Below are 71203 nucleotides of genomic sequence, written 5' to 3'. Positions count from 1 at the left end.
GCGGTTTCTTCAGCATCTAAAGTTTTGAATATGTGAAGTTATGCGGTTACCGTTGTAATATCACTAATGGAGCCGGTGATTATCATGTAAAGATTTTGCGTCTTCCTGTATTTAGTACATGTAATGAGCTTGCGTTTAAGCGGCGTAAATATAGCTGTGAAGACTCGATTTTATGTTGTTCGATAGTAAATAGGAGTGACTCTCGTTTGTATCGAGGGGTTTCCAGAAAATGGGTAAGATTTCAGAAATTAGGTGTAAGCCACCATTTACTATTATGACACTATCATGAACTACACTAGACTACACCTAATACGACTTTCGTTTATTAGCGTGGAAAATCAGGAGAGATTAGGGCGCTTTTCTCTAATTAGTAGAAGAGATTTTGTTCGATTAAATTATATGGACAGAATTCTAGAAAAAATTGAACATTATTTCTTATTATTCCGAATAGTTTTAGAATTATCCACTATTTTGGCGTAAAGAAGATTTATTGGAATATGTAGACTTAACAACAAAATCATTGAACTATTGGTTTTCGTTTTTTTTTATGCCAACTGAGAAGATCAATGCGATTTCAGGTCGTAGAGGACGGGTACGAGTTTTTCGCCAAACGTCAGTTAGTTACACTGTTCTCTGCGCCTAACTACTGTGGCGAATTCGACAACGCCGGATCGATGATGACTGTGGATGAGACGCTTATGTGTTCATTCCAGGTTTGTGTTTTAATTTATTCAAGTGTTTTTCTAACAGGAAAAATCATTAAAATTACAAATAATTGGTCACACCTGCTCAAACGCATGGCCTCATTCGTGACTAGACTTGTGATTAGTGACGTATGCGTACGTTAGCCTTACTAAGTAGGTTCAAAAATAAATACGGCGGATAGTATCAGTCAATGTAGTTTTATTGCACACACTGTAAACTTGTACGCTCTTTGAAATGCCGGTGCTTGCGCTTGCAGCCTAACAACAATGAGATGTCTGTTGTAAATTAGGTTAGATCTTAGCTACAGATGGGGAACAGCCACTTTGATGTAATCTTCTCCGGAGCGTAAACATGGTAAGTTTCATAATTTACTTTGTAATTCACAATTTACTAATTTACTTTTGTTTTATACTTATTTTTGTCCTTAAATAATATATACAATATGCTTTTTTAAATCGTAAGACAACGCTTTGATACGCTCTCTGGGAATTTTTAAGAGATTTTTTTTCAAACTTTTCTATGGATTTCCTTACTATGAGGCCTTTGCTCGTGCTATAAGGGCGACAAGAAATATTTTTTTTTCAAATAGTATGCTGTGTCTTTGCCAAGTTTATCACTCTGTTAAGATATTGAAACCGGCCGAAAAGAAGAAGTTCCCGTATGGAGGTGTGGGCACAAATCGACCGGTGACTCCACCTAGGAACACGCCAGCTGCTCAACCAAAGAAGGGCAAGAAATGATTCTGTACATAGGCGTTTGAATGCGTGCGTGTAGCGTGGGGTGCGCATCAGAAGAGTATTTTTCTCCCTAAGAAATCGGTTCCGTCTGCCCCGTCCTCTGTTCTTTTTTTTAACCATTGATGGGCTTTGCAATTTCATAACTTGTTATGTGCAGTGTGAAGCACTGAGCGAATGTTTCAGAAAATGTCTATGATCTTTTCGTCCTTCAATGTCTCGTCCTATTTACAAAAATGATGGTTCGAAACCCGGATTTACAGTTTTGATTCGTAGCAATAGCTTTCTCTTTTCTTCTGATTATTAGATTACTCATCAGATATTTCCGACTATTGTCGTCACGTGCTTGTAATGAAAATATGACCTCGTGTATAAATATCGGTTTAATAATACCATTTGTCGAGTTCCATGAGGTTATTGTAGACGAAAATACATCAACAGTAATAAATCAGTGAAAGCTTTATACAAGAAGAAGGGGAAGCATATGAGGTGAGCGTGAAATAGTTCCCGTTGCCGTTTCTAATGTAGTTGTGTTTTCGAGGAATACGATACTAGGATGCTGAAGGACTAGGTAACACAGAACACAATAAACAACATTGTAGGAACAGGATATGTACAGCGATAAAGTGAAAAATTATGATTTTTTTTTAAACATGACATGGCAACATTGATGAGCGCTAGGAGCGAAAATTGAGCAAAGCTCAAAAGAGCGGCGATTTCAGACGTCGTATGACTATTACCAAGTAGTGCTTTTTAAGCCCTAATGAAAATAAATACGAAGCACCAAGAAGCAAGGAAAAAAGAGGAAAAACATGCAAACATTCGAAATCGAGAAAGAAGGAACCTACTGCTCCAACTAGAAAGGAAAAAACCATTTTAAGAAGGAAAGGAGGAGAAAACAGGAAATTCTCCCTTAGGGGAATGTGGTTTTTGTTCGATTATTTGAGGAAAATGACAGCACGGAGGCGACATGCACTGCACACACAGTTCCTCAAATTGCAATCGAACAAAAATCACCTGTAGTGGATTTTATTTGGCGCTGTTAAAATAAATTTAATGCAAAAATTCACTTTTTGCATTGATGCAATGTAGCATTCGTTAGACTTCTAAACTTAGTTTACCAGGAAATTTTCGATGTTCGGGTCTCACGTGGAAAATATAGAGTTCGGGGTGCACATAACGAGTTTGGGCGTGACCACGCCTAATTACCCCTTGTCGCCCTAAAAAACAGCGTGGGAAATGACTTTAGCTCCTACGAGGTACGTTAGAACGCGCCACCCTCGTTTGTACGCGTGCGGCATCCGAGCGAGCGGTCGAAAGTCAGAATGATGTCTCCTCAGCTGCCTATTCAAGTAAAACTAATGAATAGGTGGTGGCTGAGGGAACCGGAGCGTGTACAAGGGTGGTGCGCGTTCTAACGTACCTCGTAGGAAATAAGGCCGTTTCCCACGGTAGTTTTCAGGACGATTAGGGGGAATTTAACGTGACCACGGTCAAATTCATAATCAACCACCTGTAGTGTTGTCCACGAGAGGATCCAAACATTCGAGAATTCCCTTAATTCGCTGCTTTAAAGTCGATTAAAACGAGATACCCGGGTTGGGCCTCGGATGGAGTTTCGCTTGTTTCGGCGTATCTTTGCGTAATGCGGTCTCAGAGAGAACAGATGGGGTGGATTCAAATTCGAATGGGTATTCCCTGTTCTCCTCCTCTTCCGATCAAAATCTATATATGCACTGAACGTGAAGCTGACAAATAAATAAACACAGTAAACATAAGCCAGACATCCAAAAGAAAAAAACGGTTGATAGAACTACATTTATGAACCCCTAACTCATGGAAAATTTCAATAAACAAATTTATGATGCAAAATGAGGAAAAGAAACCCTTGAATTCGGAATTCTACGCAACCGAACCGCTTGAACCCGATGACTATGACGTAGTACGTAGTAGACAGATTTAGAAGTCGGAGAAGCCAGGAAAGACACACACGCACACACATACATATAGCACTGAACAAGGATTAGACGGCGTTCGGGATCTGGAGCTTCCGTCGACGGATCGGCGGCGGCGCACGTCAACCTGTTAGTGGAGCATGTTTGAGAAGGTAATCGAGAAGTTGTAGCGGTCGATGCAACTGAATTTCAATCCAACACGGAGTGTCCTGTAACGAAAATCAGCCGACTACAGTAGGTAGGACCGGTGAAAAGATCTATATAGGATCTACCTTAATAGAATGGCGACTCGGATAACCTGGACCCCATCCTTTCACAAAACTGATCGCTAGCGTACAAAAAGCGCTCCTCATCCCGTCAACTCCAGAATCAGCCATCATCTCCGGGAAATTCTTCGAGAAAAAGTTAATTTTCTTCGTGAAAAGGTGGAAAAATTCCCGGGAAAAGGTGAACAGAACGTACCTCAACCCCAGGTGCATATCCAGCAACGGCGGCAGCTTGCGCCATGGCGGCCTCGCTGGCTGACCTCGTCCTGCACATCATTTCATGAAAACCCCATCGCAGATCGAATACCTGAGAAATAGTGTGCTAATCTACGAGACACAGAGATTTGAGTTGCTCACGCTCACTTTTGTCGCTTCATTTTCTTGTGTGAAACGATGCGGTTTGCTGCCGTACGGTATTTTGCTACAGTAATCCAAGAATCCCGAACGAACAAAGATCGGCTTATGCGATCTACACATCATCATCACGTCGCCGGACGGTAGTGCACGTAATTCTACACCATCTCCAATATGTATCCTGCAACATATCAATCAGTAATCGATATATCGATCGTGCACACGAATCCGTAGGGAAATATCTCGTTCCTCACCTCGTTCTTTCGCTAACCTCACTACGATGAACATTCGGTAACGCACCAAGGCATAGTCGACCTTTGTGCAGCGCTAGCGGATCCATGCCACCGTCAACACGTACTTCATCGCTTCTAATCTAAAAATCAATAATCACCTATTTGACCCTCAGAAATAGTCTCAGGTGAAATGACTTTGAAAGTTTCGCCAATTTGCGTGTCCAACTCGTAGTACATCACCGAGCACCAATCGTCAGGCACTGAAACAGAGCTGATATTGATCTGCGGGTCAAAGCGGTAAAGTATAAACGCACATGATATGGAAGGCAGTTGTACTTGACTGAGGTCATCTGAAAAAAAATCGATTTTGTAATAATACATAGTTAATAATTACATTACAAAATTACAATTAATTAAATTAATTAAAATTACGTAAATTACGATTTAAAACACCCACAAGTCTGCGCGACAACGGGACTTCCTTGTACAGGCGACTGATTGGCTGAAATGAGCGATGAAAGTGACGTGTTTGCGTATTTGCAATAAAAAGCGCGCATATCGATCGCGCCATCGCAGCAGCGACAAAATCGATATGCGCGCGATGCGATGCAAAGTTGAAGCTAACTATATTTACCGGAATATGTTTCTTGGTGAGAAAGTGCACATGATGGGGACCATTCGATGAATGCTGTAAAATTAGGCGAAATATTTTCGAGCAGCTCAGAGAATCAGGGGTTCAAGGTTTGGCTACAGTAAGCCGGTGTGAAAATACAGTTCGATAACTTACGCATAGAGGGATTCGGTGGTCCCGCATCAGTCATTTCATAGTCGTGCATCTGTGGGTAGTCGACCTTGGCCATTAATGAGGGCGGTGGAGCCTCGACTCGCAATGACTTCAAATCTTAAACGGGCGGTGTTAATGAGGAAAAGTATGAGGAATGTAGGAATTTCCGGGAATACGACCGTCAGTAACGGAAAATTTATGTCCTAGAGAACTAGAAACTAGAAATCCTTGATCCAAAGCAGAATTTTGACCTCTAGTGACTAACCAGGTGGAGCTAGACCATTCGAAACCACGCGTTCATAGTGATATGGATTGATACAGATGAAATCCTGGTGTTCGGCCGGTATCGTGCACATGGAGAGCTTCTGAATGAATTTTCAATAATTTTTTTCAGGATATCGAAAGGAAACTTTTAAAATCGTTCTCTCATAAAATCAAAAAGTAAGAGAAAACCTATAAAATTGTTCTTGAACGAATTTTTAATTATTTTTTTCTTGGGATATCGAAAAGAAAGTTTTAGATCGATTTCTAATTGAATAAAAAATGAAACAAAAAACCTGTGAAATCGTTTCTGAATAAATTTTTAACTATTTTTTTCCAGAATATTAAAAGAAAATCTATTACAAGATGGCTTTTTCCCTACCACAAGCTCATTTTTATTCACATTTGGCCATCGCCATATACGTGCGTAGACGACGTGTGGTACTCCTTTACGTCCTGCTACCTGTAGACGACCGTCCAGAGAACGCTGGAAATATTATTTTGAGCACTGTTCTTGAAATTCACTTATTTATTTTTCTATTCACAAAAACAAAAAAAAAATTTGCAAAAAAAAACCAATAATTTTGAAATTTTGGTGCCCCACATTCACCTGTGGGGCACCGAAATTTCAAAATTATTGGTTTTTTTTGCAAAATTCGGGTGCAAATTATTTCCTCGATGAAAATAGTACTTGAATATGGATTAAAAAACATATAAATATATGGAATACGGTATAGAATGAATATGAATAAAGAATACATTACAGAAAAAGAAATTTGTCGTGAAAAAGTGTACTATACTGTATAAAAAAATTAATAAAACACATAAATTATTATAAAATTTAGTTAAAGAAGAGGAGTCCATAGACTAGAGTGAGTGAAAACAAGGCGATCCATCTGGCTCGACTCAATAATTTGAAAGTGTAAAAAAATAAAAGGAAGTAAGCAAGGCTGCTAAATGTAAGAAAAGATTACATTAGATGTACTGATGGTGTTCTTTTAAATATAACCGATAAACAAATCGAAATTTGTGGATTATAAATAAAAGTTTTTTTTTTTAAAATCTCTCTCTTCTCGAGCTGCATGCGTTTCGAAGAAGGCTGCGCTACCAGCTGAAATGAGTAATTTTCGAGTTAGCAACTTCGCAATATCCTTTAATTCCTAAAGGCTTCTGATCCTTATTAATGCAGGACGACGATAGACAAATGATACTTATTATTATTATTATTATTATTATTATTATTATTATTGTTATTATTATTATTATTATTATTATTATTATTATTATTAATTGTGAATTATTCAGTTTGAATGAATATAATAGGTATTGAAAAATGTTGAACAGCGAGAACTGTTCCCTAGTCTTCGTATAGGATGCGCAATATCATTTATCTCTTTGTTGATAGAGTTTGGAATGCTCCTATTCATGGAAAAAAGGTTCCCTTGAGGTTTTAGCACTTTTATTCCTCTAACGACTGTGAGGGATAGCAATTTATGGATAGGAATTATTAATTAATTAATTAATTAATTATGTCTCCTAAACACGGTCTAGGTAGCTTCTAACTGGGCCACTCAGTTTAACATTAATGTATTTTCTTTATACCTTTTTTATTTCAGTATATTTTTATTTATGTATTTTTCTGCGACTATTTGTCATTACTAGGATCAGCTAACACCTTAACGTAGATCTCTAAAATTTAGGAAATTGTAAAAAAAAAACCATTCGGCTGTGATTTGAATTTTGGTGAATTGCAGTTTTATTACAAGCTCATATACGAAAATTCTTCTTGGTAGGACCGCTAGGCCGACAATGAATACGGTGAAAAGTGAAAATTATAATACAATAACTTACTTGTATAGTAACACAAGTGGTAGGTTGTTTCCCAGCTGACGTTATGGCTGTTATTAGCGCGTCAAGCTCAACTCGCTTCTCTTTCAACTTCTTCACGAGGCTTTCAATCGCTTTACGAACAAATTCCGCATCTTCACCACCCTTTAAACATAAATAAATAAATATATTTATCTATTTATCGGATCCAGTTATCGGACCTGTTGATAGCACTGCAACACATGTGAGATTTGTTGACACGAATCCACTGCGGAAGCGCCAAACGTTTGTCCGCTACCGCTGGCGCCACCACCGCCACCGGCGCCGGACGGCGGAAAGACGAACGGTGGAGCGGCGGTCGGAGCGGAAGCGGGCAACGCGAAATTTTGAACCATCGGCGATGGTGGGATCGACATGTTCTGACCGACGGCGGCGGCGGACGGTCCAGGTATTCGTCGATCGTCGAACGGAACGGGGACGATGTGCTGGACGGGAACCTGGAATGAGGAATGGATTTGTTTCAGGCTACAAACGCTACCGTAATCCCCCAAACCTGTTGATATTGAGGCATTTGTGGTGGTGGTGGTGGTAGTCCGAAAGGGAAATTCCCGAAGCAGTGCGTTTGTGTCTGCATCGCACACATCATATTTGGTTGATAGGAGTATGAGGAGGGCGTGAACGTCCCAGGATTCTAAGTCAGTGGATATGTATCTGCTAGAAGTTTAGAATTCCACAAGAAACGAAAACCTACAATGTATTCTTGTTCAGAAGACGGTTGATTGAAGTACGGCGGTGCAGAGGCACCCAACGACGCCTCCGAGCTGATCATCTGGAATTCACTGTGAATCCACGGTTGCTTACGGTAACTCCTTTTTTCGTTATTCAATATTCGTAAATTTTCAAAATAGAGCAACACACTGGCAGGGAATGAAAAATAAAAGAAAGAATGAAGACTTTAAGAGATATGATCTCAATAATCACCCTAAGAGTAAATTTTTCTAATAAATCCGAGAAAATTTTTCTTCTTCCACGGGGACATCTATCAAATCTCCTGATCACATCGGATATGATCACTAGGTGTGACAATTTCCGACTGAGATGGTTTCGTCCGTGACGATTAATGGAAGAATTCGGTGCTTGTACTGTCCCTTTTCATCCGAGATTCGAGCAGATCAGAACATTCTGACTTTTCACAAGAAAGAAAAAACCAATAAATCAATATTGATTGGGCGATTTGTCTATGTTGCTTCTATTAATTCCAAGAAATCCATCTCAATTTTCTTTTTTTTTATTTTTTTATAAGTGAAAACAGAAAGCTTTCCAGCTTAAAACAGAGGACTGGGAGAGGATAGTGCACGACAATTCTTTGCAGCTTACTGTACCAATCATATGAGTAGCTACAGTTACAGATCCTGAAGATTAAATTGACATTGTCGAGGAAATGTGCCCTTTAATTTTTCTATCTGCTTTATCTTTTTCTTTTTCTTTATCAATATAATGCAAAGTTAGTAATCTGATCCTGAATAAAAAAAAAGTTTGAGCGTAAAGCGTAGCGTGTGTAAGTTAAGCGCAGATAAAACTTATTAAATATTAAAATATTTATTATTTATTAAGGATTATTTATAAAATTTATTTTATGATTCCATTAAAAAATTTCAGTACGATTAAATCCGTGCTCTTGTCATTTCACATCTACTTATTTCGAGAAAATTCTCGTATGCCTACGTGAATTTGAGGAAAAATTACGGAAGAGCAGCATGCGGGAAAAAGAGTAAGGTACATACTAAGTGGCTGCGGAAGGATTCTCTGGAAAATGAATAAGAAATCAAATAATGACTGTTTCCTCTTTGCACAAATGACTCAATACGAAAGAATTTCGCGATGAGGAAATCAAAAATTGCTACCATTAAAAAGTAAAAATAACTGAAATAGCATTGTCGAGTTAGTGGTGTCGTCGAAGCAGAGCCTATTCTACTGCAAAAAAAAAATTTAAAATAGATTTTGGAAGACAATGGCTGGAATGCCAGATAAAATTCGGAGCTGATCCTAAGTGGAACTCTCTCTCTCTCTCTCTCTCTCTCTCGCTCCCTGCCAATCGATAATTTTATCACAAAACAAATAAGTCACGGCCAGCAGAATGTAGAGGTAGAGGTGTCGTCGGTGGTGATAAGACGAAGACGCGAGCGGAAGAGCTGCAGCGAAACGAAATTCCCAGGAACGGAATTTTAAGAGTAATTTTTTCTAATTTAATTAATTTTGAGAGCTTTAAAAAAGGTTGAATTATGTCACAAAAAGCAAAAAAAATTAAAATCTTCTTTGGTCACTCATAAATACCGCCGAATACCCTACATGGATCTCTGGATCTGTCAAAGAAAAAAATGGAGAGGGGCGCCCATCACATGGAGATTCTCCATTCCAGATTTCGAATCCATTCCAGGTGCTTCAAATCAGATTTTTGCGGACGAAAAAATATCACACACGCCAATCGAGAAGGTCCCAGTGACAAGATTATTTTATCGCTCTACATCTTATACACCACTAGACTTCCTGCCGTTTGTTTACTTGTTGGCGGAGGTGAAATATCGTAACTGACCTCTCCAGTGCGATAATATTTCAGTCATCGAGAAAACAGTAGATAAAAAAGGAGAGAGAGAGAGAGAGGAAAAAATAGTAGAAATATACGAAAATGATTGAGGAGAAATTCGAACATTAATCTATGGATTCAGCTGTCCTCTCTTTTCCCTCCTCTGAAAATTCTGTTAGCGTGTCCCTCAGGTGACTATGATAAATGTGGAGAAATATATTTAGGTCAAGAGAGTGGAAGGAGAAAAAAACGGAGCAGAGGAGTGATGGAAACAGAATTCAGATGTCACAGCACCTTTCATTCCATCGTACCACGTCACGTGAACCACAAAATTCTAAGAATACCCAGGTCAGAATTTCAGAGAAGTTTTTTTTTTTCAAAGACAGGAATCGAAATTCTAGATATCCAGGCGCTCCACCTATGCTCCTACCGAATAGATCTACGATGTTCGGCTTCACTTCCAGGAGACTTCTTTTCAGCGAGCACCACACTTCAGGAACAACTGAGATTTTGTTGCTGGAAATTTCTACAGTTTCCATTTTTCAGATTTTTTTTGACTTTTAAAGCTCTTTCCATCCGTATAAAGTGATCTATCGACACATTTTTTTAATTATATTAATTATATTAATAATTATTAATTAATATTATAAAAGAAAAATCTTGAGCTCTCTGAAAATCTGCTTAGGAAAATTTTACGGCCAGGTCCATTAGTGGAATAGATTTTTTTGGGATACCACCTCATATCAGAATCAAAATTTCAAAAAAAAAAAAATCAATAAACATAATAAAAATAATAGGAATTTATCGAACGGTTAATGACAGTTATTAAAGTAGACGTCAATGTTCTAGCGTTTGCTCCAGCGCTTATCTTTGCTACGAATTTTTTTCTCAAGAAAAAAAAATGTTCCTGCAACCTATCCTATTGGTCGGATAGAGTTAATTAGAAACTAAGGTGTGAAAGAACTTTTACTCGTAATTTTTTTTTTAGGAAAGATCCGTGAAAAATTGACCGGGCGATTAATTTTTCGGCGTTGTTCCCTGCGGACGGAGATGGTTCCGAGGGCCGAAGCGGACGAGCGAGCGAGCGCGGGAGAGACAGAGAGGTCTTCGATGTGAGCTTGCGAGCGTGTTGCAACGATGACACATTCCAGAAACAAAACACAACATAATAAAACAGCACGAAAATATACGAATTCCTTTTCCGAGGCCACCTTCGTGTCGCAGCTTTCACGTATATGGAATAGATGAGAAATTTATGTGCAGAATCCTGCTATACCTAGGATGGAGCGGGCTTGAATTATTATTATTATTATTATTATTATTATTATTATTATTATTGGATTATCCAGAAAATTATTGACTTGTTCAATTGAATGGAACTAGAAAGCTAGAAAGTGATGACTAAAAGGAGAAAAGTTAAAATTTTTTCTAAAGCAGTGAGGTAATAAGTGATAATGTTAACATATTTATCGTGTTAGATTGCATTAAAAAGGAAGAGAAAAGAAAAAAAAGAAAGAAGAAGAAGGAAGAACGTTTTTAAGAAGCGAAGAAATTGTGTTGAGGTGTTGAGAATTTATTCTGAAGTCACAATCACTGTGTTTTACCTTTCAGGAACCTCACAATGAGTTAAAATAAACGAATTCCTCGCGAGTTTACTACGACTGTTATGGTGCAAGCCGTCAAGCCGTTATTTCTTATTACTATGCTATTTATTATAACATTTTGCTGAGTTCACGTTTTCTTAAAAATCTAAAAAATTAACATCGACTGTTATCGATCAAGGAGATCATCTTAAACATCAAACAAACAGAAATAGCTTCAATTCACTTTTAGGGCACATGAAAAAGCGACAGCCAGTGGAGAAGAAAGTCCCAAAATTTAAAATGAGAAAAAAACGTAGCATTGCAAGAAAAAATCCTGACCATTGAGGAAGTAAAATTATTTTTCACAGAAGCGAAACCTATGGAATGAACAGAAACGTATAGATTCTGGATTATTGGGAAACTTATGCGAGGTTTTTAAGATATTACACCGTCGTGAAAATTGTGAACATATAATTATGCAGAGAAAAAAACTGGAATATTTGTTCCGGAGCAAAAAATTTTTCAAGCACATGGTCCGAACAATGATTCAGATTTTTGGACATAGCGCGACTTGCGGACGATTTATCCGCGACGAAGCAGAATGAGAGTCTGATTTGATCAAAATCTGAGTTCTACGGATGTCAGAACATATTTCTATAAAATTTTACTACTAGTATCGAAATCACAAACCAACGCCTATTTAGCGAAGAAACCCCGACAGTACACGCTGACGACTGAAGATCTGCAACAGTTCGGGTGTCGGTCGCGCCACGAATTCGTGGCGGTCGTCGAAGTGAAAAGCGTGAGCGCACACGCGTGAATAATGAGAAAACAAAACGAATGCAACAAGCGATGCATCACGAACGACATGACAAAAATAATCGCCGAAGACTCGTCGAGGACGACGACGACGACGACGACAACTAGCGCCTGTGCGGTGCCGATCTGTCGCGTCCAGGGCGCCGTCGAAGACGAATCGACGACGCACGTCGAGACGACAGCAACGGCGAGCAGTGCGCCGGCGACGTGCATGCGTCGGTGATGATTTGGGGAGAGTTCTAGGCGAAACACGCTGAAAAACTTCGCCGGCTCTTCCTGTCTTCGTCAGGAGTTCTTCGGCAGATCGCTGGCGACACAACGGCGACTCGTTGGCGACTTTCGCATCACACCGTGGATGTGAGCGTGATGGATCGGTGATCATCGGCGAAGCAAAGACTGTGACCACTAATTTGGGCTAAGGGTACGTTAGAAAAGAAATTGTTTTGGGAAGATAATGGTTGGCGGAAAAATCACTTTATACACAAATAAATACGAAACTGAAACTTTAGAATTCCAGAGAAAATATGGAGAAGAGGAAATTTGAAAAAATTAAAAGATTATCATCAAAAGAGAAACGAGCGAAATCTATGAATCTGCTTCTTTATGAAGGATGCAAGGATTTTGGTCCATAAATAATAGACGAGCCACTGCAGTCAAATTTGCAAAAATTTGTTTTTTTTTTCCTTTTGCGTTTTGCAGAGAAAGCTTAGCTGATTTTACTTTAAGGATAAGTGAATTTCGTGAAGTTGCGGAGAACGAAGAGAGGAAGAAAAAAAGTTGAGAATGAAAGTTGGAGCGAAAAATGCAATTTCTGTACATCTTCCAGATAACTGGGACTAGAAAAGAGGGTAAGGGACTAAAAAATAGAGCCGATCTTTCGAGTGACTCGTTTCTCGAATTCCTCCATATTCTCAATAGTAAACACGGCATTTTTTTAAATTCTTGGTTTAAAGGCCAGGCATTAAAAGTTTTCGGAATTTTCACCCCTAGGGCTCTATCCAGAGGAATTCGAGTTTGATTGGTGGCGTGATTTGTAAGCGAAAATCCCTCACAATTATAGAAAACAGATGAATCAGGAGCAGCGTTAGGATCAATTTACCCAACGAAACAACTCTTTACACCTGTAAGATTGGCGAAATAGGACCGCATGGACCGAGTTACGGGGTAAAATCTCGCGACCAAGTAAATCTTCACACTCATTCGACTTGAATAAAATCTCCTTATGCGGTTTCATTTCTTTAATTTCATGGAATTGTTTTGACTAAACGGTTGTTTGACATTTTCGCTACGACATTTGCTAAAAACATCCTTCGCACTAATTACTGGCTATTATTCTCCTATTTCATGTGTTACGGTAATACAGAGTGCTCTCTTAAATAATACTGTAATGATGGTTTTTGAAGGAATCCCTTATATTTCATTCAATCGATTACAGTACTGCAAAAGAGAAACGGAAACTGCTGAACCCTCCCACGAAAACAATTTTAGCAATTTTAGATGCATTTAAAGAAAATTCTAGAAGAATACAATTTTTGGATACTAATTAAATAATGGGCGGGTGTGGCGCAGTCGGTTAGAGGTCTGTTGTAGCCACACGGTCGAGGGTTCGAATCCGCCCTAGTGCAAACCATTCATCCCTCCGTGGTCGATAAATTGATACCAGACTTGTCTGGGAGGATAAAATCACTGACTTGGTCATCGGCTGACCCCCGCAAGTCATTGTACGGGCCAACACGCGTTCCAAAAAACCTCAACGATTACGAATTCCAGTAAAACGTGTTGGCGCTTCCCGAGTGGATTGATACGCCAGTGACTTTATCCTTTAATTAAATAATGCTGAGTAGAGAAAAGCTTCAAGAAGAAAATTAAAAGCTTAAAAAATTATTTTAAAGAAACCTTCCTCGGATTGAAGGAATATCGTCAATATTTGCAGAAAAAAGTGCATCGTGTTCTCAGAGAAATGTCTAGAAAAAAGTCTAAGAAAAGGTCTAAAAAATTATTTTTTGGAAAAAAATTCCTCTAGTTATAGAAATATCAACAGTACCGGCAAGAAGTGGTGCATTGTGTTCTCTCAGGGAAATTTTTAACCGATTTAAAAAAAGGCAAAAAATTACAAAAAAAAGGATTACTTTCATTATGGAAGAAGCATCAATACGTGTAGAAAATATGTAGTGCACCGTGTTCTCTCAGGGAAATTAAAAGAAAAAATCAGAAAAAAATTTAGGCTCAAAAAAGGTTTAAAATCGTAAAAAAGAAGTAGCATCTTGTAAAAAAGAAATATTAACAGCACGGGTAGAAAATAGCGCATCTTGTTCTCCGGGGGAAATGTTTCCGATCGTGCCACCGTTAACTATCACTCAATCGTACACACGGACATCTGTCACAAAACGATATCAGATCGCAATGTTTGGTTTCACCTACGCTTCACATTTTTCTTGTTTGAATATTTCCTTTTGAACCGATATGTATGAACGAGATATGTGGGTCTTGGAGGGAAACACTCTCGGAGGGATCATAAAGGTCAAGGGATTCAAAGGACAGAAATATTTCATTGGAGAGAGATAATTACACGTGGGACCCTTGCAGGTCCCAGGAAGAAATTCTCTCGTGCATAAAGGGATTTTATCTGAGTGTGTGTGTGTGCATGGAAAACGTACGGGATGTGTTTCAGATCACTGAACATTTACCCCCAGCCTCCCCATCCCAATAGAAGGAGAGGAATACAAGGTCAAACACATCGTGATTAATCACGCTCCGTATCATCCATGACAACACGTTGACAAAGCGATTTTTCAACATCAATTGATATATGTATCGGCTCGGTTAACGGATTGTTATTTGTTTGGTCGAAAAAGGGGAAATTGAAGAATTTTCTCCTCGTTTTTTTCTCCCTCAGAATCGAGAAGGAAATAAACAACTCGACGCTAGCGCGCTCACAGACAGAATATTTCTTTTCACACTTCGAAATAAAGTTGAGAAGGAGAAATTTTTAGAAATTTCATTTTCATGTACATGAAAGAATGTTCCATAATTTTATTTATTTATTTATTTTGTTTATTTATTTATTACTCTCAAAGGCGTGCCCAGAGTAAGAGGCAAGGAATGAATACAAATAAACAATAGAAAATCCAGCAACGAGAAAAGAGTAGAATGAGAATAAGCAGGGATAAGTAATTACCATAAAATTTCATCAAATTCATTTTCTCTCTTTTTTCTTTTCTTTAAAGTGACTTTTCAACTGATAATAAATGTTTATTTTAACTTTTTTTTCAAGAGAATTTCCTGCCTGATCCAAGAGTAGATCTTCAGAAAACTTCAATTTTTGTTTGCAGATTCAATTTATTCAATTTTTCTCCGATATATCTAAAAAAGTAGCCTTAACTTCACATAAAAATGTTGTGAAATGGTGCTAAAAGAACAAAAATATGCGAAAAAAATACCTGGGGATAAATGAAAAAGAAAATGTGAACCTATTCCAAGGATACTTTCATCATCGGGTGACTTATTCATACGACACAGACAGGAAAATATCAAGTGGCTAGTAGAATAAATAGGAAAAAAAAATGGATGAATCCCAAAAAGTGTACAGAAATCTTTTACCAGCTATTTTTGAAGTGAAAAATGAGATAACTCCGGAATTGTGTGAAAAAAGTAGTTGGAAAACCACTCGTTCACATCCATGTATTGTGTCCAAGAGTTCCTCCTATTCTTCTTTACATCTTCCGTTCCTTCTATAACAATCTCTGCCCTTTTCCGGAAAAATAGTGCAAGCATTGGTTGAGTTGTAGAATCTACCCTATTATGAAATTCAAAAGTATTAAGAATCTCAGTTTCTTCTTCCTAAATTTGTTCGGATTTCTGATTTCTGATTTTCGGTTGCGGGAGAAGAAAAAAAAAAGAAATTTGTGAATGAACACACGTTATTTCACTTTCTTCCGGAGGTCCTCAGCAGGAAGAAAAGAAATTCGAATAAAAATAGCCGTGGAAAAAGGTGAATTGTGTTGTAGGATAAAAGAAAATAAAAAACAAAAGTAAAAAAAGAATAGAAAAATAAGAAACTGAGAAGGGAAAATTAAGATTATGTTACATTAAGGAAATGTGGTTAAGGGGTTTAGAAAAAAAAAAAGAAAGTAAAATATCACTTGAGTCAAAAATGTTGCCTCAAGTATATGCCGTATGTACCTTTTAGTTTTTTTTTCTTTTCGCTGCAAGTTTGGAAATTTCTTTAGAAAACTCTTTTCCTTGTAAAAGAAGATTAAAATTACCCTTAACCACGATTTCCACAATATTTTACGCTTGTATTAGCTTGGATTTCGTGCACTCCACGAGTTGCAAGGGAATATTATTCAAACCATGGGAATGATATGAAAAAATCCTGGTTTAAGAAAATCAGGACAAAATCAGGAGCCCATAGATGTACTGTACAGTATTAGACGATAGTATCAAATCGTCTATTAATCTGTTTAATGAAAATAAGGTGTACAGTAACCGTAAGGGAAGCATGGATACGCGTGTGATGGCTGAGAAGGTGTCCGGAATACGAAATCCTTAGTTCGACGTTCATTAGACTAAGCTAGGACTGAAATCCTCCATTAAGATTTTCTAGCCTCAAAATACTTTTACAAATTCAAATAAAATTACAGTATTACAAATACAAAATAAATATTACAACATAATAAAAACAAAATATAATAATAACATAATAATAAAAAGTTACATGGAATTATTGACTAGAAAAGCAAATCAGTAAGTAAATAAATAGTAAATAAATGAAGAAAAAAGAAAAATAAGTAATAAATTGTATAAATAATTGAGTAAGTTATCTGAGCAACAGTGCTTGAATATGGACCGGGAAAACGACAAAAGATCTGACGTAAAACAAGGAGAACCTCAATGAAAAATGTCAGGAACGCACATATGTCCGTAAGGATTCCGTACGGACAACGTCTGGAGGATTCAAAATCAAACCGACAATGGAGAACTCGGCGGCGAAGCCGGCACGAAAGCCGAGTGAGCCCGCAGCTAATTTTCGGGACGTGGAGAGAAATCGCGTCGGTGAGGTCGTAGACCGCGCACGGCGAGTCTACTACGACGCCAGGCGGCGACGCCGCCAGCCGCCGGCTGCTACGCGAACGAAAAACCGAAAGCGAAACAACCACCACGGTTGTTGAAGTGTGGCAAATGCGAGGTACGGGGAGAGAGCGCAGCCGTAGCGGAGACGTTAGACCGCGCGCCCCCCGGACCGTCGAGTGATCCGGGTGAATTCGCGGCGGTACGCGAAGTCGACCCAGGCAAGCAGACGGCGAGCGCGCGCGCCCGCAACCGTAGGCGGCTTCCACGCTCGGCAGCCGTGTTTGTGTACCCGAGTGGGCAAAGTTCAACAGCACAGTACGGATGCACCTTGAGGTTAGCGACAACTCCCACGTCTGAGGTTCTATTGATTTGTGGAGGGGAAGGGTGTCCTCCAGATTCTGGAGATCATCGGATCATGGGAACGTGTCGAAGAGACGGGAGATCCGGCGCTACCTTGCTCAGTAAGGTTTCCGAGGGAAAAACTCACGTGCCTCCTCGCTCCACACCCTGCGCAAAAATCACGTGCGTTCGCACGAAATTCTCGTACGATGTGTGAGGCGATGATTTCACCTTTTTATTTTCGTTTCACTGTGGGAAAATATACATTATATTTATATATTATTCATTATTTATTTTTCATATTTATATATTATTTATTACTTGTATTTATATTTATACTTATATTTATATTATAATATAATGTACAACTAAATAGTTCTCCTCCCGCGCAGCCGTGTCTGAGAAGTTTTGCCTAATTTCTTCAGTTATCTATTTATGGAGGACAAAACAACATCCAGAAATTCAGCTGAAGCTTTCAGTATAATTATAATTCTAATTTTACTTCAAGAAAATCACTTTTTTTCATTTTACCGTTGCAAAATTCAATATTTCATCGAAATCCTTCTCCATAGACACAAATAAAGGGTAGAAGAAAAAATTACTACAGAAAATTACACTAAACCTAAGTCGCTCCGGCATGCATCTTCTGGGGAAAAAAATCATTTTCCGGAACTGGATGCGAATTTAGAAGCGCTCTAAGGAGCTAATAATTCAAGTTAGGTTCATCCAGATGAGTTCATCCATAGATGGAAAGATGTTTCGCTATTTTCGATGGTTCCCATTAAAGGAAAAAATGAAAAAATACAGTACGTATTTCCAGGATACTTCACATCGCCGGAAAACTGGTCCTTTGACCGTTATATGGCTTGACATTGACCATTATTGAATGGTTACCTTGATCAAAACTGATGACGTCACGAGTCTACTGTTACTGTTTAAAACGCAGTACGAATTAATTAATTTTAATTTGATCGCATGTTTTTATCTATTTCTTGAACTAAAACATATTTTCTATTTATAAATTAATGTTTTCCCTCTTAAGTTCTTCCAAGATCGTTAGCGGCAATCCTTATTGTTCCAGAAGTGCTCATGAATACGTAAGAAGAAAATTTTCGGTTGCTGATTTGGAATTTTTGGATCAATATTGACCGATTGGTCTTCCCTATGGGAAACCTAGGCGAGGAACTTCATAATCAAAGCTCTAGAAATTCCTACTTGTATGAGATGAGCGAATGAGATTGAAGGTTTTTTTATATTTGGAGAAAAAGGATACAAATAATGGAAATGATAAAAAAAATAAACTTCAAAGACAAATTAGAGGAAAATAATAGGAGGAAGTATTAATTAATGCAGAGGTTCTACACCATATTGATTAAATGTCTCTCTACACGAAAATCTAATGGAAGCACTGAAAACGAAAGAAAATTCCACTCTAGGCACGACTAACTCAAAATTTGGAGAGGTAAAAAGAGTATGAACAGGTATCAGGAACAGTAGAGATGGAAAAGAAACATGCTAAGTGGTAGAAACGGAACATTCCTTTGAAGTAAAGAGCAAAATTTCGGTGATGGACGAAGTTTTTTCCTGCTTTGGGAGGACACATCAATCGTCATCATTTCGAATTTGAATCCAGGTGACAATTTAACGTCAGGAGATGTCCCACAAAAAAGCAATTTTTGAGACACGAGCGCTCGAGCAGGTGGTGTATTCGGCGTTGAAAGAATTTTCTCCGAGACAGGATGGAGTAAAGGAGTTGTTCACATCGTCCAGAATCGAAAAAAGAATGAAAAGATCGGATCGAAAGTTAAATTTTGAGTATAGATCATTCCAATTGCAATCCTTTTTTGCTATTGTTATTTGTTAATGTTATTGTTATTATTGTTACTGTTACTCTCGTTGTAATTGTTATTATTGTTATTGCTATTGTTATTTGTTATTGTTATTTGCTCTACATTCACATTTTTACTTCAATAGAAGTACCCTGCTTATCGATTATTACCAAATTATTAATATTCCCATTATTATCATCAACTTCAAATCATTATCGATCGACTCAAGCGCACTCAATTACGGTCGACGCGGAATTTGTTCAACTAGGCAGCCGCAACGCTACCGCAACGCAACCTCTCGCTCCTCTCCGGTCAAAGCCACTTTTTCTTCGTTCTGCCCTGTTTCAGCTACGCTCACTCTGCTGAACGTAGCGAACTGCAGCTCTATGCATAAAGGTTGATGGAAGGAGGTTATCTGAGTCCACACATAACGAAAGACAAAATCAGTTACTGTGGATGACGACAAAACTGTGCAATTGCAGACTTTCACATTTTCGCTACTCGTATCCGATTACGGATGAAAAAAAGCATGCTAAGAAACATCAATCATTGTACGAATTCGTTAGCCACGGGTAAAAAAAAGCGCTAAACATGTTTCGCGTTCCCGGGAATTTTTGGAGTTCTCCGTATTTCAATTAACGACATTTGGGTCCCATCGTAAATAGTGCAAATTTGTAGAACTGTCAGAAACATTCAAGAAGAGCGAAATGAGGCGAAGAACGTAGTTCCGTGGATACAAAAGAAACATTTGCTGCGAGGAAGCAGTTCTTATCGAAGGGTAAATTTAATTCTTAAATTATCAAGAATTATATCGAAATAATAGAAAAACGTAAATAAATAAATGTAAATAACTAATAACATAACTAATAAATAACTGTAAATAACTAATAAATAATAATAATAACCAACTGCAGGAAATAACTAATAATTTACATAGAATTCACAGAAATTTACATAATTCACCGATGAATGCACGATTTATTTTTTCGGAACTCTTTCAGTTATTTCGGAAAATAAAGAATGCTTCATAGAAACAGCATCATAAAAGCATGCAGAGGAAGATTTGAGGAAAAATCGGAGCTCATGGAAATTTGCAGAGAAAAAAATGGGACTCGGAGGGATTTTTTTGCATCAAAAAAATCTTCCTGATTTGATGAACTGAAAATTCCCGGATTGCACAAAGTTACACAGTCTCCATGGAGAATCAGTGGAAGAATATCCGAATTGGAACGGTTACAGATGTTTATTGCTGCGGTAGTGCTGCTGCGAGACTTATAGAGCGAAATCAGACAGTATTAGAGAATATTCCGGATATAAAATGTTTTTTCTGCTCAAAATAATCCTTGAGGCATCGATCTGAGTTTAGAAAAAAGAAAAATCTCGTATAAAATTGACACCGACATCAGCCTCGGAAAAAGCGTTCAAAAAGCTTTTTTTCCGGCCGGAAGCTTTCATGGATAATGGGAAAGCCGTCGTACGGATCCGTCCGTGTCCTGAATACGGCAGTGGATGTAGGCTGAAGCGCGAGGACAATGCGTTCGTCAGTGAACGCCAGGGCAATAATGATTTTTTTGGCACGGCGCCAAGATGGCGGAGACGTGGTTCAAGGACGACCGACCTCCGCACCTAAACGCGTTCGACGGCGGCCGGGGCACGGGAAGAACGAACCTGCAGCCGACTTTCGACGTAGACATGGTGGTGGTGGTTGGACCAGACATACAGACTGCTCGACTCTTCCAATGTAGTGATGGATCTCGGAGGAACGGGACTCGGATTCTACCGTAATCGAACAGTGATCGGTGATCGCTGACTGGAATTGAACGTTCAGAAATTCCCCCTCTCCTCTCTACGACTAGAACCAGCCTTGAGTTTTTTTTTTGCATAAATTTTTAATCTTCAGGGAATTGAAAAATATGCAGTGGACTAAGAAAACTTTTCAAAAAAAAAAGAAAAACAGTCGATTTTAGTTAAATACCCGCAAGAAAATCGTTCTCCAACCGCAAAATCGGAGCTTTTTCTCCAGGAAAAGATCATGTGAGCAGTCATATTTTTGAGTTCGTATCCAACAATTTTTTCTTCCAATTTTTCCTTCAAAGTGGGCACCAGCGAAAAAATGTGCGCTGTTTGGAAACGTTGCTGTCCAATAAAAATTTGTCCCGAGGACAACAGCATCACAAAATGGGTACACGTTTCCAATTAGTTTAGTAATGGAAGTGTTTGGGTAAAAAATGGTGAGGTCCCGCAGGGAAGTGTCGTTGCAAAGAGTTTACGTTGGCAAACTAGCAAAATAACATGGGATACACAGAATAATAAAAAAAAAACAAAATAATAATAATATGGGAAAAAGAAGTCGCTGGAAAAAAAAAGATAGATTCGTTTCCATTGTACTTATCCCTCCCAAGGACAGATATACTGGATACGAATTTTGGATTCTTGCAAGGACTCGACTTCGAATTTTTAATTTTTTAAAATTTTTTCCATCCCGAAAAAGGTAATATTTCGTCAAGAAAGTTCAGCTCATGTAGTTCTTTTTGTTATATGTTTGTTGCAATGCAATGGTAGGCGTGGAAAAGCAGAGCAGTGTATAATAATGAAAAAATTCCACTCCCAAAATTCCTGGAAGAAAAATATTAGCAGCAGCTGTACTTTTTGTAATGAACATGATTTTCTCATAAGGACACCAGGACATTCATGAATCAAAGCGTAAAAATAATTTCTTGAGAACAACACTGCAAATTTGATTCACTTTCGTATTCCTGTATTAATATTCTCTTGCAAAAGAAAAGATACATGTCACAGCCACACTCACACGTTCTCTTTCTTACCTGTTTTTTTAAAATTCATTATTACATTACTATTTATATATATTAAAAATTAATATGGTAATATAGTGCAGTTTTATTGCTTTAATTCCTTGGTTTATTCTTCATTTCATTAACAGGATAAGGGACAGAGTCTCCGGCGTTAATCAATCCGCTTGGGATGCGCCAACATGTCTTACTGTAATTCGTAATCGTTGAGAGGTTTTTTTTTTTCTGGAAACCGTGTTGGCCTACAAAATGAATTGCGGAGGCCAGCCGATGAGTCAAGTCAGTGTTTTTACGCTGCCAGACAAGTTTGGTACCAATTTATCGATTCTGGATGGAAAGGCTTGGTTGGCACTAGGGCGGTACCGAACCATTGGCTACTGTGCGGCCACTGCGGACCTATAACCGACTGCGCTATAAGCGCCCTTTTTTCGAATTTCATTTTTTGATCAAATTAATTAAATTTTACTCAATGTAGATTTTATTTATTTTCAAACCTTTCATTCTATTAGTTTTTGTTGTTCTACATTCATTTTTTTCGTTAACTTTTTTTTTGATTTCTCTGCAAGGGATCCACTAATTCAATGTCTTAAAAAAGGAATTACTGGGACCTGGCCAATTAAGCCATTTTTAAAGTAACATAAAAATAAAACCGCATATAAAAAATAGAACTGTAGACGTTTTTCAGGGAATTAGAAGTGTAAATAAACAAAAAATAAAATTGTAGATGTTGTAGATCTCATTTCTCTCACTCTGAGCATTTTGTTCCGAGAAGTGTTTTTTTTTCTAAATCTTTTTCTAAGTCTATGTCACGTTTATAATCACATGTTGCGTGATTTTGTGGATTCAGTTTGACGTAACGTTACAGGAGAGTACTAATTATTGGTGAATTGTATTTAGTCGTGCTAGATTCTGAAAAATCGTTAAAAATAGACTTCAGCTGCTTGTTACTACACACTTGTACTCTTTAACTTATTAGTTTTGTACTTTTCCGCGATGGCGGCTTAGCACATGTCACGAAGAATTTTCCGTTAGTGGCCTTCGCTAATTCCACTTTGTCTATTGATTTGTCCATTCATTTATTTATTTTTATTGTAATGTAGTAAAGTGTCGGTGACGTTTTTAGAAAAAAAATGCCATTAATCTTTCGCGACGAATGAACGCAACGTTGCGAGGGTGCGAGGGAAAAAGTTCCGTGTTACGATTGCAATTGCGCGCAGCAGAAATTTACACATGTATTGCGCTGTCGAAAACCTTTAAATGGGCCATTTTTAGAAGTATCTTTTTTTTTTCTTTTTGGTATTCTGTCACAGCAGAAATGCTACTATTGGCGCAAGCAGTACGGTACCCGATGCATATCGATGACTTGGAATAATTCTGCTTCAAGCAGAAGAACCCAGGACTTCGTCAGAAAAAATCGTAATTGCGCCCTATTGTCGCTGCTATAAGTGTTTCCAATGAATCCTACTGTACGCGTGAGCGCAATCGAAACCTGGTCGTGATCACATTCGAGGATCATCGCTAGCTCTCAGCGATTAAATGAAGTCGTTAGGTACACTTTTACAGAGGAATGAAATTAATATGGGTCCCATCTGAATCGTAGCCGCCCATGCTCCACCGTGCCATTTTTAGCGCAGCCGATTACGCAGTTCCATCTAGGATTTCAGGTCGTTTCGAGCCAACTTTGTCCCCGTTGTTAAATAAAAAATACCGTACTTCTTACCGTCCGAGTGCCCGTTCACATGCTGCTACCACCATAAACAAACAAAATATAAATAAACAAACTAAAATGTTAGTAGATCTGTATGTGAGGCGCAGAGTTGCGTGAATTCCAGCGAACGCGTTGCGATCTCCTGTGTCAACACACGTTCCATGTTTTTTGTATGTTCATAAATCTATTTATTCATTTTGTTTACTCTTCTGGCTTTCTCAAATTTTCTGGATTTTGACTTTAGCTAGAATACTACACTATAGAAAAAAGAAGATTCAAATTTTCATTAATCAATCCATCTGTAAACCCAATACACGGTGTTCTTTCTTAGCAAACAAAAGTGAAATTTTAGAAGCAGAACGAAAACAAGTAAACAAACAAATAAAAACAGGCCAAAAAAACTTAGAAAAGATATAAGACCGATAAGAAAACACATACATATGAATATCCACTCAATAATATCAATTTGTGCCCATCGCACCGTGATTGGTAAGAGGTTCGGCTGCGGTAGAACGCTGGGTGGTATAGGACCACCCAGGTCCCAACAAAGCTCTTCATACTTCCCAAATTCATAAACAAATACCTAAGACTGGTGTGGGAGGATAAAAATGCACAGGTGCATCCGGATAGGGATTGATTGCTGTAATTTACTGTTTATTTTAATACTGGTTTCTGTAAGCGACCGCGTGACAATTTTCTATGGGAAAATACTCCTCCAGAAATGCATCAACTTCAATATTTTGACTTTATGTCGGTTATGGAAGTTGAGGATAATCTAAGTAAGTGCTATGCCAGGCGATGGTGAATCCCGCACAAATATACAGTTCCTAGACGTAGTCCTCGAGCTCAGGAAGTTTCCCGAAACTTCATTATGTATCTAAGGTCCGCGTGGAAATACACGAGACAATTGCGATTGAAAGAGGCCCAGTTCTCGCAGGAAGGGTCCCTGTCGTGGGGATCCGCATATGAGATCAATTTTGAACCAGTTCCCACCTCATCATCAACGAGAATCACGAATTCCATGCCAAACAGATTGTGATTCCTCCCACGATAAAGATCTCTCTTCATCCCGCTACAGTAACCCCATCCAAGTACAGTAATTAGGCTGAAAATACAGCTAGTACTATGTTATATAACAAGAATGACGTTGAGGAGTTGAATCGGGTGAGAAAATGAACAGCGTGAATCCGTTGGAGGGCACTACCTCATTAATTGTACACAATTCAATGCCTCCATGGTTTGGCTCATTGTATTCCGCGCACAAATGAGCACATATCGGTGCCTCGATGATCATGGGACCCTCGTCTTACGCTTCTGCTTTCTCCAGTACCTTATTCTGACTCGTTTCTCTTCTCAATCACTCCTGAATCTCCAAGCTCCAGCCGCACATTCCTAGTCCACACGCTCCTTCTTTTAAAATCCTTCTATTCAGACATACAGATGTACCGTTTCCTAAAAATCACCAAATGGACCTAAACATTTAATAATTATAGTCATCTATTATTATCAATTAGGTACTTAACAAACTTGTCCTAATTTATTACCATAACTGCTAATGGTAATATTAATTTATCGTTTAATAAACTAGTCCTAATTCATTTTTAAAATTATTAATTTAGCATTTAAAAAACTTGTCCCAATTTGTTTCTATTACTATTATTATTGTTATTATTGTTATTATTGTTATTTAGGATTTAATGAACATGTCCTAACGACTTCTGTACGCTTCCAACAACCTCCTTCCCATTATTAAACAGATGGTAAAAGGGAAATTTTCTATCAACATCGAATGAATTCGTTCAGGATTTTTTTCGGAACTTAAATTTTTAAACGAGAAAATCCTTTGGCAAAGAGTTTCTTTTTATTCCTCTGCAAAAAAATGTGCACTTAATATCTTTAGGTTGTTAAGGTGTAAATTCGTAAGTGATTCGTAAAATCGCATCCCTTATAGCTTTTTTTTATAAGTGATCGCACGAGAATACTCCAGAATTATTCTTCAGGAACTGATCGTATTTGATCTGCATCTGGGATTATTCTTCTAAGGTAATGTACAGTCTGAGAGGAAAAGGTAAGTCGTTACAATGATTGATTTCACGAAATCCTTTTGTAATTCGTTCCTAGTATTTTTATTTTACTTTTCCTCCTTGCTTTTATTTTTTCTTCATTTTTCAAGCACAGGTAAATAATAAAATTAATAAATAAACAATACATAATTAATAAACAATAATTTATATCTAATCGAGATGAGGTTCACGTTTCTTACTGTATCTGAATCCATGTTTAACACTTAATTTCTTCATCACTAGACGAAATTTGATGAAACATCGTGATATGGAACTTTTAAACTGTTTTCCGTTCTAAATAGTAGTAGAAATTGAAAATTAATTAAATTAATCTAAAAACATAAGTAATTAATTAATTGAAAACTTTGTTTGATACTTTTTGAAGGTAATCTTTTATTTGATATTTACATTTAATTAATCTCTGATAGTTTCAAAATATCTGATAATTTTAAAATAAGCTTTATAACGCAAGAATTTTCATTCTTTATTCGTGTTCAAAGAACTGTGAACCATAGCGGCTGGGTATTGCTTTTATCATCAAGATTCGCTTCTGTCTGTCTCCGCTTCGATGATTATTGTCGTCTTTTTTGAAGCCATTTTCCAATTATTCCGAATTTTCAACAATAGATTGCTTTTTGATACGTTCTGCCATGCGAGAGGCTTCGTTTTTCGCCATTGTAGTATTACGCATGGCTATTGATATGTGTAATAATAATAATAATAATAATAATAATAATAATAATAATAATAATAATAATAATAATAATAATAATAATAATAATAATAATAATAATAATAATAATAATAATAATAATAATAATAATAATAATAATATTTACAATAATAATAACAGTAATAATAAAATTAAAAATAATAGTAATAACAATAATAATAGCAACAGTAGTAATAATAGAAATATTAATGATAGTAGTGATCGTTATAAGGGTAATAATAGCAGTAATGATTGTAATGATAATAATAATAATAATAATAATAATAATAATAATAATAATAACAATAATAATAATAATAATAATAATAATAATAATAATAATAATAATAATAATAATAATAATAATAATAATAATAATAATAGTAATAATAACTATAATAATAATAATATAATGTAATAATAATAATATTGATATATAAAAAGTAATGTATGTTCTTAATCCCTGCGCAGGATGAAAAAAAGATCATTTAAAAAAGATTAGTTTGAAAAATGTGAAAATCAGTGCTTTTTTTTATTACTCCTAACTTGCAGCTAAATGTTCCTAGTGTAAACAACTTTAAAAAATTACTGCAAAAAGTGTAAACAAGTTACAAAACCAGTATTTTCTTTGAATTTAGCTCTCTTTTATCAAATTTAATGAATGTAAATATTTCCATTATTTACGGAAGTGCGTTAATCAACCATAGAGCTTATTTATTACGTTTGAAAGGATATGAAAGGTTTTCTAGAAAATTTTATCTCGTAGATCAATGTTGTGTTTTCCTCGTACCTCATTATGTTTTATTTTTGTTGTGAATGAATATATTCCCAAATTTCTGTATGAAATCAATTCATAACGATTGAAAAAAAACTCTGTAAAAAAAAGAAAAAAAAGAGAAAAGATGAGATACGAGCTGGATCATCGGATTAAAACATGCCCCTTTCTCAGGAATGACGGAACTAACTGGAGCAAGCAAGGAGTACCTCAATATCCATGAAACGTATCACGTTATACTTGGAATCAATACTGCCGTTGTATCCGCTGTTCTATTGGTGCTCAATATAATCACATTAAATGTAAGTTAATTTTAAGAAATTTCTTTTTTTTTACTCTGGATGATTACTTTATCGGTGGTAGAAATCCACCTGCTCATTTCTTAGATTACAGCCAGGTGAAAACGAGTTGCAGCCTGCTGCGAAGCGGCACGGTGGAGCTGGAGGTCATCGACGGGGTGGGACCACCGCTAGATCCACTAAGACGAAAAAGTTGAGCGAAGCTAGCGAGGGTCCCATTCAGGCGCCAACCGCCACGCTCCACTGCGTCGCTTCGCAACAGTACTACATAGGATTTCAAGGTCGTTTTGACCTGACTACACAGCTATTTCTGAATTCTATACGCCGCCTTAGTTGCGCATTTTCAAAACTTCCAGAGGATTTCGGGGAGAAAGAATTAAATCCACCCAAATCACACTCACATTTGTAATCTACAACCCGAACTCTATATTTTCCCTCAGGAATCCCAAGATTGTCAGTTTCATGTTGGCCTTCAATTTTGAATGTATTATCATTTTCACTCCTCATCTAAAAGTCTCTAAGCCCGATCAGGCTCAAATGCTAATTTCAGTCACAATTCCAGGGTATCCGAAGAACTGCCGAACTAGTCCGATATCCTGCCTATCGTGTCATGGCCTTATCTATCGTTTTCGATCTTATTCAGCTCTGTGTTCATTTGATAAGCGCCGTTTTTGGAGCGTACGGATACGCGATCCCTTCGAAAATGAATACAGTACGGTAGAATAATATATTTGATGTCATTTTTGAATTGAATCGACTTCACATCTGCTTCATAAACAACAAAGAAATCAAATCATTAGATACGCAACACTAGTCAATATCGAAAGGATTTCCGATAGAGTGAGAGTTTTTTGTTGCAATATTTCCTCTAATGATTTATTTGCATATTTCCTCTAATGACTCGAATAAATAAATGAATAAATAAATAAATAAATAAATAAATAATGAGGACACTTGAATCAGAAAAACTCCGATCTATATGAAGAAAATTCGTATCATCAGTTATAGTCGGACCGAAACGATGTGGGACCGGGCCCAGGGCTCGCTCAAAGCGATGCGGTTGAGCGTGGCGGTTGGAATCGGGGAGGACGCTCGCCACATCGCCGCAGTCCCAGTGAAGCCGATGGTGGTCCCGGCTGGATCCAATGACCGCTGACTCCACCATTCCTCGTCGAGCGCAGCCTCAGATTGGTTCCAGCCGACTCGACCCACCTTCTTAGAGTGCAATTACTGTTTGAGTGCCTTGTATGATTGAGATTTCACTGGAAAATCATAGAATTTGGATGGAAATCCTAAGATTTTCTGTATTTAATGATCGAGTATTTAATATTAATATCGTATTAAAGGCGCTCGGTGCTATTCTATCAGCCGGATGGATGACGTCGAACATGTTTACAGTCTTATTGTCATTCCATCGTGCGTTAGTTGTCGCACATCCTCTTCTTGAAGAGAAGCTATTTCGAGGATTGAAGGAACGCGTAAGTTTTTCGAAGATCGTGGACTTTTTTCCTTTCGTGGATTATAGTTGTAGACGTCGCTGAACGTACTGTGTCGACCTGACGCGTGATGTCCTCTCGCGTCTGAGGCAAACCGAGGTATCCCAGCTATCGATGAGAGGATAGTGTCGATAGGGCGACGTCACCGATGAGCTCTTTGGAGTTCTTTTTTCCCTCTTTACGTCTTTTTTACTTTTTTTTCTTTTCGCGTAGTCTGCCAATGGTAACCGTAGCAAAATAACCAATTCCTCTTTGTCCCATCGATGCAATCGTCTTTTCGATTAGCGTCCCACCAATCGATACAGGGACAGAAATCAGTGTCTGTTTCCTGACGAGGACGTCGATCGCGTCAGGACGACACGCTGGTGATCTAATAACACATTCACTTCTCTAGAGTGACTCCATTTAGACGTATTACTTTTATTACTTAAGCAATAGTGCTTAAAGTTCTTTTTCATGTGTTGCATGTTACTATTTATAGCATTTCATGGCACATGGGATGAAATTCGTAGATTTCCACTTTGATTACGGAAGCTTTTGGCTTTTCTGTGCCCTATTTGTTGCACCAATAGAGCCCATATTCCTTCATAACATTCTTATTTTACTTACCTCTTCTATAAAATATAAACCAACGACTAAAGACTTTTAAGCTTGTTTATTTGGATGTGCAAGAGTGAGCATGTGTACTGCTACTGTACCTATGTTGAGCTGTCTGCTACAGTACGGTCAAAACGGCACATGAAGCACGGTGCATTTACGTAAGTGGCTGCGCTCGGAGCGGCGCGGCGAAGCGTAGCGGTTGGGATCGCGGCGGGACCCTTGCTAGTAGCACTTCGCGATGGTCCCATCTCGATTCCGACCGCTGTCTCCGGCTCGTCGCTTACCCCGTCTGCACCGTGCTTTGTTTTGTTTTCACCCTACTGCAGTTATGTTTTTCTGAACGATCCAAAAGCGCTTTACAGGAGCAGGAAAGAGTGTGGATGTTAGTTTCCCTTCATTTTTTTCGTGTTTTTCGTTTTTTTTTTAAAGTACTTCTTGTTGTCGCCGGCGCAAAGTATGTACGAAGGATGGTAGGTAAAGTTGAAACTATATAGGAGAATAAGCTGTCATGACAATTTTGAGAATAAAATCTCCTTTGTGAAGATCCAACGAATGATTATCGTTTTTGTTAATCAGAACTATACTCGAGCGAATTTTTTTGTGTTTAGGTGATTCTCGCATTGTTTGTGATGATATTCCCGATTTATGCTGCTCTTCAACTCACTCCATATAGTAGTTTTATTTTTTATTATATCGATCTTGAATGGAACTATGATTTTCGTCTACCGTATTCGCATACATTTTTTGTGATAGGTGGCTGATCTCAGAATATTCTATCCCAAAACGAAGAACTTTATTGAATTATCTTAATAAACACGAACGAACGGAGGAGAACGGAAAAGCAGAAAAAGAATGGAAAAAAGAAAAGATGAAAAATGAAAGAAAGGACGGGAAAAGGCGACTTCTAGGAGTATTGATGGAAAAATAAACTTTACGTGCTCTTCCTTGCATTCATGAATTCGTTGCTCCATTAATTTTTTCATTGACTGAGTGACCAACGTTTCAGATCATTTCTCCATTGTCGCCTTATTGGTGTGTTTCACTTTATGTTATGCGGATATATTTCACAAAATTTTTTCACAGGTGGGTTCCACTAAAATTTCTTCATTAGCTCAAACCGTTTAGTTTAATAGTTTTTTTAACATAAACTTAATCCTTAGCGAACACTAATATCATAGCTTTGTCACTGTTATTTTATAAAAATTCCTTGAAAAAGCGCATAGGTGCGTACCGCTCAATAATCCCAGCAATCGTTTACGTTGGTTTCAGAATTCAAGAAATAGTTTGGAGAGAAGATTAACCATAAATGTGAGTCGTTTCTGTGATTTCATTTCCTTTTAATTTTCATGCTTTTTCCTCTGAATTTTTCTTAAGTTTCTGTTAACACTGTAGAGTAGTTGCCACTATCTACAGAGTATATAGATGCAGTCGACGAGAAACGTGTAGTGAACCTTTGATGCGACGCAACGCGTCCTCGCTGAAAACGTGCGCCGAACTCTCTACAATATTCGGAGATTTCCTGGACTCTCTTTTCTTTTCTTTTTTCATTTGATGGTTTTCATCTTGTTTTGGTTAAAATAACAAAGTCTTAATGAATCTTTTTTGCATTAGTTTTACAGCTTGCTTTGCTCCAAGGACGCCTCTGAGATCGCAGTTTGTGCGGATTTAGTTTCTGCCCATTTTTTGCTCACGATTCTCATTTTCTTTTTGACGTGTTTCGGTGAAAACCAGTGATTCAGAGATTTCTTCTGATTCTAGGGCATCTGCTAGAAGAAATCACTTCGCAAGAACTGGTTTTCTGCCCCATCTCTTGTGTAACTCTGCATAGTTAAGATTCTTCCATGACGAATTTTGAGATTTGACTATGACTTCGATTACCAGGAGCTCCACCCATGCACAATTATATAAAAGATGGGTAACTAACTAACTCCTGTGAGCTAAGAACTCAGAGGTGCTCTGGGAGGAAAAAACGACAAATCTAATGAAAAAGGACCAAGAGTACGCGGTCCTATTCGTGCAGTATTGTAGAAAATACTATGGGAACCATAAAGAACAAAAAGAAAAGAGATCATGGGGAATTTTCTGCATACTGTAGATAGGAGTCCGTGCATGTCTTCAATGAAGACGCATCGCGTCAACCCGTTACAAGACGTTTCACGCCGACTGTAAACACGTTTCACTAGATGAATAGAGGTTATAATAGGGTCAAAACGACATGAAGAACGTAAACAATTGCGTACGCGGCTTTTCTCGAGGTGCTTCGGTGGAGCGTAGCGGCTAGGGGCGTGGTGAAACCTTTGCTGGCACCACTCATCGCTGCAGTTTGCGACGGTCCCATCTCGGTCCCGAATGCTGCCTCCACCGCGCCGTTTCGAGCGCGTACGCAAATGCACCGCCACTACACTCGTGATTCATGTCGTCTTGACCCGACTGTAGGTTACTATCTTGCGGTCGAGTAGTCACCTATTCAGATATTCATCTACGGTTTATATTATACGTGCATTTTTATCTACTGGGAGTTTATAGACGAAAAGTTGGAGGATAATCCTGTGACTAATTTCTTCAGCAATATGATGTGGGTCGTAGCGAATGGATTGCAAGCAATTCTTACGCTAATTTTGAATAGGTGAGGATTGTAGTTGAGTTCTTGCTCATAAGCTTTGCGATATACCACATCGCATTACATATGGAATATTTCCTCTTTTACATTATATGTTTCCTTCTTACATATATTCACATTTTTCTGGAAGAAATTCAACAATAGGTACCTTATACATTGTTTTAATTCATTTTTTCAAGTGCGGTAAGGAAAGCCGGAACAAAATTCATGCTGCCATCAACCGCTGGTCTCGATAAGTGCCGTCAGATCCGACTTCGCAGTCTAATCGAAGCCGTTTTTAAAAAACCATCGTCTGTTGTTGCACACACTACGATTACTGTTATAGTATCGAAAAAGGCCGTTGTAGCTGCGACCTGACGTAGTATATTGTGCTTATTGTTTACCAGGGAATAAATTTTTATTGTTCTATGTTGTACGGTATCTAGCAGGTGATAGTTGCACGGAAGTGTTTACATTATTGCTAGATAACAGCAGGGAATCAGAGAAATCTGTTCAAAAAATCATGGACTACCTGGATGTTAGTTTATAAATGAAATAAACACTTCCGCAACATTTCCATAATAGATAAATCGGATCAAAGTAGAATGTGGGTGAACAATCAGTTCAATCAATCAATCAGACATTTCACTCCGTGTTCGAAATCAACCGAGGTTCAAAAGCCATAGAGACTACCCGGAAGTTTGTGTCGCCGGCGAGAAAAAAAAAACAATTCGTGAAAGATCCGAGAATACTTATTCCAGGAGGGCAAATTTGACATGAGAGATTCATTAAAAGTCTGTTTCGAAGACTTTGCTTCAAGAAAAATCGCTTGGATAGTTTAAACCAATATGATCGACATCAAACAACTTCGGATTTGGTTTGAGTTAGGAACAAGAGGAGAACTATCGGAGTAAGCCATTCCGAGAGCGAAACAGTAACCCGCGAGGATTAGGCGTTTGATATGTTGTTACCGCCAACATTCACGACGTCACAGTATGATGTTTTCCGATTTTGATCTCCACGTCCATCCCTTCTTCCAGTGGTTGCCCGGCTAATTTTCTTTTCTGAGTTTCCTTTCGTGTATATGTTCACTGATTTTTTCTCAAAGGCCCATGGGATACGTCTACGTGAACACCTTTATTGTGTCGTTTTTAAGGTTTGTTTCGCCTTTCGATGCATGCTACATGTGAGAATGAAACATCAATGTTTTTCATCGTTTCTTGAAGTTCCCGCGTTTGCTGTACATTCTGCTGTTCTTTGTGAAGCATGTAAATGGTCCTTCGAACCACTTGCATTGAAAAAAGGCTCACGCGATTACTGCACAAAAAATTCATATATAACACACAAGTACTGGAATGTATGAGAGGGAGGAGATCAAGGCCAGGAAATATTATCCCACAATGCCGTGAGAATTTGCACAATATCTGTAGTGCACAGAAAACATTATATTGCACATCTGACGCTTGCGGATCGCTGTACTACGGGAAGCCTGACTTCCATGCTCGTTTGCGTGATTTCGACTAGGATTTGTTGTGTAAAGTTTTTCTGTGGGAAATAATACATAAGCAAACATTTTGTGTTGTTCTGGCTGGTTTCGTACCTTGTATTCGTGGTTTACTACTAATATATTTATATTTCTACGCACCTTTAAATTTTGTAATTTTTTTCTCCTTTTTTCTACAGAAGACACTGGCGTATTCAACTTTTCAATGCAAAACGATTTGTTGGATCCAACTATATCACCAGGAGCGACGCCGCATATCGGACAACATGTGACGGTCCCGGTGTTACCACTCTCTGGTCCCTTATCGGTGATTATATTAACTTTTAGATTTATTTTGTGACTGTTAATTTCATTGACTTTAAGAAGGTGAGCTGATTCTCTTATTTTAAAGTAGTTATTTTGACGGGTTGATGTTTTTAATATATTATGTATTTGAAGCGAAAAATTCCCACCTATAATCAGCTGGTAGTACTTGTCCCTTTCACTTTTTTTCTGATGTTTTCCACAGAATTCTCTCATCTGAAGGGAAAAGAAACAGGCATCATTGTTAGCGAATACAATCGAATACAGTTGAGAATGAATACAGTAGTTTTGGTTTTGAATGGGTAAAAGATTTCTCTTTAAAAAAACTTATTTTGTGTAGAGTTGTACTGCTCGAGGTCCTGTGTTGCCTCTTTGTTTGATGAACGCAGAAATTCTAATGTTTTCGCTTTTAATCACATTTGTTTTCTAGTTTTAGCAGCGGCTCACAACAAGGTAGAGTCCTTTAGTTTCTCCTTCTTGAATAGTAGATTTTAAAGAATAAGCAATACATATAAATTACGATCTCAACAATTCCCAGTTTCAGGAAACACCTTCCACCTCAAACGCAGAGCCAGAACAACCAGATCCAAATCGAGCACGCAAGGTACGGAACCACCATGTAGTCCTTTTTTTTTTGATTTCTATTATTGTTAACTTGTTAGGTTGCCGAAGTTTTCCTTACCGCTGGTCATGCTTTTCAAAAGCTTGGTGATCTAGCGATGCAACTACATATGGGACCTTCATCTATACCAGCAGAGGAGTGAGACACTTTGTTATTTGATTTTTATGTTTTCGCATTTGTTTACTATTTCTTTCTTCCGCACCTCTCTGTGTCTATGCAGTTAGTGCAGTAGTCACGTATTTTAGTATTTGAAAGTCATAACATTTATATTAGCGTGGAAAAATAATTGTGTAATGCTGAAGAATTTTTCTTTTTTGTCCGGTACTTTATGTTTCCCTTTCTTATTTGTTTTTATACAAGTGTAATATATTTAAAGATTCGCCCAAAGTTTATGTCAGAATCCTTCCAGAAGATGGAGCGAAAACAATGTTGATCACCTCCGGGAAGCCCTCACTCGTTTCGCTCATGAACTCGACCAGATAAGCAACAATGTACAAGCACGCACCACGTGAGTTTGCTATAACTTATGATTTCTGTGAAGTATCTGTATTTAGCTTTTTTGGTGTCTTCTACTTTCTTCTTCTTTTCTTTTCGTAGTTGAATGTTTTTTATCATTCAGAAAAATGATCAGCACCGACATTCGTCGGCGACATATGGTGCCACAACGACCTGTAGCTTCTGCCATTTCAACGTTGAAACGACAACCGGCGAAGCTTGGACCAGTAATTGTACCAAAGAGATTGAATATTACTAGAAACACACGAGTAGGTTCATCTTTAAATACTCGCTTTCTAGTTGGATAAACGAAACCACGTTGCGTTTGTAAACAACGTAAAATCACGGGGTTCATCCGAAGCTGTGAAGATTGGGAATTAATCCCAGCGAATGAACTTCAGTACTAGAGTTTTACCATCCCATTCGTGTCTCTCATACATCCCACAATTAGCTGCATTTTCTTTCTCCATTTCTTTCTTGGGGAGATCGCTGCGTTTGCACGGGTGGGGCGTTATAAGGTGCTTCGTAGGAAAATTCGAACTCGTCAGCCATTTCCCATACCGTCATCCATAACGGTTAAGGGAAATTAAGTGTTATCATGTCGCACTCGTAATCTACCTCTTATCTTTTCTTGGAGAGAGCTTTCACTTCTTGAACTTCAGTTGTTTCAATATTTCATAATTCTTTAGTTAAATAGTCGTGTCACATATTCTATTTGTTCGTTTATTCTTATTCTTCTTTGCTTATTCTTCAAAATTCGTTTTAGGCTCGCTTATTCCATCATTTCCAGCAGTACATGCCGGCTCGCCTATCCGCTCCACCAAGCAGTATGTCACAAGTCGTTGTACCCACCACGAAAACGTTTCCTTTGACAAGAGCCGGTTCATCCACATTCGCTGGGCAGCGGCAATACGTGATGTCTGTGCCGCAGGCCGGTCCATCCCGAGTTGTGCCGGTAATGTCGACGTCTCGCGTCTCCAATCAACCTGCTGCTGTTCATTCGCCACATTCGAGTATGGTCTCTCATCAAGGTCCTCCTACCTTAGTACCGGTGATTTTGGACGATCCACCACCACGATTGGATCAACGGATGTGATTTGACCGTTCCTTTTTGGTTAGTTTACATAGAATTCTTGCTTGTTTTTATAAGTTTAAGGAAGCTTTCAAGGGGTGGCAGATCCGATTTTTTTTTGTCTCTTCAAGTACTATTCCCCTTACGTCGCGTTTAAAAAGAAAATGTTCCGTAAGCACTTTGTAATGGTATTGTAAATATTAATAGCGATAGCGGAGGTGTTAGTGGAAATGTGCAGCCTTCAATTCATCTACATATTGAGCGTGGTTCTCTAAAAAGGTGGTGAAATTACTTCTAACTAGCATACATTCATAGTTGACAATTTCTTTTGACCGCAACCTAACTATAAAGCTGCTGCTTATAGAGTTGGTAAAAGTTTTGGAACTTATGGGTACTGGATCTGTCGGATTCCATAAGGAGATCTGAAGACCTAGGTTTTTACAAATATACGACACCACAGAAATTTTTACTTTGAAAATTTTTAGATCTCGGTGTGAAGGATGTATTATCATGATGACATCTCTGGCTCACCTCATTATCTTACGGTATTTTATCGCTCAACATCCTGTTGTGTACAGATTTGTAGTTGTTCCAGAAGAGTTATGCATGTGGATTCTTTTTCTATTTGGGAGTTATATTTCATTCTATGATTCTACTGATTCTGAGCATTCTATATTTTCCTTTCAAATATTTGTGCTGATGTTTTAAAACATGATATATGTATATAACTAGGTGTATGGAAGTACATAGATCCCAGAAAATAGTTGCCTGAAAAATATGGAGAGATGGTTGTTTTTACCACTGCTTATTGTTGAATTTATGAGCCCGCTTTCGTCTGATTTCCGATTCATTTTTTTTTTCGCGAACTTCAACTTACCCATGGTCGTTTTGATGTTGTTGATCATGCGTTTTTCTAAGAGAATAGTTGTAGTTGTGTTTATTTAGATGTTTTCTATTTGTAAGCTGTTTGATGGGAAACAGACGATGGGAGTCAGACTCAGCTCACTGACGTTTTATACCTTGCTGAAGGTTTGATTACATTTTTATGAGTATCATCTTGTGCTTTAGCGGGATCTGATGATGCCTCTCTGTATGCCTTTTCCTTGGAATTTTGTTGACGCACGTGAATCACTAGTTTCGAATAGAAAATTTTAGAAAAAGTTGAATTGAACACGTTGGTACTGTTATGTTATACTGTAAATGAATTTTGTTTAGTTGTTTTTCGGTACGCAACTAGAAAAAATATCAACCGTTCAATTTTGAAGGAAACTAGCGCACTAACAATCAGATGAATCAACGTAAACAAATCAATAGACAGCTTAGCACGGACTACTGACAATTATCAATTGATCTGTAACGTTCTATGTCAATAATACAATCGTAAGTAAGTACGTCATACTTAAGTGAAACAACCGTCACAAATCATACATACATCCACTTGAGTACGGTATTTGTACTTAGGAATTTTTTCATAACAAAAATTGTGCAATAAGATTTGCCACACCAAATATTATGATCACGCTATGAATAATGATTTTTAACGGGGTTAACGTTCCCGCAGCACGTTCTTCCTGCATATAAACGAGACATGGCAGCGCATACGAATACATCATACCAGAAACTGCACCAACATATCTAAACGACAACAAATAACATGGAATAGAAATATGGTGAGCATTTAAGGATACGGTCTCTAGCGTAACAGTGCGCTTGGGATGTGGCCACGTTCACTTCCGTTCAGAATCCTTTGAAGTTCACGAGTGTATGTGTGTGTATACCCTATATCCAATGACCTGCGGCGGCTAGCCGATGTCCCAAGCCAGTGCTTTTATCCGCGCGGACAAGTATGGTAGCGATTTGTTGATCTTGGAGGGATGAAAGGCTTGGTTATCCCCACTGGGTCGGTTTCGAACCATGGTGATGCTCACGTGCTCTCACACCGGAACCACAACACCACCATCGGCACCTCGTTTTGTCGGTCCCAGAGGACAATAGGAAGTATTTGGTTGACTCTGCGGTGGATTTGAACCTCTGATCGATCATGCATCCACAGCCGGACCTCATTCCGATTGCGTTATATGGGCCCCAAAAATTTTTCAATTAAAAATTGGAAAATTTTCTTTAAGTAGAGAGGTGAGCAAGGAAAAATCTTGCCGTGTCTCCTGTTTCGGGACATTAAATTTTTTTTTACTAAAAAGGCTATAGAGAAAAAATTGCATCTTGCTGTTTCTCATTCAGAGAAGTAATAAATTTATCTGGAATTTTCGGCAAAATTTCAGCCAATTTTATCGCTCATGTGTATATGTGGAAAGTAAATATTTTTGATAATATTTCAATTGTAAAAATCTAAAGGAAAATTTTCATTAACTTCAATTTTTTCTTTCGAAATTTGCGTGGAAAATAACTGCTAGCAAACACTTACCGAATAATGCTTCCAATATTGGGGAAAAATATCGCTATTAGCGCACCACATACAACAACAGTAACACTGAGAAGTAATACATAGCCAAACCTGAAAAAATCATACATAATTATCTCTTTTCCGCTTTTTTTTTGGCGGAATTTGCTGTTTTATTAAATTTTAAAGAAGTTTAGGAAAATCAGAAGTGAACCAAAGGGATTCCGAGAACTCTGTACTGTGAAGTGTTTCTCTGTTTTTCTTTGAAAAAAAAAACTGTTTTTTTTTTAGATTTTGCCACAATCACGTAATAAAATAATTATTATAGCTATAATTTCACTTACCCTGGATAAGACTTCTTAAAAATGAAGCAGGAAAGTTGTGTACGAACAAAGAACGCTATAAGAGGGAGTATCGTGCACAGCTGGAACAAAATAAGAATCCGTGCCACGGCACTGTAAGCATAACCAGCACTGAAGTTGTTGAGAAGATTCTGAAAAGGAATCTTCAAAGCATACGGTAAAAAGAAATTTCTCTACAGTCAAAAGAAGAAAGTCTGGATAAAAATAAGAAATTTTGTTGTGCTAAAACATCAGTTCATTTTTATTTTAAAGTAAAATAACCAGTTGTAGAAATATTCCTTCGAATGAAAAGAGGCAAGGATCGGAGCGTGGTTACCAAAAGGCCCTTCTTTCAAGAAGTAGAGGTGAAGAAAAAATTTTAGTGCTAAAAAGGATATATTAAGGAAAAACCATGCAAATAGAGAATCAGAAATATTCTGTGTTCAACAAAAATCCTGTGGTATTTTTTTTTTCCGTGACTCTTTCAATGCTAACCCTAAACGTTGTGTTTTTGCGATTTCACTGTACACTCATTTCCCTGGTTGGTTCTGGAAAATTAGCCACAAAAGGGTGGGTTAGATTTTGATTACGGTTGGATTACTGTACATATATAGATACATTACGGTTCAAAGGAGGCTGGAATTATCCAGAACCGAAAAGGTTCTAGATCAAATTGAAACCAGATGAGATCTGGTGCGGTTGCGGCCGCGCTGGAGGCGGCGCGGACTGCAGAGGTGGATGGGCCCGATAAGATGGGACCCTCACCAGGTCCATTGCGATTTCTGCACAGCTGGGCGCCAAACTTTAGACTTCGTTTTGATCTGACTGTACACAACATAGTGGTGCTTGGTTCTTGTATCTTTTCGATCGTTAATTTACAGTCGGTCGGTAACTGTCACAAGAAATTATTGTGTAACCAGATGTTAGAAACACTCACATCATGTATGCAAGATTTCTGGAACGGGAATGCAAGGTAGAATGTGACGGCCACAAAAATATAGCTAAACGCCACCAAACCAAATCCTATGCAAAGATCCCTTGTCTGAAAAAAATGTAAACAAATAAATAAACTAACTAAATAGAAGGACACTCCTACGTAGTGGGGAAAACGTACAAAACGGAGCTCGTCACTGAGCACTTCCAGAAATAAGAGTACGACACTATATTGGCCCCGTAGGTTTATGCCCATGTGCTGTACATATTTTGGTACCGCAATAGTAACTCACGTTATTTTCCGGATTCTGTTGATGTCGCATAATTGTTATTATACAATTATGAATGAAATATGACAGGGTGAGTGTACCCGTCAACGCTGGGAAATTCCAATGGAAGCCTTAACAAGAAATATGTAGCAGGATGAAAAATCGTATAATTTAAAAGCTGCATACCAAAAAAATGACGATGTTCCATTCCTCCAGGAAAAGGTAGAGCTAGATGTGTAGATCACGAGTATGAACGTGATTAAGCTCAATTCCTCTCAGTCGTTCTGAGAAGTGGCGTGGGAAACGGCCCTCGAGTTCAAATTTTCCTACGAAGCACCTTATAACGTGCCGCATCCCTGTGCACTTGCCGGTCACTTCATGCGTTTTTGTGAATAGGCTGGTGAGGAAGCCTTATTGCTTGCTAGCCGCTTGCTCGCCAACGCGGTGAGTGTGCGGGAGTTGCGCGTTACAAAGTGCCTTGTAGGGAAATATGAACTCGAAGGCAGTTTCCCACGCCGTTTTTCAGAAAGATTAGCAGGAATTGAACGTTATTATAATAATACTTGTGGTCTACAGCCTCAACTCCACCTTTTCGTGGCCAGATTCCAACATAGTCATTTTCATGGTGTGCTCCCTTTAAAAGCTCGAGTTTTTTTTTCTAAACGAAACAATATCCTTACCTGCCGCGTACGTTTCTGCCGCAGCATCAGTGAATGACACATGAGCACCACATTTTATTAAATGTGCGGCATTGAAAAATATAAGGTAAAGCACGGATATCGTGCCCAATACGTTAAATTTTGTGAAAAATGTTGGCGATTTGATGTTCAGCACCGGAAATGTGACAATAGCCAGCAAGATAGGGACAGTGAGCTGGAAATGAAAGAAAGTGGAGGATGAATGATGATTTTATCTCATTACTGTAACATCTCTTTACTTATTTTTATCGCTTTCGGATATTAGCTGACTCAAAATGCCAACAAAAATGATCGATGATCTACAGCCTCATTCAGACCATCCAGAGCTCACATCCACTATATTTGCCATTGGGATGATAAAGACGATGGGTACGGAACCATTTTCTCTTTTTCCAAATCTTTTCCCAAAAATCAGAATCTTTTCCCAACCGTGCTATCCAATAATTATGACTATTTGACTATTTTTCCGTCGCGAACTCGACGCAACGGCACTTCGCTGCGGGACCTGGATCCGACTGTTGCAGAAGCATTCGCGGTGCCAAAACGAGTGAATACGAGAATTTCCATCTCCTATTGCGTTTCTCCGCAGACAAATCCCTACCGGGTAACAGCGTATCCGACCAGGGCACATTTTTACGCTGGAGCGCGTTAATCGTTAATCAACCCGAGAAAAACTTATTGGATACTGTCTCAGGACCGTACCAGTAGCTTCACCAACACCATACGGGACCTTATCAGACCCATTGAATCTCGCCATATCATCTTTTATAGTGATCCAGGATGAGGGGAATGGTTGGAAAAAGCCAGAATAAGGCGAAATAATAGGAAAATTAGCAAAAATGTCTTATTTTCCTACCAATTTCCCCTTCATTAATAACTCCCTTACTCATTAGTAATTTGTCAAAGTAGTAAGTTCTATCATTTTAGTTGTTTTGTATTCAGTTTAGTTTTTTTCATGTTGAGCAGGACACGAGGTTCTCATAATCCTTTATTCTTGGCTAGGATTTTGGCGAATTTGCCTTCTCCAGGCTCTGAAAGGACGAAATAAAACGTAATTTTTTTTCGATCAAACATCCATCCGCCCAGGAACGAAAATCCTAACCCTACTCCTGGATCCGTTTATTTGGTGAAATCTGATTTGGCGGATTAATGGTGGCCCTGAGGCGATCACGCCCCGCCATTACTTTATCCTCGTTACCTCGCATCGTATCGTACCTCGTTTCATCACGCAACGTCTCGCAGCTCTGGGTAATTTTACGGCCTACCGTAGCCTACCGTACTTTGTGTATTAAATTTTCACGAATTTACTGTACGTAACCTTACGTCACCTCTCTAGAACAGTTACAAATGTGCTAATTTTTACGTTCGCCATTTTCTGCGCTTACCCTGAGCTGCCATATCTGATCGAATCTCAACCCAAATAGAATCGGTGGTTCGGTTGAATTGTAGGATTGATCCGGAGATAAACTTTGATCCATTTGACAGTGAACTGAAAAAATAAACATTATATCCATAGATTCATTTCATAAATTATTCATCATAAAGACGATAATAGGAATTTCTAAAAAGATAAAAAACTAAAAGAAAAAACTTACAACCACATCGATCCGGTTCATGCATCGTTACCGTTTCATTCGAAGGATGTGCCAGTTCTAAATGCGGAAAATTTTGAGGACCCAACTTTCGTTGCTACCAAGGATCACTTACGATAAATAAGTTTTCCGGTGAAATAAAGAAAATTCGACATCAGCACATAATACGCAAGTATAGCACCAGCTAGAATAAACATTGAAAATATGATAGCTGTAATTTCGCCTACACGTCCGAGGTAGATACGACAAATTTCCGTGAATTCCACCGTTGAGTGGTCGACTTTATCTGGAAATGCCATTTTTTCCTCACCGAGAGCTTATCGAGGATTTCAGGACACTTCGGCTAAGAGATCCTACCTCTGATTCTTTTCGGACTCTGAATCACTATATATGTCGTGTAGAAATTCAACAATCCCATGGCTAGGAAAATAAAGAATCCGAAGAAGAGTCCTGCCTGAAATTATGACGATGAAATGCTAGAATCTACTGTATTTCTAAAATTTTTATATTTATTTATTTTTTATTGTCCTTTCTTCATTTTTTTATTTTTTTATTATTTTCTTTTTTATTTTTATTTATTTATTTATTTATTTTTGTTTTTTCTTTATTTTCCGGACAAAGTTCTGGAGAAACTTTATTTGTGGTCTAATATTTCAACAACCTCGTCTCTATCAAAAACGCTTAAAGGCATCACCCCGCGAATCTGGTGTGGTATGGATTTTCGTTGGAGGACACCTAAATGGGGTCGCAGATTATGAATACAGCGGTGGTTCCGCTCATTTCTCCCTGGATCACTGTAAACACATGACTTCGCGATCCGCGGTTCCCGACGACATCCTCTATTGGAACGTACCACCCTTGCGCCCCGCCCCCGCCTGCGATTCGTCGAATGAAATGAAATGCATGTTGGGGCGTCCGAATGGATTTTATTGTGCAGCATCCTTACGGGCAGCATGCATCAATTCTGACGTGGTTAGGGAATCAGCGGGAAAAGCTAAAGATGGAGTTGTACGGTTACGGGATCCGCGGTGGTTTCGCTCACCTTCCTAATCACCGTAAAAATTACCGTAATTACATCAAATTAGCGTTTTTCACGCTGTTTTTTTTTCAAATGACGATTTCAGTTGCAACGCGCTACCGTTGTCCACGCGCCATGTGCGAGCGGTAGAAAATCAATGATGTCTTCTCAGCAGCCTATCCAAGCGAAACCAATGATCACTAATGCTAACTGGACCGAAACGTGTGTGGGTGCTTTTGTTCCTACGACGTGCGTTCTAACGCACGTCGTAGGAACAAAAGCAGTTCCCACGCTTTTTTTTGGCATTCCTTCGCCACCCCAAATTTGTGATGTGCTGCCTCTAAGTATTGGTGTCTGGATAGCAGTAAGGAACCGCGTGTGGTACAGTCTCATAGCTCGCAGAGTGTTACAAACGGCACACAGCCGTTAGCAGTGGATAAGCACTCGTTCTTCTTATTCGGTAGTTTTCTTTTTTTTTCTTTTTCTATATTCAGAACGTTTCTGATGACCTCCTAGCAGAGATTTCTTTCCCGGTAGGAGTGGAAGGGGGCATAGCAGCATTAGCGGATCATTGTTACTAATTATTATACTGATAAATATTATACATATTCTATTTCATTACTATATTATAAAAATAAACATAAAATATTTTTCTTGTTAATTTTTATACTATTATCACATATTTATGACGTCGTTCTCCTAGCTAAACTGTCCGATTTTCTTGACTTTGCTTATCTTCACAACCTTTTGCCATAGAATTTTTTCCCCGCTGGCTTTCCCTTATCACCTATCAGGAACAGAGCATTCCACAATGACAAGGATTCTTCTTAGAAAAACTACTCCTATCTTTTGTTGAACAACGGGAGATTAGTGAAATAGCAAATACTGTTGTTAACATAAGTGCTTACATGTGCTTATCGAATATCGAATAGATCCGGAAAATTATCTGCAGAAGTGGACAATTTCTGAATTTAAAATTTCGATTTTAATTGCACTGGAAAATTCTAAACTTTATTCGCATTTCAACATTCGACTAGTCGAGTATTCGATTTTTTTTTCTCGATTCTAATCATGGCGTTTATACTTTGCGGTCAGGTCAAGATGACTCGAAGCCTTATGCGATTGCGTAGGTAGCACAGTGGAACTTTTGGTGCCGATCGAGATGGGACCCCAGCTACCTCCAATCGTTCCTGCACTCCGATCGACGTAGCTACCGAGGGTCCCACCTGAACACGGGACTGTATCCGTGTTCTTCTTGAATTGTTATGGTCCTTTTCCCGTCATAAATGAGTGATGGTCTTCATCTCTCGGATGACCATCCGAAAATTCCTATTCGGACTCAATCACTACAGGCACAGTATGAAATATATGGTTGGTTGGGAGTTTTGCGAGAAGTCACGTAGAAGGGCAAAAACTTATCAGCTGTGTGCATGGATCCATCAGTTTCGTACCTGGAGAACTAGTAAATTGTCCCATAAATATTCTGCATTTACATCTTTCAAGAACTTCAAAATCAGGAGAAAGAAATTCTCCTCAAGCTTTTTTTGAAAGTTTTGAATTTTTTATTTTCATTTTTTGGTTCAATTTTTTATATTTTTCGATTTTTTTTTAGAATTTTGTTTAGGGGAAAACACAAAATCCCCGTCAAGTCGTTGAGTCATCGTTGAGTCTTCATTCAGAATTGTTGAGTCTTCGTTCAGAATTTCTTTTCTCGCATGACCAGTATACGATTCCTTACCTGATTCAGGGCCCACGGCATACTGATTAGGGAAACGCCCATCATTGTGTTCCATAGTGCAAATCTGAAAAAAAAAGAAAAAGTGATGATTTAGTGAGTGATTTTATCAAGAATCCTGGAAACATGTGATATAACAAAAAGAGTTCTTAGCGAGACACAGGAAAATGTTGCATGCTCGGACCGTTTCCAACGAAAATCGGGTCAGCGAATGGGAAGATAGAATCTGGTCGAAAAATATTTATGTCATTTCCACTTCTTTTATTTTTTTTTTAAGGTTTCTTATTGCTATTTCTGTGCTGATCGATTTACAGTAGACGTATGCGTGGCGGGAACCTCGGTAAACTCGTTTGTGGGCGGTTCAGCGAAAAAAAAAACGGCTGCGAATCGCATCTTTTCAAAACCAGTGTCTTGTTTCGTATTGTAGTATAAATCAGATCGGCTTGATCGGATTTTTGATGGCAAAAAAAGAGTTTAAGAAAAAAAAAGTTTTAAGATCATTTTTACGCTCTTTTCTTCAAATCCGACAAAAAAATTTTGGACAGTTTGGAGAAGAGATTACATAGGAATTAGCAAATCAATGGAAAAAAAAACAAGAAAACTGCAGCAAGAACCACGAGCTTGTGCGGCAAAAAGACGGTATACTGTAGAAATTTTGGTGTACTTTTGTTCCTTGCGTCAATTTCCACGAAAAACTTTCATGTATATGTGATGACACTTTATGTGACACTTGTAGGTTGGTTGACAGCTGTCAAAATTAACATTTGGGAAACTATCCGTGCGCAAAAACATCTACAAGATCAAAATTGGGAGCAAACAACGCTAGAAATCCGTAAAAATACTTCCAGGAATGAAAATGTAATTTTAAATTTTGAGTAGACACGCGATACTCGCTATCAACGCCTTGTAGGACCACTTTCTATTCATCTGAGGTTTTTAAGAGAATACTCAATGGATTTAACATTTAATTTTTTTATTTTTCACGTGAGATTTTTATTAAACTTGATTTTTTACAATTTGAAGTGTATACAGTATGCAAGAGATACTGGATGTTTAGCAAGAGTATATAAGTTCTTGCAGATCCTGCAATGTATATTGTATTACCGTAGCGTTGAGATACAGTCTATGATTCTGAGAGAAATCTCAAAAATTTGAAAGTGGGAGCAACTCATCTGTGACAATTTACGCTGAAAATTCCTCATGTTTGTCTCCTAGAAAAATATTCAAAAGTTTCATGCAAATACTATCCTCATATAACATTGAGAGGTTCTAAAAAATCAACTTAGAAAGGTCCGAAGTTCTTTAATTTTGAGTAATCTTGGTTAGCACTACCAGGGACAAAAATAGCAGGTGAGGTTTTTTTTTTGAAAGCTACATGCTACAAAATTGATGAATTTTGGAAAAACTCCGGAAGAAGAAAGGATTAGCGATGTAGCAGAGATCACGAGTACTTTTAGCGTTACTGAGCTGAATTCTGCGTAATCGTCCAGGGAAACGGCGTGAGAAACGATCTCCCGTTACGATTTTTCCTGTACGAGACTCCTTTTATCGTCAATTTTGTGGTTAGCTGCCGTTAAGCACATCCTCCTCCTACTGACTCCTCCATTCCACCCGCCATCGCCCACTGAGGTACGACAGGTACCGGTTCCACATAAATATTCACAAACTCATAACGACACCACATGAGTCGTAATTGTCCTGTGAGAATCAACGACTCCGTTACCTCATCGTTTTTTTCTCCGCTCTGCATTTTTAATTCTACTAATAGACTGAGTACCGTATGCCCTTCCCATTCTCATCCACGAAAAAATTAATTTGATTTCTTCCTACTAAGAGTTATTACGGATACTTTGAAAAATTTGACGATTCTGGAATCGCTCCGTTCATTACTGGCATTTTAATTACTTTAATCGTATGAAAAATTACAGTACGAGACAGAAAAGAATCCTATGCTCTAAATAATAATAATAATGATAATAATAATAATAATAATAATAATAATAATAATAATAATAATAATTTTAATCTTTATAAATTACTGATATCGTTATTGTGAATGAATTTTAAGAAATATAGCAAAGAAATACGAAAAGATTATTGTAAAATTCGAAAAATATTTTATGAGTACTGTAAGTGGTGCCGATTTCGATAGTTTAAGTGCAAAATGAAAAACATAGCTATTGATCTACTGTCTCTCGAAATAAGACGAAGAACTCACACCGTAACAAAACTGCTCTGCTTTGTCCCTGCTGTCATATTCGATGGATCGTGTTCTTCCAGAAACTGAAAACTGTTTTCAGCGGGAAGAAGAGGAAGTGAAGAAAGAAGGAAAGGAGGAAAGGATTGATGAGATGAGACGGAGAGAAGGGAGGACCACGGCTGATTCCACACAGGAGCACTGAACACTCGATGCGGTTTCGAATGTAATCAGTACCTCCTGTGTGTACCTTTATCGCATGATGCGATGAGGGTCGGTCACGAAAAGAAAAACGTCGGTGCTGGAGTCCTAATCGAAGGGTTTTTTTTTCTCTTTCTCGGAGTTCCTTTTGATTGAGTGACGTGTCCTTGGCTTTTATCAAATAGAATCGATTCCAGTGTCAGTCGAACGAGCAGCAAAATCCATATGAATTGTCCTCGAAATTCAGGAATAAGCAGCAGAAAACAAACAAACAAACAAACAAAAATAAACAAGTACACAACTATTTAACGAAGTTTTGGTGGAAGTAGCTGCCGTTACTCCGCACCTACGTTAAATAGACGAGAGTCAACTCGTCGTAGCTGTGCGCAAATCCAGCAAAAAAATCTTCGCCATCCAGATAGAAGTACAAATAAACCTCAAAGAAATCATTTGCACTCGGCACAAATCTTCTCCTATTTCCCCTGAACAAACTCAGTTCGTTTATTGCAATCTCGTAAAATTCTTTCGGCACGCATGGAACACTGAAGCAATAAAACTCGTTATCGATTTTTCCTTTTTGGATCAGCGACAAGAATCCATTTTCGAACAGCGACCACCAGGAGAACTGAACCGGAAATGAACGAACTGATAAAATCACCTACGAAATAATTCCAAGAGGAAATTCATTTTTTAAAATTTTATTTCATTTTTTTTTAAATTCTACTTTCTGCCGTGAGCTAATGCTTTGCACAGGGTGTTACTATATTTTTTCCCAAAAAAAGGCGTTTCTAACATCAAAATATGTTTTCTTATTCTCTTGTAACGTTTTCCGTTCCAGAAATTTGCGATCGGCGGCGGGGCGCGGATCACCATCATCAATAAATCTATATCGACTCGTTATCAGCTACGAATCACTGCAGGACCTTCTCAACGCATTTTTTTCCCTCGAAAAGCTTTTCCTCGCGAATTTCAATTTGAGCTATTTTAAAATGTTTTGTTAGCTCTTTTTGAAGTAAATGCTACTGCTTCCGTTATTATTTATTTATTTATTTATTATTGGTGGATATTATTATTTAATTTTATGACCCGCGTTATTATTTATTCATTTAAATATTTATTCAGTGTTTATATATTCTTATTTATTATCATTATTACTAGCGAATATTATTATTTAATTTTATTACCCGCGTTATTACTGACTTATCTAAATATTTGTTAATTATTTATCTATATTCTTATTTATTTATTTGTTATTAGTGAGTATTATTATTTAATTTCATTGTCCGCGCTATTATTATTATATTTATTACTACAAAACATTTTTATTATTATTACTATGGAGTCTTTAGTGCCTTCATCTCTCCATTTCATCTCAATCTGCACTTTTTTGACACTTTCTCACATCAAATTACATTTTTTGATCGAATTGACTTGAAAAGTTTAATTTGATTTGAAAATCTGACTTTACACCGTTGTTCATCGGTACTTTTGTACATTTTTGTGACGCGCTCAAACAAATTTTATATGTTCACAGTAAGAGCGCAGCCATTGTGGATTGTTGTAAGTTTTAGAAACGATGTGATAATTAAATGCTCCATGTATTAATTATATTAATTATCAATCAGGATTTTCTCTCCTGAGCGGATGGATGTTTGATCGGAAAAAATACGTTTTGTTTCGTCCTTTCAGAGCCTGGAGAAGGCAAATTCGCCAAAATCCTAGCCAAGAATAAAGGATTATTAATCGACTACATTTAAATTGAATTGATTAAGTGACTTAAGTTGATTTTTTTTTCAATTTCAGCTCCAGATCAAATAATTAATCAATTAAATAACATTATTTATTATTATAAACTAATAATTCATATCTTTGAGCAGAAGTACACTGAGTAATTGAGGAAGCTGTGCCCTATAGCCGATGGTAATTTGGCAGAGCTGGTTCCTTTGGTTAGGAGAAGAATAAATGTAACCATAGCATAAATAACATAATAAACAAAATCGATGTGGGAAGAAATCGTGGATGTGGACTTGAGATTGAAACTAAGCATTTTTAAAAGGTTTCAATCAATACTAAAGATATTTTTGGACATGGATATTCACATTTAGCAATTCCTTTTCTTCATTATTCATAACAACTTCATATTATTTACTTGAATGAATTGTTCATTATTTCTAAAGAATTCATTCATTATTCATTTTCTTAATAAGGAAATAATTAAAGAAATTTCTCTTCAAATAATTATTCCACTGCGCTGCTTAACTGATCAGCTATTCACTCAGGAATTGTCTTCATCCAGGAATCAACTGTCATCCATGAGTAGAAGGACTCCCGAGGAATTTTCATCCAGAAAGACAATTTCTGGATGAAAATTGATGAAAAGTGAAAAACAGCGTAAAATATGTTTGAGAATTGTTTAAAAACCACCAAACAGTTCAAAAGAAGATCTGTATTGTCGTAAAATTGCTGTGATTGAGGATAAAGGGGCATGGATCTCAGTTCGAAGCAGATATATTGATTGACAGAAAAGTTGATCACGAGGCTTAATAAATGTTCTGCCAGATGAGTTACAAAGCAAGAGAGGTGAACAGAGAGCTGGAAAAAAAAAACAAGAGAGCGGAACTGTGCAGGCGAGCGAACTCGAACAGAACTTTACTCGCGAATTACTCCGAATCCACTCGAGCGCAGTTCAACGTTGACGTCGTTTGAAGAATGTGGAACCTTTCGTACCACACAAAAAGTATGAAAGTGAGGTGAAAAAAGACCTCTTTTTTCCTGAATGAGTGCTGCCCTCAGCAAATAATCGACCAGTTTCTATGGCGGTAATCGTTCAATGAACTTTTTGTGTACAAGTACTTTGATGTATTGCGCCGTATTTACAAAAAGTGCCTTTTGCAGTGGTAAAATTCCACCACTAGATAAATGTCACCATATTCCATTGAATTTTTTCATTTTCTATCTTAATTTCTTTTTATTTTTTTTTATTTCTATTGTTAAGATACTTTTTTCTTCACACTTTCTTTTTTTCATAGGTTCAAGTAATGTTTATTTGTCAGGATTTTTCAACCTTACACATTTGTTTAGCAAAGGCAACGACAAGGCCTACCTTGTGACTTTTTGTGAGTAGCGACATAAGACGGATGAAAAAATGATAAAATAAACGAATAAGTAGGAAAAAATAATGAAATCGTTAAAATCCACTAAGCAAGGAAGCGTTAACGGCAGCGGCGTATCATGAAAATGACGAACTGTTCGGATCTCTATGGGGAAATAAAAAGTTCAGAGTGCAGATTACGAGGATGAGCGTGTCATCGCTTTATTACCCTTAATCGTCCTGAAAAATAGCATGGGAAACGTTAGTTAATATGAGGTACTTTACCATGTGTACTTTTTTACCACCTCTGTACACGTTACGGTCCGTCAGCAACCCATTATTGATTGGTTTTACTTGAATAGCCCGCTGAGGAGACCTCATTGATTTTTGACCGCTCGCTCGTGGATGCAACGCGTGTACAAGGATTGTGCAAAACGGTACCATTATAACTGAAAGAAGTTCATGTTCAGCAACAGAAGAAAAATTTATTTGTGACCGTTATCTAAAGTTTCGAAACATGATTGAAAAAAAAACCGGATTGTGCTGCAGTCTGCGTCAAAAAAAACGTGGTGACACTGTATGAAATATTTTTGTCAAAAAATAGATTAAAAAGTTAAATTTGTAATTCCCTTTTGAAAAAAAGATGTAGAAAATTCAAATTTATGTGAAAACCAGTGTGAACTTGCGGCTTACTTCCACACCGCACTTTCAGACTTCTTATGGTTCTCAGTTCGCTCGCCTTCGGTGATCAATAAAATTTTGACCTGTTGTTGTTGCTAACAACAGTTATTCTCAGTTTTTCTTTAAGAGTACACGCATTTTTGAAATATTTTATTGTATTAAAAAATAATTTTAAAAAATAGATCTAAATAAAAATTATGTAAACAAGTAATTGAGCTTAATTTTTCCCACCTCGGTACTCCTCGGCAAAAACATGTGACTATGTTCAGGAGTAACTTAAACACGACGAATGAAAGGATTAAATGCGATATTTTTTATTTGATGTTTAATTTAATCTTACCAGTTCTTATTTTCAAAAGGAATTGCAAAACCGGACACCGGAAACAACACTGGAAACCTTGTAATCCATGACAAAAACACAAGAAACAGAGTAGTAAACATAGATTGTGCTTTGAAAAATTTCTCGAATAAACAAATAACCTCAGCGCACGAAACAAATCAAAGGCTATGTGACAGAGGTTGGTTCCCACCTTCGCCATTTCCTTCATGGCCAAAGTCGAATCACCTGTTCTGGAATTCGGTCCTTTATTCTACTTCCGATACATCGACGACTGCTTTGTCATCTGCGCCACCAAAGCGAAGACGGGCAAATGTTACAACTTGTTGAACCGGAAAAACCGAAAACATAAAAGTCATTAGGTAGGAACTAAACGGCAACTGACTTCCCTCTTAAAGGCATCATCCCACGAATCTGAGGTGGTATAGATTTTCGATGGACAAACTCTACACGGGGTCGTGGATTCCGGGATCAGGGGTACTTAGGCTCATTTCTGCCTAATCGTAGCGAAAGAACGGCGTGAAAGTGTCCGTTTTTACGACGATTTCAGTTGCAGCCACCCCTGTACATACACGTGCCGCATCCACCTGCGCAGCGGTCAAAAGCCAGTGACTTCTCCTCCACTGCCTATTCAAATGAAACCTATGAAAATGTTGCTGAGGGGACCAGAACGTATAGATAGAGAAGCGTCCTAACTTTCCTCTTAGGAACTAAAGCGATTTCCACGCCGTTTCTTTCTTCAGGACGATTAGGGAGAGGTGAGCGGAACTACTCCTGATTCCGCAATCTAAGTCTCCATCTTCAGGTTTTGCAGTGGATTCCCTCAGATCCGTCGTATGTTCTCTTCAAACATCCAAATTTGGGACCTCAAACGGAAGACACCAAACGAAATTGCATCACAAGCCTCGTAGCACCACGGTCATCTTGGTTCACTTTCTTTCTGCCCGTCCTTTTAAGAAATGGAAGAAGCTATGATTATCAACACCTTCCGTAGGGCAAAAACCGCTAGCACCCAGCCTGAGAAGCGGTAGACGTTATTTTTTGCTCGCGAAATTACTGTTTCTAATGGTTATGGGATCCGAACGTCTGAAACGAGGTATTCGAGCACTACAGTTGGCAACCCCACCACCACTGTATCCACGAAATTGACGATGTTGGGACCTCTACACGAAAGAAAGCAGCAAAGCAAGTAAAGCAGTATGAGTGCGCTCCACCAACTTCCCCTAACTGATACGAAGAATGACGTTGGAAGTGGTCCTGCCGATCGATTTTTCCTACGAGCCACCTGACAACGCGTCAAATATGCACCAGATATACGAGCGCAGGCAACCTCTAGCGAGTGGAAAATCAACGAGCCATTGATGCCGTCCCTCCTGCTCCTTCCTCTCTCTTCGTGGAGGGACCTGAACGTAAACTTCATGTCATGCTCCCTTTAATGTATAACTAGAAGTAGGCGGTTCTATTACGGGTTTCAAACATCATTATGCTAGCTACTCGCATCTAAAACTAACTTTATTTGAAATGTAATTTATTTAAAGTATAATTACTATGTATAAAGTAATGCTCTACCCCAGTGATTTCTAGGTATTTTGGAAAGTTTAGTTAAAAATTCAAAGGATTTACTCTCGAATTTGACAAATCTAACCAAAATTGAAAACAAATCAGACACTTCTGAAGAACTTCCCTTGTGAAGAAAAGTTCGTTTCCTCCGTCTGGAAGCACTTTCACGCCTATTGTAATGGTCTATGTATGCATATTTAGGTACCTTTACAATACATTTAGTAGTAATGATCCTGAACAGAAATCCACAAAATTGGTCTTTTAACTATTCGCAGTTTTATACACTCGATTCCATTTTACTTTATTTTTGTAACAAATAATCAAAAATGTAGTAATAATAGCAACAAACACATTGATATTTATCTCCATGCAACAACAATATATACAAATAATATATACAACATTACAATCCGAGATCACAAACCGGCAAGAAGGCACTCCCAGGCACAATGAGAGCGAAGCAAATACCCGTTAATTTAAAAAAATCCATGTCAAAGTGATTTTTTTCTCAGGGATACTCGGTTAGTTTGTGCTGCTTTTCTGAAACCCTATTGGGACATTTTCGCCCACATTTACAACGAATAAGCACACAAAGAAAGACGAATAGTAGAAAGCATAAGGCAATGAAGAGGGATTCGGGCCGGAGCATGTCTTCGAGTCGTATCAACGTCGTGGTGGATTCGATGACGACTCGAGCCTCCACTACCGCATCTCGACCGACCACGTCGTAATTAACCAGGCGCACAACGTACTCACAATTTTCGCCAGGGAAATCCACGACTGCAGATGTTGCTGACTGGAAAAAGTGGAATAATCCAAAGAATCTTCTTGAAGTTCTGAAATTCAACCCACTGCTTCTATGTTGATGATCCCTTCTTGCTCCTGACAGCCATTTTCACTGGACAATGCATGATATAGAAGCTGATAGAAGAGTATATTTTCTGGATCGGCTGATGGTTTCCACGAAATTGATGCCGAGCCATTTGAGCGAACAACAATCGACAGGTCAGATACAGCTTCCGGTACTGGAATTCGAAGAAATCTTCTTCGATGAAAGAATAAAACTTTCACAGTTTAACGATTAAGACACTCACAGCACTGGAGGCTTCCTCGCCCGTGCACATCTTTGCATTGAAGCGATTTAAAATTGGTGGTCACCGGCTTTCCAATTTGACTCCTATCCGATGCGGTTGTAGCGAGTGAAACCGCGTAGTTACAGTCGAATTCAAGATGAGGAAGCAGAATCGATGAGGACGCGTCCTCAATTGATAATACTTGTGAAAATAAAAGGAGAGCGACTCGAATAAAAAGCATACAAGCACTTTTTCCACTTACCAGAACAATATCCATGTCCAATTGAAGAGTGTTGTTACTCAACTGAAGTTTATAATAGCATGAATCCTGAGCGGTTCTCGGCCATTCCAAATGTGCAGTTATTCCACGATCAGAGTTATATCCATTCCTTATGGTTAATGCAGAAGCTGAATAGGAAAGAAATATGTCTCTTTTGTTCTTTTGTGCACGAAACAAGAAAAACTACCCTCGAATACTCTTGGATTCTACTTAGAACAATGCTTTGTGTAACGTACACACAAAAAAATATTCTACTTTCAAACTATTCAAGCGTAATTTCTGGTTACCTGATGTCCTTGGCCCTCCAGCACTCGAAATCTCTGTCCATGAGCTAGCTATTGTTTCACCAAGCCTTCCACCTGGTCCTACAGCGGTGACCATGAAACGGTATTGAACTCCTGGGATAAGTCCTTTAACTTTGAACAATGTATCAGATTCAACCTGAAAGAAAGATTGGATGCAAAATTTGATCTATGTAATCAATAAAGCAAAGTCATTTTCTAGTACATATCCCATAAATTTATGTAGGAGACATACCGATGCTGTGATCCACTGACTTTCATCGTAGAAACCCATTGCTTGCGTTCGTTGTTTCCATTGCAGAACAAATCTAAGCAAAACCATTGTTTTAAATGCTCTTGTCAATCTCCTGGAATGTATTACAAGCTACTGTTTCCTTACCTAGTGGGTCCGCTTGGCCTTAGAAGCGAGATGGCAACAAACCCTTCAGAAGACTCGCCAAACTCCTCATCAAGTGATGGATTTTGACAAAGCAGCTGAACTGATGATACGAGGGTTGAACCTGCTTTGGCTGAAAAACCACCTAGTTGACATCTAATTAACACCTCTAAACAACAACAACAAAACAGGTCAACAAGGTGTGAAGTGCCTCCAGACACAGGTCAAGAATTTGACAGATAAGATAACGTACCAACGTCAGCACTACTTTCCATCCAAAATCTATGTCCATTGTCAGTGGCAGGATTCGATGGACCACGGATACCCTTGCCATGTGAGCGACGATGTTGATGGCAACCAGATTCGCACTAAACACCCATATAGCAGCAATCGTAAAGAAAAAAAAAAGAGTTGCAGAGGACTCACCGCTTCACAAGCCGAGTTTTTAACGTCCAGATACTCTTGAACTGTCCCGTCTAGAAGAGTACGAGTAGAAGGCACACCGTACTGCAACATATAACTTCGTGCTATCTCTAGCACAAGTAAGACACTATAAAATCCCACTAACCTTCTGTGTACACTTTGCTTGGCATTGCGCCAAGCGAAAATAATGAGCATAATCGATTTGAATGTAAGGTAAGACAGTAAAAGCAGTCACAGTGTGGATTATCGTCGTTAGCAGGTGAATGCGACGCATTTATCTACAAATAAGTCCTTAATAAAAGATAAAATTGTTCTATGAACAGGAAATCGCGGTTCCAAGAGTACATCTGGTAATTGTGGCGAGAAATAAATAGAGTTGGGCTCTCGGACTCACTCTAAATGCCTCATCAATGAATTGAAATCGAGATTTCAACGAGTATGGCAAACACAAATGGCAAATGAGTGTGGTGACAGGCGATTAAAACGGAAACTAAGCTAGCGAAACCGCCTACGAAAACAACAAGAAGAAAAAATACTACACAACGTAAGGGGAACTGACAGACACGAAAAGAAACAGCTAATCGCGTAAATAGCTACTAATGAAGTAGTAATAGAGAATATGGCATGGTACAAGTAATAACATTTCTTCTTCCTCTTTTTCCCCCGCTCTGCATTGGTGCAAAGCAGAAAAAAGAAATGAGACGATAATTATTAGTACAGCAGCACTAAGCACTTGTCTGGAAAGAAAATGCATTTGAGAATGAATAGAATATTAGGATGCAATACGATAGTTTGCATTTCCATCGATAATACTAGGATCTACTATACCTATACAATTCCGTTGTTCTCAGCGAATAAGAAAAGTTCCTTCCAAGACCCACCTATTTTTGAAATGCACAGATGTTAATGCATGGATTCAGATTCATTCTAGTGTAGGAAGGAGAAAACAAAAAAAAACATAAAAAAAAAAAAAAAAAATAATTTTACTTGAAAACACGCTTAGAGAAGTGATATGAATTGTTAAATTTAACACGAGCTTCAACTTTCAATTGTATCAATTCTTCTAATCCTCTATCTCTCAAAGACGTCTGGACATAGAATCACAGATAGGAATAGTCATACGGGGAATTAGAACATGCTTCTGACCCTATACTTGAATCCTAACGTTTTAGGACTCTCATTCTTTTGGTATACGACGACTAAACGTGGACGAATTCGGATTTTCGAACCGTGTGCGCGCATTTATCAACTTTCAGCAAAAATTTTATGTAAAAACTTGACTTACTCAAATGGTTAGATTTGCACCAATAGCATTTCTTTTTTAAATTCACAATCACTTCCTGGTGAACTCCAAGACTATTATCGTTTCTAAGATGCGGCAAAATTTCCCCTCAGATAAGAAATCTCTTGTTCATGTCACCAATGTCTTGGCTAGATCGAAAGAAAATCCATACAAAACTAAGGGAAAAATGCAACAGACTGTTAAAGATTCACTTTCAGAGTTTAAAACCAATGCTCTTCAGTAAAATCTCGGCTTTCAAAGGAAAAAAAAAGAGAAAAAACCAATGAGTACGGAAGCAAAGCAAAATGAACTGCGCGAATGACCCTTCAAAATGCACGGTCGCCTTCTGGGTAACCTCTCGACATGTCATGACGTAATGCCAATGGCCTCGTAGTCGTGAAAGAATAAGGTGTGAGGCCAAGTGACAACACAACACTAATAATTGATATTACATAATATCGGTGTCAATTCACACAATAGAAACCGTACTGTAGGCAAATAATATACGTAGGTGACGTAACGATGAAATGAATGATTGTGCGGATGACTCCGGAGTTCAGACAGAACAGAAATGATTTGTTTCAAAGGAATATCTTAGGAAGTTTTCAGACCTGACAACCATTCCAAATGCCATTATTAACCTGTAACTCCTTGGACGAATTAAAGTAACACTTCACATTGGTTGTGGTGTAACTTAACACACTAATTACAGCCGGGACGGCTTCATATCAGCAGCCACGAGTTACCTTTTTTTAAAAACAATGCGATAAAACTAATATATTGACAAAAAAAAAGAAAATAATAAGAAGAAAAGAGAAAGAAAAATACCTTGTGGAAGAAAGATCCGCTTCGGAGGACGAGATAGAAGTAGAAGTTACGGCAGAACGTAAAAAAAACTAGGATCTAGTTCAGGAAGCAAGGAAGGTTAATTTAAATATGAGATCAGTTGGGTGTTCATGCCTGAAATTCCCACTTGTTTTGCGGTTTGTGCAGAGTAACTCGTAATTTTTAATGAATATTCAGCTGGATTAAACACATGAAAAAACTAAGTCACCTTTAAAGGGTACTGACTCGAATATTCTCCTGCTCCCTAAGACCAAAGATGCAGAATCGGATAAAAACATGCACGACGCTGTGGACTGGACGACTAGCACTTGATTCCAACTGAGCACGTCTAATTAAGGTAACACGACCTCCTTGGAACTCACTAGGAAACCGGATCCCCTCCGCACAATTTAGGCATGCTTAGAAAAGCTAAAGCTACGCCGAAAACTATGCATAATAAATGTGCAAGGATATATGTAAATGACAATGGTCCTGGGCAGATTTTGCTATAAATAAACGCCTACCATATTTCAAAGATCGTCCATGATAAATCATAATTTACATGGTTTCAAGAGGAAATTTCGAAGTTAACAGCAAAGTTTAGTTTCCCTAAAGGTAGGGGGACAAAGCCATTTCTACTTATCGTCTCAAAATCGCTATTATCTTCCCTAATTAATCATCATTGTCTTTCTGATCGACAGGTTGATAGGTGTGACGAGGTAAGGTATATACAAGAACTTGGTCTCGAGGAAAAAAAAAGTGGGAAAGGGTTTAGTCCTGAACGTGCACGTCCAGTAAACATGTTCCAGTTAATCATGTGCTAATTAATGAGCTGGTTAAAATTTAATTGTTTACAACGTAGCTACACATTTGACGGTAACATACATAGGACCCACATCATCACATACTTTAAAGAAATCTCGTACAACAAAAACTATCAGATGCATCTGGCTGTTGGTTGACGCTGACGGAGTATTACACAAGAAGATTTACTGGTCATTGAATGCTATATCGAATGTGATGCATGAGGTTGACAGGCGCTTCACTTCTCTGTGAGGAAAAAAAAATAGTATCAACTAGTATCCGACAAAGAACGGATTAAGTTACCTGAGTGGAAAAAGAACACGTGCTCACGTGGATATCAATTATGGAAGGATTCATGGATGTTCTCGAGGTTTCTGACGAAACTGCGACTCACAGTTGCTCACTGAGTATCGAGCGAATCCGTAAGAAAATTTGAAAACGAAACGAAAACGAAAAAACGAACGCGATTCACCGACGCGGAACAAAATGACAGGCGCGTTCGACGTGCGTCGACCATCGCACAATCATTTTGTCCACCTTCAACCAAGGTCGACATTGTGCGCGTCGAAATTATGAAGAGAAGTGCTCGACGAGAGCGAAAAAGCGAAAGTCCCAGGACGATGTGACGACGAAGGTGAGGGTCTTTTCATACTAAAACAATAGCTGGCTGAACGCTGGTTCTACTTTGTAGACTTCATTGCTTTCACGAGCGGAATTCAACAAAGTGTGAGCACTGGACATAGAACATGCATGCATTTACTTCTGCATAAGAAAATAACGGAAGTCGGATCCTGTAGACAGCTTTGCAGTGGTGAATGGATGGGGACATCCGTACAAATGGGACCTTTAATATACTTCCGTTGAGTGAGCCCGGAAGGGAAAATGCCTCGTCGAACATGAATTTCTATGTTCGCACCGGTAATTACCATTACCTATCGATGATTACGCTATAATTACAGTATTAGAGTCAAGGGAATAGAGACTTTGGTGATCACATAGCCGGAAACACCGGTCGTAAACGGATGTTAACAGGCACGCGACGGTAATATTCCCACAGAAAAAAACTACTTACTACATCTATGCATAGAGTAAGTTATGGATAATTAAGGTAATTGAGAAAATCCATAAGGAGCACAACGTCTTGATGACCAGCTCCCGCTGCTGATTGTACGCTCACATAATCTGCGACTAATTGAGATTGGCTTCGGTTAGGAACCACAAGTAGCGTTACACAAAGCGTTCAATGACCTTTACTTAGGTGAAAGGGTCACATCAAATCTGTTCAGATAGTTATGGCTGATTTCATAAAATCTATATATAGTAAAATCTAAAAAAAAAAAAGTTGAAAATTGCGCAAGGATTTCGAACGCTTTTAAGATAAGAGTTTGAAACAAAGTGGCACAGGTAGTCAGATATTAAATGTGAAATTAAAGACATGTAAAAGTAACAAACATCGAATTTTTGACATGGATGAATCTTAAGAATATAGCGACAGACTCTCCATAGAAAACAATTTAATGCAAAAAAAAAAAGTTCTCAGCCCTACCAATCCTCGTACTGAATAGAAGTATTAAATGTTATTATTTGTAGATAACACAGAAAGAGAACATGCAATGGATCTAGAAAAAAAAAACACACACATACACATAAATATCAACCGAACAGACTGATATAGTCCGGTAACTCGAAGCGGGAACTGAGAATCTAATCCAGGACAGCGGTGCTCGGATAATTATTAATACAATAAGACAATTACAAACGTTAATACAGAAAGAGTGGTTACCTGCCGAATTTAAACACGGAATTATGTTCATTATTACATTGATACTCAAAATAAACGTAACAAATACATAATAATAATACAAATACATAATAATACATATAATACACAAATATGGTTTCCCCATCAATTACGAAGGAAGTAAGTTACGAACCTGGATCTTGCCTCAAACTCAAGAAATTACTTCGTAATGACCAGAAATAAAAAGGTCAGTGTAACTCTTAGTAGGATGAAAATGGATAATAGTGATCAAAACTGCACAATAACAGAAGAGGGACCTCTCGAACCGAACGAACTTGAAATCGACGCTAAAATCTTGAAGCGGAAATTCGGAACGTTGGTTGGAGAACCTAAGATGAATAGCGCAGAAAAGACTCGAGTCTCTCGATTACGCGGGAATTCGCGGCATTTCTCGGATGGCTCCTCTGATTTGAATGAGACATCGCTAAATCATTCATAATCTCTTGCGATCGACCAGTCAGCGGTCACTGCCAAACTTCACCTATTCACAGACAAGTTTAAAGTGAGTATTTGCTCTAGTCGCTATTTTAATTATCTAAAAGAAGGGTTAGAATTTTGTCTGACTAGTTGTAGTGAGATTTGATCGCTTAAATTGTGGATTGAATCGTTCATTTCAAGCTGTGAAAAGGCGATTTACTTATGTAAGCCAATAAACCCAATTAACAACCTTGTTTACAGCAGCTAATTGAACTCAATGGATTCTCTTGAACGTTAGGAACAAATCGAAGAAAATGCAGACCAAGACAGTAATCGAGTCGTTCGTTCCCATATCGACACAAAGGCGGTTGTGCCTACCTAATCTCAGAACAGAACGATAGGCGTGGTCTTCTACGCACAATGTGCAACTGCTCAGCCATTACTTCCATAATAATTAATGGGCAGAAGGGCAACGTAGCACTGAAAAGGTCAATGACTTACGGTGCAAATACTAGGACAAGACACGGTATTCGAGATTTCGCTACCGAATACAAGAGTAACCGAGATTACGTTTATAAAACGAGCGTTAGGTTGAAATTGGTATTTACATTGCTGACGTTTGTTTTAGCAGATTTTATTTTTTTCATATGTTCTTGTGAATTCATTCGATACTTAGAAGTGGGGATGAACGAGACGTTGATGCCCTCTCACTGAATTGTTCACCTTGAAACCTGACAGTTTTGACAGCTGAGTAGTTACGATAATTACAACGTAAATTTAGAAGTTGGAAAGAATTTAAGTATGTGAATGAGACAATTGCTTCTAGTAGAATGTCTAGAACATACTAGTAAACGAGTAACTAGAAAAACTAACTTACTGAAAAAATTAACTAACTAACTAACTGTACTAGAACGAAGCATATGTAGTTTAGAACCAGAAAGAAAGAAATTTAAAAGTATAGGGAGAAATGAAATGGAATGCCAAAAAAAAAAAAATCAGCGAAATAACCTAGATTTGAAAATCTTACCAAAGTTTCGGGTGGAATAGATGCACTTGTGATGAAAGTTCGAAACAAACGCACATATACTAGCACTTCAATGTGTCCAATAAAAGATTACAACATCACCGCAGTCATCAATTTCTTTAACTAAATAATTTTGTGGTGTTCATGGAGAACCAATCAATGGTGTTCAAAATTTGCAACATCTTATAAAGAAAGTAATAATAAGGAATAAAGAATAATAGTAAATAATAATAAAGAAAGTAGAAGAGCGTTACATCATAAAAGTATAGTAGTCATAGTAATAGTAATAGTTAGTCGATATTGCATAATCTCGATATAATGATCTCTATATAATTAAAACAACACTGAATGCACAAATCTCGATTCGAAATAAACTTTTTCTCAAAAGTGGCTTGCTAACCTCTTTATTACCCTTTCGGAAAGACATCCATTCGTGGCATGATGGAGCAATTCCACTCAAGACCTGCCAAAATATGGATAACAATCATGCGGATGTATAATAGTATGGAGTAAGAAAACTAGTAGGCAATGTACCTTTCACGCATCAAGACAGTCGTGTTTCGGAAATAGAACGCGAGGAGAGAATGTGATGAAATAAAGTATAATATTTATTTATTTATTCATATACATAAACGGTGCACGAAGAAAGGAAACTGCGATATGTTCGAGTCAAAACAAAATTCCCACACTTTCTTTTTGTTGGCAGCAGAAACTGGCGCAGTGCTTCTTGCGGCGGAAAATCAGGTCGTTCTCCTCTTCCAGAACATCCTAAGGTTCACTCGTGCTTGCTGTGGTTTATTCTTTCTTATTCCTTTTTTTTTTAAGTTTTGACTTCGCGTCGGTAACTTACTGTTAAATAATATCCAGCTTTTCAAGTGGCATCGATCCAGCTCTATAGTGGTTTTGAAATTATATATCCTAGCGAAATCTCATGGGAAATCTCTTCTAATCAGGCTCTCCTGAAACTCACCATTAAAAAGAAAATAGAAAAGAAAAGAAAGGAAAAAAAAGCTTGCTACTTGAGCCGGTTTATCTTGGAAAATGAAAAACAACTCCTATGCATACACTAGAAAAAATTACTAATATAATTTTGCACACAAGTTAAATTCTAGTACGCATAGTTCTGCTGATTGTTAAGAGCAAAATTATGAGTACATAAGGATTACAAATGTCTCTGATAACAGTAAGAACTAGATAACGTTTAAAAAAGTGGAAAAAAGTTACAAAAAGACGAAATTTTCGCCTTCAAGCTGACCGGAATGATTTCCTGGTAATCACTGGGAGGTGTTTTCCACCAAAAGCTATACGTATGCCATTAACCATCAGGTGTTCTCGTTTCACATCAATCATCTTTGTGTCGAGTTGCCGCTGAATAGCCGACAGATTGTAAATGAGGCGATGGACATCCGAGTACTACAACCGAACAACAACCGAATACATCAAAGCTGTCAACGACGAGAAGCTCTCGGACTCTCCGGTCACCGCTGGAGAAAAAAAAATAGTGCTGGTTCAAAAAACACAGGACGCATTAGCAATATATTTGTTGTTTCGAAGAAAGGGGGAAACTGAGAAAAGCACAAAAAAAAAGTTTCTCTATTCACGACAAATACACAGTTTATAATACAAAGTTCCCATTGGATTTTCTCACCATTTCCCAATTTTTCAAGTTCCTAATCCTAAAGAGATGCTATACTTCCAGAAAAGATCCACTTTAACAACGTGTGGTTTCACCTAAACATCATTTTCTTTTCACAAGCATTTCATAAAACATAATCACAAACATTCACGCAGATGCGAACTCGGGCGGCAGTCAAAGATTTTCCCGTGCAACTTCGGAGAAATGTCGTAAAATCCTTGATATTATCGGTGAATGGGATATCGTGGTCGCTTTGCATGCACGATTTTTTGGCGATTCTCTAGGAACTCATCTTTACTGAGCTAAAATCAATACAACATCTTTATTGGTTTTTTATTTGATCTGAAATCATTTTTTCTTGCTCTTCATTAAGTTCTTCTTTTGATTTAGTGATTATTTCTTTGATATATTGGGAGTACCATACTCGAAAAGAGATAAATCCTGTCTTATATTACGATAAGTATAATATAGTATAAGGAACATGATAATGTTGGTCCCACTAAATATTTCTACTATCGATGACCTTCATAATCGAGATAACCTCTCACTGAAGCGGTTACGGTCGGTTTTTTTATGTGCGATGGATGACGCAACACGACGAAACTCCCATGAGAACCACCGACCGGATGAACTTGGCGTGGATCGAAGGACAAAGACAAAGGTGCCAACGGCGACGTGCATTTAACACGTCGGATTACGCCGCACGCAAACAATTGAATTCGCATGCGCGGCAAAGACGTAATTGCGCCCGAGGCAAACTTCGTAATGTCTATACGGAGACAAAGACAATCATCATCGGTTCTACACCTCACCATTCGGAAATTGTTCGCTAAGTGAGAAAAGTCTGTCGTACATGGGCGGATATGGGGGGGGGGGAAGTTCTCGTAAACTCAAACCTAAACGGTTTCGCCGTCGAAGCAACAGACGTGCGCTACTCTTCTCACTCCTTTGATGATTGTTTATAACGATAAATCCTCGGATCCACAGTGGCACAGTGACCCCGAGAGCTGCGTGGACAACTGTGACCACGAATACGATTCCACTAAGGACAGTTGCACTTGGCGACAGAGGCGAGCATATGCGGAAACAGGTGGCAACTGTCATGTCACACTGTAACCGTACCGCTGACCGGTACGTATCGAAGTTCTCTTCTTTTTTCTGCTTGGGACTCCACAATCAAGAAGGCGTTTTATTTTTTCTTCTCGGTGATATATTCTCTTTTCGTGGATTTGTACTCACTATTGGTTAACTACTGAAAATGTGGACTCAGACAAAATATGATTCTAAACAAAGCAACAAAATAAAAACAAAACAAACAAAAAAAACAAAGCAAATACAAACAAACAAAACAAAAGCAAATCAAAATGTACAAACAAAATACAAAGATGAAATATGGTTCTTTTTCTTCTTGATGCATGTGAATAAAGAAAGAGATGAGGAACACGAAAGGAACAACCGTGTGGATCTGTAAAAAAAAGCCCCGACCAAAAAGTTACCTGTTCTGCAATATCGCGTCGCAGAAAAGGATCCACTTTCTTTTCGACGGTACGTGTTCTTCCTGTCTCTGGACTTCTGCGGATGAGTATAATGTGATCACATGTGTATCACGTCATCTCATCCTCATTTTTCATTAATTCACAGGCGAGAACAATAAAGGAGCAGTGTAACTGGTTACAATCTTATAAGAAATGGAAAACCTGGTGCAATGCGGTCATGTGGTGCGAATGGTGCATCCTGAGGAGAAAAAGGATCGCCCCACGCTATTTGTAGGGGAGGAGGGTCGGCTGGAATATCCTAACTGTCCAAGGTACAGTATTTGGACATATTACTTCCTACACGGAAGACAAGAGTCATATCGGAGATTGTGAAGTTTTCCAGTTAGGAGCGAGAGGCAGGACGTACAACCACTACAGTATGCAGAGTCACGAACTCTAGTAAATCCAGGAAAGCAGTGATCAGTCTGCGCTACGACCCTGCCTGTGATCCATGTACTTTAAAGCAGAATTTTTACTCCAAACAATTAACAATTAACCATAAATGCTGGTATAAATGGGTCAAGACGATTCGGATCTCGGCGCGCAGTTACGGCGGCTGCGCTGCAAGCGGCGCGGTGGAGCCTGGAGAGTTCTGATCGAGGTTGGACCATCGCGAACTGTAACGATGAGCCCTGCTAACAAGGGTCCCCTTCGACCGCAACCACAACGCTCTACCGCATCGCTTCGAGCACAGTCGCCTACGCAATTGCACCGACTTTTTATATCGCTTTGACCCGGCTATAGTTTTTGCTGCAGCAGCAAGCGAGCGCGACGCGTCCACCGGAACTAGCACATTCTAAGTTCTTTAGGTGACGCAAATTTTCTCGTAAAAAATGACGAATTTGTAAAAAAAAAACAGCGACTTCTAGTTAGAAAACCTCACGAAATAAAAGCCTAGCAGGAATTTTTTTTTCAGGGCGAAATATGGAGAAGTTGGAGCAGCTGTAAGCTTTTATTTCTATGTACAACAATCAATATTTGGCATTTTTGTTTTCTTAAAAAATGATTATGTACAATGTGTCACGAGAAGCTTCAAAAGTAAACAATCAGCGACAGATCCTCATCTGAGACTCAGAAATTCCTAGAGGGTAGCACCGGTGGCGCCGCCATTTCTGGCTGCTCCCGCTGCTGCTGCTGCTGCAGCCGCGCACGACAATTTCGCCGTATCCCATGGGCGCGGCATCCGGCCGGCTCAGGCCCAGGGTCGGCGTCACGTTTCTCCTGAAATCTGCACTATGCCCGGACAAAACTCGAATCTCTACTCTCTACTCTATTATGCGATGTCGTAGGCGATTTTAATGAATTTATTCTGTTCCGAAAAAAGAAATCGTGTGTGCCCAGACAGCAATAAATCGATACCGCATCAATGACAGGAAGACGTTTTAATATTTGTGATCTTCCGATCAGATCATATCGAGCAAAACAATTAATTTCCCTTCTTTCCGAATAGTTTTCCGGCCATCTTTATTCCTTGCTGTGCGACATTACCGCTAGCGCCTTTCTTGAAATTCTCGAAGAATGTGGACAGCATTTGGAACGCTTGGAGCGGATCGACGTTGTACTTCTTGGCTGAAAAAATCCATATCGATCGATTTAGAGCGGAGAATCCTGGCGGGTCTATATTTATTATTATTTCAATTATTTATTATTTATTTATATAATTTTTATTTATATTTCAGGAATTGTATTGAATTGAATTGTTTTCCCTATGCTGAAAAATACTCATCAAAAAATTTCCCTCCAGTCATAAACTACCGTCGTTTCAGTATGGCACACAGTTATCATGCAAATTTTTTCGATAAAAATTGAGTAAAGTCCTCTAAATAAATTAAACAAAATTAAATAAACAAATAAATAATAAATACAGACACGGAAGTTTCGATTTTAGCGTAGTTTTCTCTTGAATTCCTCAATACTAATCAGGTTAGGTTTTTTCACTGGAAGCGGAAAATGCAAATGGGTTTTTTCACTGAAAGACAAGAAATTGATTCAGAAAAAATGATTTTCTTGCTGATCAATCGATCAATTCATATGTTTCGTGATGTTTCAACGACGGATTGAGTTCTGATTTGAAAACTAACCAGCTTGGTTGAAAATTTTCGTTGCGGTCGGCACGTGCTGTTCCATGTCCTTTTTCACCTGAAATCGAACATGCCGTTAAGCTGTCTGCTTTTATTTATTTATCTGTTTATTAATTTCGAATTTTTTTCTCTGCAGTAGTAATTTTCGTTTTTTTTCTTCGCAATTTCCTGTTTTTTTTTCTGAGGCCTTAAAAGATGACTACACTGCGGTAATAGTGATGTTTTCAGCTCTCCTAGTAGTTTTTTTTCTTTTGAAAATAATCACCATTAATTTTCTAGCCTTTCCAGCGGACCACAAATTCATAAATACATTAAGTTGCTTGGTAGTGCACGTTAATGTTGAAATTTAAATTAAAATTTGAGGTAATTGGGGAGATTGATTTGAGGTATTGGGATTTAAATTGAAATTCGAGGTAAGTAAGAATTTCAGTCATTTTTAAAAGCAGATTTCATATTTTTAAGATTTTTTAAATTATTTTTTTGGGGCTGGCATGAAAATGACCCGTTGCTCAACCGCATTCCTTTGCCGGAAAAGTTTAACGAAAGAATCCGTGACCATTTCCATAGCATACCTTATCGTCGAGTTTTGTGTATTTATCCAAGAATCCACGGAAGAAGGACTGAGCGGCGAGGTTCTCCGGCTTCAACGATGGGACACCCATTACTTGCTTCGTCATCTGAAAATCAGAAGAATTTCAGAAGATTCGCTCATTTTCAGGTCATGATGACGTCACTATGTTAGAACTTACATCCATAAAGAATTTCTTGCCACCAGCACCGAGTTTATCTACATCGAGTCCTCCGGACGAGGGGAATGCAGTAATGCAGGCAACGATGGTCAGAAGAAGAAGTACGGTAGGTCGCCACATTCTGAAATAGGGGCTGTGGCTAGGATCCTCTGCGCTGCTAATGTTGTTTTTAATGTTAAACGCGAACGAATAACCACTGAAACACTTGATATAAGGATTTTTCACTAAGAGAGCAGATATTTGCTAGGATTTCCACTCTAGTAATTATAGGAAAAGAGGATCACAGATAATAATTATAATATCATTATGATATTAGGATAATTATCCAGTAACTTCAAGAAAACATCAGCTGATAGGTGGTACCTAAGAGTGTGTTTATTTCAAACAAAATTCTTCCTCGTAAGTTTTGTGTACGATCCGATGAAATTTCCTGGATATTAACTATGTTTAATGTTCCCATTGTTCGTTTCTGACCATTTCGTTGCTCGAATACTGACTACGGCCCCAAATTTAGATGTAAATAAATATAAATGTGATGTAAATAAATATAAATGATGTAAATAAATATAAATGTGATGTAAATAAATATAAATGATGTGAGTAATAAATAAAATACATAAATACGTATTTTTTTACGTTGGTGAAATACGACAAGTATCTCCTTTATCTTTTTTCTTTATCGTTTTTATTTTTTATTTTATTTTTTTTTTGGAGGGGGAAGGGATTGGAGAGTGGTATTTCTACAGTCCACTTGATAACCACGAACTATTTTCAAGAAAAAATATTGCTGATAGGGAAAAAAAAATTGACAGACATACAGACTTGTTATCTACTATTGAAATAGAACTTCCTTAGTTGAAATACTATTATATTACAAAAGGGATTAGAGAAATGAATAGAATTATTCAAAAATTATTGGTAGCATTCGAAAGGAATTGGAAAATAGTTGAGAAAACTGAAACTGAAATGATGTCGTTTCAATTCAGAACAAATGAGAATTTTTCATTCGTCGTTCTACCTTGAAGAAGCCTGAAGTAGTAATAAAGTAGAACTACTGGAAAAAAAAAAACTTTTCCAATTTTTCAACGGATAAATTCCTTAGTTTGAGTTTGTTAGTGATATTTTTCTGTTTTTCGTTCTGTTTTTTCCTAATGGTTTTTTTAAAGACATCATATTCATCCCTCAAGATCACGAACATTCTAAAGGATTTTCTAAACAACTTTTTTTTTAGCTATAATTAAAATTGACACATTGCGCTATTGAGAAAGCAAAAATTTGCCGTCTAAGCGGAAGAAAATCTTCCTACAGATCTGAATCCTCGATTCATCTAATCTACCTCTTACCGCTACTCTTGACTGCGATATAATAACGAATTTAAGTCGAGGATGCTTCCTGCGTTTTGTCTGGAAACCAAATTCATATCTACTACTTATCTTTAAACTTACGATTGCATAAAAATATTTAATGATATTCCATATATATTTATTTATTTGTTTTATTTATTGAAAAAATCCCTTACGAAAATCAATATGCTTAGGAAAAAAAATGAGAGGAACTAGATCCGTGTAGACGACATTGTTTCAAATTTGCACTTTTACTGCAAAACAAATGGCTTCAAGGGGGCTGTGCTAGGTAGTGCTGCCTGGTTAGTTTTTTTTTCAATTTTTTTTTTTCAATTTTTTTCTATTTGTAGTGAAGGAGTCTAGTGTTCAAACCAAAATTTCCTCGAATCTCAAAAAAAAGTGGAAGAAGGCAATTGTGTCTGATCGTTTTTTTAAATTTTTTAAAAAGATTCCTCCTTAGTATAAGAATCTAACGTTCAAGCCAAATCCCCTAATTCTCTTTTTTCTCTTTTTTCTTCCTTTCTTCCTTCCATATTTCCTTCCTCCTCTCCGCTGAGAAAAAGAAAAAGAAGCTAAGGCGAAGATTTTGTGTAGCATTTCTTTCTCTTCATGTTTTTCGCTTTTGTGTAACAGCGCAGCGCTTGCGTCAATACATTATCATGAGAATTTCAGCGATTACTACGTACAATTGAAATGATTGATTTATTGAATGAATGAATGAATGAGTGAATGAATGAATGAATGAATGAATGAATGAATGAATGAATGAATGAATGAACGAATGAATGAGTAAATAAATAAATAAAATGATGAAAAATCAGAAAGTTCTGGAGTGAATAAGTGGGAATTTCCTTATTACCTTTGCTTTCATTTCACAAATGAAAGCGATTTATTTGTGAAAGTGAATAAAGAAATAAATGATCGAGTGAAAGAATCGTCGAATGCTTGACTTCATGACCACACGTTGCAACAGCCGCCGAAGCGGCTCGCTGTATTGAAATCAACTGATGGAATCTAGGCGGAACGACGAGGGGACGAACGAAGCTGTGGCAGAGTTTTATGACCGTCTGACTCGGTAATTTTTCACAAAGTCATCGGTGAAGTGAAGCAGTTGTTGTTTGAAAGAGAAAAACATACAGCAACAACTGATACGACATCATCAACGCGTTCGGCTCTAAACGCACGTTCACAACCGAAAACATTCGATCAGGAAGTGATCAGGATCAGATTCTTAGTTATAACTGAATGATCCGAACCAAAGAATTTTCGTAGAAGAGCTCAAATTTCAATTTTCGATTGGCTAAGATGCAAAATATTGAAGCGCTAAGATGTATCGCCGTGTTTTTTTTTCTTTCGTGAGGCTCTCAGACAACAAAATGCATCGTCCTATCATCGATAGACGGATTACATTACAACAACATCTGCTAATGATCGTTCAAGTTAAGATTCTGAAGTGAAGGCAATGCGGCAATTACATACTCACCGCCACATTCTTTCAGAGATTGGACAAACCTCAAGGACGATGGATGGTTGAAAAGAGAAGAAATTCAGGGAATTCGAAACCATGCTGATTTTATAGGCACTTTGATCACCTTGACACTCCCGTCAGTTTTTCGAGCTGATCGAACGAGCGCGATTTTCATTTGCGCGAGAGTTGCCCATTAGTTTTCTTTCACCTTCACCGTGAAGGACAAGAACAGCATAAAACATTTCCTGAAAGGGCGTTGCGAAGAAGTCTGAAAATCGGGTCGGCAGTTCCCATGCGGTGCGTGTAATATCGCGTAGAATCCAGTTGCT

The 71203-nt window shown here is 38.0% G+C and overlaps 8 protein-coding genes across 14 annotated transcripts in view; 3 read left to right on the top strand and 5 right to left on the bottom strand.

The window, feature by feature from the left end:
• The window catches only part of RB195_012347 (uncharacterized protein), a gene marked incomplete at both ends in the record, with an annotated part of 6455 nt that extends 4747 nt beyond the window's left edge, over positions 1-1708 (top strand). The window contains 3 exons of one of the 2 annotated variants that reach the window (XM_064194157.1): positions 579-713; positions 1332-1434; positions 1626-1708. In XM_064194157.1, the coding sequence (XP_064051740.1) occupies positions 579-713; positions 1332-1434; positions 1626-1708 (321 nt within the window). Of the gene's footprint in view, positions 1-578; positions 714-1331; positions 1446-1625 lie in introns of those variants that run through there. The other variant, XM_013446633.2, reaches the window with a different exon arrangement.
• Positions 1709-3516: 1808 nt separating this feature from the next.
• On the bottom strand, positions 3517-7948 carry RB195_012346 (uncharacterized protein; the record flags this gene model as incomplete). Its single annotated transcript, XM_064194156.1, has 16 exons — positions 3517-3603; positions 3667-3786; positions 3857-3967; positions 4024-4195; positions 4269-4387; positions 4443-4507; positions 4562-4597; positions 4705-4749; positions 4882-4935; positions 5035-5148; positions 5297-5396; positions 5675-5779; positions 7144-7284; positions 7341-7616; positions 7673-7810; positions 7871-7948. 16 exons carry the CDS (start codon positions 7946-7948, stop codon positions 3517-3519), a joined length of 1761 nt encoding a protein of 586 aa, XP_064051739.1.
• Positions 7949-11986: 4038 nt separating this feature from the next.
• RB195_012345 (uncharacterized protein) lies at positions 11987-12487 on the bottom strand (the record flags this gene model as incomplete). The annotated part of the gene is made up of 1 exon (XM_064194155.1): positions 11987-12487. The coding sequence occupies one exon, from the start codon at positions 12485-12487 to the stop codon at positions 11987-11989; it is 501 nt and encodes a 166-aa protein (XP_064051738.1).
• Positions 12488-26864: 14377 nt separating this feature from the next.
• RB195_012344 (uncharacterized protein) lies at positions 26865-28220 on the bottom strand (the record flags this gene model as incomplete). The annotated part of the gene is made up of 2 exons (XM_064194154.1): positions 26865-27032; positions 28137-28220. 2 exons carry the CDS (start codon positions 28218-28220, stop codon positions 26865-26867), a joined length of 252 nt encoding a protein of 83 aa, XP_064051737.1.
• Positions 27591-32786, top strand: RB195_012343 (uncharacterized protein; the record flags this gene model as incomplete). Of its 2 annotated transcripts, XM_064194153.1 has the most annotated exons (6): positions 27591-27716; positions 27808-27925; positions 30816-30892; positions 31079-31117; positions 32281-32435; positions 32609-32786. In XM_064194153.1, the coding sequence occupies 6 exons, from the start codon at positions 27591-27593 to the stop codon at positions 32784-32786; spliced, it is 693 nt and encodes a 230-aa protein (XP_064051736.1). The 2 variants fall into 2 exon arrangements, with proteins under 2 accessions (XP_064051736.1, XP_064051735.1); XM_064194152.1 differs by lacking the exons at positions 27808-27925; positions 30816-30892; positions 31079-31117 and adding exons at positions 28276-28425; positions 29060-29191.
• Positions 32787-34117: 1331 nt separating this feature from the next.
• RB195_012342 (uncharacterized protein) lies at positions 34118-36428 on the top strand (the record flags this gene model as incomplete). The annotated part of the gene is made up of 6 exons (XM_013446630.2): positions 34118-34219; positions 34760-34819; positions 34878-34975; positions 35247-35345; positions 35457-35601; positions 36123-36428. The coding sequence occupies 6 exons, from the start codon at positions 34118-34120 to the stop codon at positions 36426-36428; spliced, it is 810 nt and encodes a 269-aa protein (XP_013302084.2).
• A 1445-nt stretch (positions 36429-37873) lies between these two features.
• Positions 37874-56183, bottom strand: RB195_012341 (uncharacterized protein; the record flags this gene model as incomplete). 2 transcript variants are annotated; one of them, XM_064194151.1, is made up of 24 exons in its annotated part: positions 37874-38039; positions 38827-38916; positions 39147-39295; positions 40081-40185; positions 40370-40476; positions 41026-41218; positions 42429-42532; positions 42639-42695; positions 42751-42921; positions 42993-43089; positions 45392-45455; positions 47607-47671; positions 51163-51326; positions 53226-53298; positions 54162-54251; positions 54308-54480; positions 54550-54715; positions 54791-54936; positions 55096-55249; positions 55346-55418; positions 55490-55619; positions 55740-55854; positions 55913-55993; positions 56055-56183. In XM_064194151.1, 24 exons carry the CDS (start codon positions 56181-56183, stop codon positions 37874-37876), a joined length of 2862 nt encoding a protein of 953 aa, XP_064051733.1. The 2 variants fall into 2 exon arrangements, with proteins under 2 accessions (XP_064051733.1, XP_064051734.1); XM_064194150.1 differs by lacking the exons at positions 51163-51326; positions 53226-53298.
• A 4666-nt stretch (positions 56184-60849) lies between these two features.
• Positions 60850-70608, bottom strand: RB195_012340 (uncharacterized protein; the record flags this gene model as incomplete). 4 transcript variants are annotated; one of them, XM_064194149.1, is made up of 9 exons in its annotated part: positions 60850-61045; positions 61417-61518; positions 62463-62517; positions 62750-62830; positions 62913-62954; positions 66722-66802; positions 67315-67372; positions 67887-67991; positions 68064-68183. In XM_064194149.1, the coding sequence occupies 9 exons, from the start codon at positions 68181-68183 to the stop codon at positions 60850-60852; spliced, it is 840 nt and encodes a 279-aa protein (XP_064051731.1). The 4 variants fall into 4 exon arrangements, with proteins under 4 accessions (XP_064051731.1, XP_064051732.1, XP_064051730.1 ...); XM_064194147.1 differs by lacking the exons at positions 60850-61045; positions 61417-61518; positions 62463-62517; positions 62750-62830; positions 62913-62954 and adding an exon at positions 70544-70608 and having other exon boundaries at positions 66660-66802; positions 68064-68184; XM_013446626.2 differs by lacking the exons at positions 60850-61045; positions 61417-61518; positions 62463-62517; positions 62750-62830; positions 62913-62954 and having other exon boundaries at positions 66660-66802.
• Between the last annotated feature and the right edge of the window lie 595 nt (positions 70609-71203).

The sequence above is a fragment of the Necator americanus genome, chromosome III (genome assembly GCF_031761385.1).
Source record: "Necator americanus strain Aroian chromosome III, whole genome shotgun sequence".
NCBI lineage: Eukaryota > Metazoa > Nematoda > Chromadorea > Rhabditida > Ancylostomatidae > Necator > Necator americanus.
This window is presented reverse-complemented; position numbering and strand designations above follow the sequence as displayed.